Source organism: Pleurodeles waltl, chromosome 2_1, assembly GCF_031143425.1.
Source record: "Pleurodeles waltl isolate 20211129_DDA chromosome 2_1, aPleWal1.hap1.20221129, whole genome shotgun sequence".
Lineage (NCBI taxonomy): Eukaryota > Metazoa > Chordata > Amphibia > Caudata > Salamandridae > Pleurodeles > Pleurodeles waltl.
The window spans coordinates 230,054,212-230,126,300 of NC_090438.1; positions in this window are offsets into that span (position 1 = coordinate 230,054,212).

Here is a 72,089-nt window from a genome sequence, read left to right on the forward strand (position 1 = left end):
AAAGGCTCCATATACAAGGCAACAAGTAATAAGGATACTGGGCACCCCTGCCTGGTGCACGGGTCACTACAAAAGGGGGAGAAGGGAGCCCATTCACCCGAAACACCGCCCTGGGTTTCCTGTAACTACATTGTACCGATCTTAGGAACTGTTCACCCAGACTAGCCTTCAGAAATTCTGCAAACAAATACGGCCAGTGCACCCGGTCAAATGCCTTTTTGGCATTTACTGACAACAGTAGAGCTAGTATTCTGGAACGTTGAGTTTTATCTAACAGGTGGCATAAATACTCTTCCTATTGTCACAACAGTTGTGTTTTGGGATGAATCCCACTTGATCCGGATCAATAAGACCTTGCCTATAGGGTGCTAGCCAGTTCACCAAGATGGTAGTAAAAATCTTACGCCCTCATTATGACATTGGCGGTAAGTCCTGCTTACTGCCATGCCGACTGCCGCCAACACACTGCCATCGCAGCAGTTTACCGCTACCCATATTATGACCCACACATAACATTCTGTCACTATACAGACACACACACAAGTCTGCCAGCCCAAATGTCAGTGATAAACTGGCGGTATCCAAACCCACACCATTACGCCAACAGAACTACGCCCACAGCATTATATCCACGAATCACCACGGCGGACATTCAACCGCAGTAAACCATTGGCGGTATATACTGCTGCGCTCAAAATACATACACACTAACAAAACAACACTACATTGGGCAATTCAAACTACATACACCTGACACAAATACACACACCACACACACACCACAACACAACACACACACACATTACCCACAACCCTTTACGACTCAAAACATTTGACATCTGAGAGAGAGACACACCAAGAGCAGCCACAGAACACCATCCCCCATACACCAGCCACACACCTTACAGCACACACCCCAACACATCACCCCACACACCCTCACACACACTACACCCACGGCACCACAAAGACGCTCCAGGTTCTCAGAGGAGGAGCTAAGGGTCATGGTGGAGGAAATCATCCGGGTAGAGCAACAGCTCTTCGGATCACAGGTGCAGCAGACATCCATTGCTAGGAAGATGGAGCTATGGCATAGAATCTTGGACAGGGTCAACGCCATGAGACAGCACCCCAGAACAAGGGATGACATCAGGAAGAGGTGGAACAACCTATGGGGGAAGGTACGTTCCGTGGTATCAAGACACCAGATAGCTGTACATTGAACTGGTGGTGGACCCCCACCTCCTCCCCCAAAACTAACAACATGGGAGGAGCAAGTCTTGGTAATACTGCATCCTGAGGGCCTGGCAGGTGTAGCAGGAGTACTGGAATCTGGTAAGTCAAATCTCTATTACTATCACCCCCCTACCTGCATGCCAGCACATACCCCCACCGCTACCCTCACCCCATCACCTCACCATCACCCCACCATCACAACCCACCCATCCCAATACCAAGCCCTCCATGCACTACCAATGCAAGAACATCACGCACAGCCCTGGTTGGACACCCATCACTAAAGCACGCACATTAGAGAGAATCACCAAGCTTTCGGCAAAGCTGACAGGGCAATCACAACCATACAGGGCACCACACCCATGTACAAGATGTCACACTCAGAAACAATAACAATGCATTTACTTCTCCACAGGTCCCCCACACAACGTCACTGGAGAAGAGATGCCAGCAACATCCAGTTCTGGATCTGGATGTCCAACCTGGCCCATCAGAGATCACCAGATAGTCAGTTACGCAGGCACAGTCCCATACCACCACAGAGCCTCCCCCCTCAGGAAACACCACCACAGCACCCACCCAGCGGGCCCATTCCTCTCTCCCCAGGACACATCAATCAACAGTGTGTCCTCCACTAAAGGGACCCCAGGCAACCCCATAAACACAGGATGATCGGGGACCTGGGGTCAGTGGCAGTCGGCACACGGTTCAGGGGACAGAGGCACAGGACAACAGGGAAGCTGGGAGGACTGCTGTGCGACAGGGGGAGAACAGGCCCAGGGAACCGACTCTCCATGAGGCACTCACCAACATCCTGAAGCATACCACCATTCCCAGGAGACAATGGGCCAGATACTGGGAAAGTTGCAGGGGACCCAGCAGCTGCAGGAGGGACAGTACCTGGGAATCAGGGAGGACCTGAAGGACAACCACACCACGCTGGTAGCCATTACAGGGGTGCTGGCAGACATGGCTAACACTATGGGGGAGACAGTGACACACCACCGGGCCCCTGATACTAGCCACACCGATGAACAGCACTCCACCTCCACTGCCGCTAGTGGACCCCAGCCACAGGAACAACAGGCCACCAGCACCCCTTCCTCTGCAGAGGGAAAACCACCCCGCAAACAGTCCCTGTGATCCAGGCAGAAGCCAGAGAACATTGCCAAGACCACGCCAGAAAATAAGACTCTCCTGATTGTCACCCTTGTGTCCCACTCTGTCACCCTGTCCACCTTGAACTGCCATTGCTCCCCTTCCTATGCCCCCTTGGACAATGCACCTGTGCTACAAATAAACTGGACTCTATCCTGGACTTTCCTCCACAATCACCCCAGCCCATTGCACATACCCCTCTTTGTATTAGCACTTAAATAAACACCCTTTGAAAAACTACAAGTATGGAGTATAGTCAAATAACTATGTATTTGTTTAACAAGGTTTAAAAACTGCAATACAACTGTACAGTAATGTATACATAGGAATGACCTGTAGTTGGCTGTAGTCAACACACCAGGTGCCAGAGTAAGGCACAGATATCTGAAAATAGAGATGCCAAAGGGTACAGTAAGTGGCCATAGAATTGGGGGAATCTGCCTGCCATGTACAATGTCAAATACAAAACTGCTGATACAAAGTGAAGTTACAGTGTCTTACATGTGTGTCACTGGAAGTACTATTTTATAATAGCTGTTCTGTTGTCCTCATCCTCATCCTCTGCCTCCTCATCTTCACTGTCCACAGGGTCTACTACTGCCACACGCCCATCTCCAGCCTCATCCTCCTGCAGAAAGGGCACCTGGCGTCTCAAGGCAAGGTCATGCAACATGCAGCATGCTACGATTATCTGGCACACCTTCGTGGGTGAGTAGTACAGGGATCCACCTGTTAGATGGAGGCAACGGAACCTGGCCTTCAGGAGGCAGAACATCCTCTCTATTATTCTCCTTGTTCACCCATGTGCCTCATTGTAACGTTCCTCTGCCCTTGTTCTGGGATTCCTCACAGGGGTCAGTAGCCATAAGAGGTTGGGGAAACCAGAGTCACCTGCAAATATTGAGGGACAACTATCTAACCCTAACCCTTAGGCCCCACAACATACCCATACACCAACATCCACTGGGTTGGAACCAGGGCTCACCTATTAGCCACACCCAGTGCCTCTGGAGTTGATCCATCACATATGGGATGCTGCTATTCCTCTGGATGTAGACATCATGCACAGACCCAGGACACTTTGCACTGACATGGGATATGTACTGGTCTGCCAGGCACACCATCTGCACATTCATCGAGTGAAAGCTCTTTCGATTTCTGAAAACCTGTTCATTTCTCTGGGGTGTGGGGTCAAATGCAATATGTGTACCATCAATAGCCCCAATAATGTTTTGCATATGTCCCATTGCATAGAAGTCAGCTTTCACTGTGGCCAAATCCACCACCTCGGGGGAAACAATGTAGCTGCACATGTGTTTAATCAAAGCAGACAACACTCTGGTCAGCACTATTGAGAACATTGGCTGAGACATTCCTGCTGCCAAGCCCTCTGTCACTTGGAGGGAGCCATTTGCCAAGAAATGGAGCACAGATAGGACTTGCACAAGAGGGGGGATCCCATTGAGCTGATGGATAGCAGATATCAAGTCAGGCTCCAATTGGGCATAGAGATATGTGATTGTGGCACTGTCCAGTCTTAGGTGAAGATGATGTGCCTCTCCTCCATTGTTGCCAAGTCCACCAGAGGTCTGTACATGGGGGGATGTCTCCATCTCCTATTTATCCGCAGCGGTTTTAATCTAGGGGGCAAAACGGGTAGCAGCTGGTCAGTATACCACATTTCCAAACACTACACTGCATTGCATGTTGTGACTGTAACAGTATGTTGTTGGATGGGCCCAAATGGTGCCTATATGTGCTGTGACGCAGTTAGATGCAATGGCCTGTCCCCCCCGAAATGGCGTCCGCCTGTCCTGTGTGGATGGACATGTGGAAATGATGTAATGCTGCTGATGTTGTGCACCATTGCGGGAGGCGATCGAGTACCGCCACGCAGCTCCTCATTGGTTGTCATTGGGCCCTATGGGTTACAGTGGCCAATGGTGGTGTACGCCCGCAGTGACGGTACGCACCTCCACGGACGTGACCGCCATTTTCTATCTGTTCACTCACTTGCTACCTGACCTTCAACAGGAGAGGACCTACACTGCAAGTGCTGCTGTGACCTGTGCCTGGAACCTACCATGGCTCGTGTCACTGGGGAAAGGGCCCCTGCCTTCCCCGCTGCAGAGTTGGAGAGACTCGTGGATGGGGTCCTACCCCAGTACCAAATGCTGTATGGGCCTCCAGACCAGCAGTTGAGTACACTGTGAGCACGATGCAAGGGGCATGGATGCATGGAGTGCTGTGTGTGAGGGCCTCGTGTGGGGGGCTTGGGAGAAGGGTTTTGGGCAGCGTGCTGCATGTATGGCGGGAAATGTCTGTGCGTAAGGGGATGTGAGGGCTATGGTGGGTTATGAGTGTAACAGGCCGGACGGTATGACTGATACCTTTTTGTATGTTTCTTTTTCTGCAGGGCAGCCCCATCGGAAAAACGGTATATGGCGTTCCATTGCCAAGATGTGCGGACCCTGCGGTATGTGTGGAAACAGTGGGAGGACCTGAGATGCTGGGCAAGGAAGACAGTGGAGGCCCAGCTGGGGATTGCCTCCCAACGAGGAAGGGGTGCCCGTCGAACCCTGACCCCCCTGATGGCCCGCATACTGACAGTGGCCTATCCGGAGCTATATGGGTCCTTGAGGGAATGACAGCAGCCAAAAGGAGGTGAGTACAGTTTGCCAATATACTACTTGCGCATGGTGGGGTGGTCTCCGGGTGGGGGATGAGGGCCTGTGGGTGCCCCTAGGCCAGGCCGGACATTGAAGGGTAGGTCCAATGTTGGGCAGGGGCTGATGAACACCACCGCCTTCCAAGCTAGTAGGCATCCACTACAGGGCAGGGGCCTGTGAGTGTCAGGTATGCTGCTAGTGGCGTTAGGTATTCCGGTCCATGGGCTGGTGACTAGCTTGGTGACTGGTGGTGCTTTGCCTAGTGTGTAGGACTGTTCCCTGTGTGTGTGTGTGTGTGTGTGTGTGTGTGTGATGTATGTCAACAGTGGTGTTGTTGCTGCCATTGACCAAGTGTATCCTTTGTCCCTCCCCCCTTTTTGTTTTGTCACCCTGTACTTATGTGCATTAGCATCATCTGGCAGAGTAACAGAGGCACTGTGAGGGAGGGAGCTGCATTCCACAGGGCCCAGGAGGCCGAATCCAACTACGGTGAGGGCACCAGTGAGACGGAGGGTGAGGGGAGCACCACAGCAGAGACGGGAGGGGAAAGTTCGGACAGTGATACCTCCTCCGATGGAAGCTCCCTGCTGGTGGAGGACACCTCTGTGCCCACCCGAACTACAGGTATAGCCGCCACCCTCGTACCAGCACCCACCTCCCAGCAGCCCCTCGGGGTGGGCATCTCCCTCGCACCAGGGACCTCAGGCCCAGCCCGAGTTAGCCCTCCTGCCCTGAGTGAGGAGGCTATTGACCTCCTGCAATCCATCTCTGTTGGGCAGTCATCCATAGTGAATGCCATCCAGGGGCTGGCATCCCATTTGAAACAAACTAATGGCATGACGGCCCAACAGAGATCAATCCAGGCTCTGGCCTCTTCCCTGATGGCAGCCATTGTCCCTGTCTCTATCTTCCCCATGCAACCTCCTTTATCCAGTCCTATTCCCCTCAACACCAACCTATCCCAAGCACACAGGCAGACCAGCATGCACCCAAGAAAACACACAGGAGTGGCTCAGGCAAACACAAGCACCACACATCATCCCACAGGCACTCACACAAACACCATCCAGATGCAGGCATACCAACATCCACTGCCTCCATTGAGTCCCCCTTCTCCTCATCGTCCACCACCTTCCCAGTAGCGTCTCCACTAACACCTGCATGCACTACATCCTCATCCACTACCCCCATCCATCAGGCCTATCACTACACACCCCTCACTGGCAGTCATCACCCCCACATCCATGCACACATCCCCTGTGTCCTCTCCCACTGTGTCTGTGCCCCCTCCTCCCAAAGTACACAAACTAAAGCACTCAGACACCCAACAGCCATATACCTCAAAACAGCATCCAGCCCATGCACCTGCACCTGCACCCAAACACAGCAAACAGACACCTCCAACAACCACTCCCTCTTCCTCCACTCCCAAACCTTCACCCTCTTCCCGCCCCAGTGTCCCTAAGAAGCTTTTCCTCTCCGCTGTTGACCTCTTCCCTACTCCCCCCCGTCCTTCACATCTGACCAGGCTGGTCAGAACCCAGGTGAGTACCTCAGCCACACAGTCCACGGCCACAGTAGTGTCGGCAGCTACTGCAGGTGGGAGAGGCTCCAGGGAACCAGCCATCAGCACTGACATTGTGCCTGCACCAGCTGCCAGGGGAAGGGCAAGGAGGCACCACCAGCTGCCAAGGGGAAGGGCAAGGAGGCACCAACAGCTGCCAAGAGGAAGGGCAAGGAGGCACCACCAGCTGCCAAGGGGAAGGGCAAGAGGCCTGAACCTGCAGGCAGGAAGGACAGGAGCAACCGTCACTGCTGGCGGGCAGTGTGTAGTCCTGCCTCCATGGGTGCTAGTGCATCCTGAACCCTGCTAATCCTGTAGGTGTGACACCCAGGTGAGAGACTGTGACCTTGCACTCCCCAAGTGCTGCATCACAGGGCACAAGGCCCCCTCCATAACCAGTGGAAGAAGCCATCCACTCACCCCATCCTTTCCAGGATGAAGCACACTGGGCACAATGCCCCCTTCAGAACCAGTGGGAGAAGCCATCAACTCACCCAATCCTTGCCAGGAAGAAGCACACTGGGCACAACGCCCTCTCCAGAACCAGTGGAAGAAGCCATCCACTCACCGCATCCTTGCCAGGATGAAGCACACTGGGCACAAGTCCCCCTCCAGAACCAGTGGAAAAGCCATCCACTAGAGAGACTGTGGCTTTGCACTCCCCAGGACAAAGCAGTGGGCAAACCACCCACTAGCGAGACTGTGGCTTTGCACTCCCCAGGATCTAATGATTGGACTTTCAGCATTTTGGTGTCAAGTAGTTAACTTATCTTGTGTTGTGTTGACACTTTATTACTGTATGTGTACTGCATAAATACTTCACACATTCAAACTACTTCAAGCCTGACTGTTTTAGTGTGCCAAGCTACCCAGGGTTAAGAACAGGTTAATTTAGTGACTTTTTGTAGTTGAACCTGCAAGGGCTTTTTGCTATTCTTTGACCAGGGCTTACACCCCAGTCAACCAAAACCAAATTTATCGCACTAATTAGCTCCCACTCACAACTAGACTGTAAAGGATCTTATAAATGTCAACTTATAATTAGTCTTGTGCATACCTTTATTCAGCTAACAACTTTATATAACTTAAGAACTCCATAAACCCGATATATTTAAATAAATCACAAAAATCAATAAAACCAGAACCAACACTGTATTACAAGAAAGCATATTACATCTCAAATTGTTACAGTTTTACTTGTCAAGTGTAAATACCACATAACACAGACACAATTGTCAAACAAATAAAACATATCACACATTGCATGACAAATCACATTCATAAAAACAATATTGATACTCAAGAAATCGTTCAAATAGACAACACATAATTCTACTCTAAAATCTAAAAGATTCACTAACTTTCAATCATCAACATTTTTCAGTAATTAATTAGGCTAATCAGTGTTCATTGTTTCAATTGGATTAATTGGGTTCTTGCCTGCATTCGCCACCAAAAAACTATTGACACTCGAAATAAAATAATTAGTAGGGTTGAAACATAGGATCAGGACTATCTGAGTCTTCATAAATCTGAGTCCAAGCGAAATCAAGTGAACTTATGTAAAGCAGAATTTAGGTTAAGCTTTATGAATTAAGACTGAAATGTTCATCTTGCGTGGTGACAACTCCCCCTGGGATGCCTCCTGGTGACCCACATAACTGGGGACCACTTCAACCCTATCTTAGCATTACAGGAATCTCAGTATGATCCTGACAGCAAACGTATCATGAGGTACCAAGTCAATGAAGTGTCATCCTCCTGCTTCTTCATCATGTGCATGTTACACCAAATACTTAAGTGGCTTCCCGAAAACTCGAGATGCACCATCACCCAAGCCCTTGTCACCAGTCAACTGGACTATAGAAACACCCTCTATGTGGGAATCAAGGCCCTCCTGGTTCAAAGACTACAGACCATCCAGAACACTGCAGCAAGACTTATCCTAGATCTCTCTAGTTGCACTACATCAACCTCACCTGAAAACTCTCTACTGGCTCCCAGTTCAGAAGAGATACCAGTTCATATTCCTCACCCATACGTTTAGAGGTCTGCAGGACTCCAGACCGCCTACCTTAACCACTGCCTGAAATTCCACAAACCCTCCACTTCTGCTCTGCCTCCCCTGTTCTGGCCTATAACCCCACATCCAATACAACAAAGCAGGAGGACACCCCTTCTCCTACCTCACAGCCAGAGCCTGGAACAGCCTCACCATGCACCTCAGGACCTTCCCAACTCTGCAGGGGTTCTGTAGGATGCTGAAAACCTGGCTCTTTGACTGAGACCCTGGACCCTGCCAGCACCTGGATACCCTCAAAGGTGACAAGTCACGCTCTACAAGTCAACTGATTGATTGATTCAAAATTGAGATAATTACAGAAACAAAATTAGTTTGTTTATCATGAATTATCTCAAACAAAATAGAGGAATAACTTAAGGTCAGTCTCTAAAGTAAGTCAAAATATCCAGAGGCAGTTTGTGCAAATGGTAGAGCCGTTGTTAGTGGTGGAGTTGGTGTTTCCCGTGATGGCACACTATAGATAGCACCATCCGTCTGTGTTGGAGTTGAGTCAACTTGGTCAAATATTTCTAAATTATTTGATGGTAGTGGAACTAATGCAAGATCATCTTCCACCCTCCCCAAGCTCGGAGAGGTGTCGGTGTTGGTATAAACAACTTGTAGAGGAACTTCTTCGCCAGTAGTGAGAGGGATTCGGGAGCTACTTGGTTCCTCTTGGTCGGCTGTGCAGGATCGGCCACGTGGTGAAGTTTGACATTGTCGATGGAGACAAATAGGAAGGGTCAAATTCCTTTTTCACAGCGACTTTCTCACATACAAGATCCCCAACTTTGGGAATCCAGTCGGTATATGTGACAGGCACATCCTTGATTCCTGTGGAGGCGTCACTGTTAGAAGAATTATCATCATGGAACTGTTGCAATTCCTGTAAGATAGTGGCACGTTCATTTATGTCAAAGGGTGTTTCTGCTGCCTCCATGCCAGGGCCATCAAGATCCAGAACATACATTTGAGTTCCGAACAGGCACTCATATGAAGTATGACCCCCCCCCAGGGTCCTTATAGTCAGATTATTTAGTGCTCTCTGGACTCCAAATAGGTGATTAAGCCAACTACAACCCGTACCTACGACTCTGGCTGTTAAGAATTGCTTTAAATCATGGTTTAATTGCTCCAAGACACTATTTCCCTTGGGATGAAATGGAGATGAGTACTGGAGTTGGACCCCCAACAAAGCCATGGCGTTCCTGAATGCCCTTGAGGCGAAAGCAGGGCCCTGGTCCGAATGGAAGGCCGCAACAGCATATGTACTGATAAAGACTCGCAAATCTTTAATAACAGTTCGAGCATCAGCCGAGCATTGTGGCCACACCCATAAAAATCTGGAGCATGAATCAACAGATTCCAAAATATATTTGTATGCACTATCAGGTGTTAGAGGACCACAGTGGTCCAAGTACACACACTGTAATGGTTTGTTAGACTTTAAGAGGGGTGTCTGCGGCGGGCGCTTGGCAGTAGAAACTTTAATTTGGTGACAGATGTCACAACAAAGGACATACTGCTTGGTCTCTTTGTAAAGACCTGGCAACCAATAACGGGCCTGCAGGATCGAAATTGTAGCCGCCACGCCAGCATGGGCAGATGCCACCCACTCATGCGCAGCTTTAATCAACCCTGGTCTTATGTCTTTGTTGGGAATGTCCCTTACGCCTACACCTGGTATTCTAACTTTAGCGTTCAGGCAATCTCCCATTCGGTAGGAATGTTTATTAGGGAATTTTTATTAGGATAGGGCGCATCATCAGCCGTAGCTGTCACGGCAGCCCAAATGTTTGTGTCCTGTTTTGAACTCAAATGAATTACTGCAGCTACAGCGGCCACCGCTACTGCTGACTTTGAGGCTTCATCAGCCAATGTATTTCCAGCAACGTGTATCCCAATGCGCTGGTGTCCACGTGTATGTTCAACGTGGTGGACATTTGGTAGCGTCTCTTTCAGATATGAATCACAAACAATCAGCATAGGCTGTGCAGGATCTGTGTGTTCCAGTGCCATCAGCAGAGCTTTTAGTTCTGCCAACTGTGCTGCGCAATCCCCTAGGGCTTGCGTAAAGGTATGTAGAGGACAAAATGTATCGCCCTCCATGTAGCCACTTACGACTGCTCAAGAAGCAGAATATTGGTGTTTAGTACCAATTGCAGGTTGTGCTGAGCCATTGATGTACATGACTCTATGATGTTGTTCATTGGGCAATATATTTGCTGGAACTGGGTATTCTATTTCGTATTGTAAAACTTCTTGAGTTTGTAACTTTGGGTCAAAAAATTAGGCTACATCAGTGGCTGTCAGAGACGTAGCCCATTGTATCCAACGTGGATGTAATACTTTTGCATTTGGAACACCAGCTTTTGTAACAGCCACTAGGGCTGGGATTGTAGAAATGACAATAATGCGTTTTCCTTGGGCAAGAGGTCTTTCTTTAATGACAGCCATCTGCACAGCAGTGAGAATTTTCTCAGTGGGAGCAAAGCGTTGTTCTGCCGCTGAATATAAGTGTGATTTGTAGGACTGTATCACCTTCACTGAATGTCACATAGGTGAAACCGATGGCCCCAGCCATTACTCTGATGACCAAATGTGTTTTGTTGTCCCTCATGTGTAGGTGTTGTGCTGGAAGCATGTCTGTGTGCAACTCTTGAAGAATGTGTGTATGTTCAATTCTCCATATTTTACTTGAAAAATCGGGACGTATTAGATCATATAAAGGTTTTATGCGTGTAGCATAATCTGGAATGTAAGTTCTGCCAAAGTTTAGGAAACCCAATAGAGAATGGAGTTTTTTTATGATATTTGGTGGTTGTAACTGTGCACACTTCTCTAAGAATTGTGGCGCTAGGCTCTTTCCTTCACTTGGCAGCTCATATCTCAGAAACAGAACACTTCAATGTTTGTTTTTTTAAGTTGGATTTGTAACCAAATTCAGCAAATCTGACAACAATGCGGGCTACCCATCTTAAATGTTGTAGCAATTCATCATCCGTAAGATAAATATCATCTACATAGGACAATGCTTCAGGGTCTATCTCCTGCACAATTTCAGTAGCATGAGCTGTGAACAGTCCTGGGCTGTTCTTATACCCCTGAGGTAAACAACAGAATTTTTTCTGGGAGCCGAGTGCACTAAAAATTGTTAAGTCTCTACCCTCAGGCCCTATATTCTGGCAGAAAAAAACATACAAAATGTTCAGTGTTGTTTTGTATTTTTTACGCACTATATTGTTCATTAGTGCTGTGCTATGTGAATTTTGTGTAGCATAAGTGCGTGTATAACTGTTTCAATGTCTGTAGTCTAAGACTATTCTATATGAATGGTCTGGCTTAGCTACTATGAATAATGGATCATTCATTGGTGAGACACAGGGTTCAATTACGCCCTGGTACTCTAATTGCATGAGTATTTCTCTCACCGGTGCCTTTGCTTCATGTTTTATAGGATACTCCGGTTGCGGTTGAGGTTCACTTTTAATTGGAATTACATGGTAGGGGAATTCTTTATCCCATCCTACGTGGTTTCGGTACAATGCAGGTGCTTGTGCTACAGCCCATTCAATAGAATAGGATTCGGGGAGTTCCTCTGGAACAAAGGGGGAGAAGAAAGGCTTAAAGACTTCTTCTCCACATGGGCAGGTACGAACAAATTCAGGTGGCCAATCTTGTTCGCCAACAAAACATCATATATGTTTACTACGCGATCCCAAAAGATTGCGTCTATTATGCGTTCAATGTCTCCTTCTAACTGTAGTGTTACTTTACATATCCTATCAGGCGTGGAGACATGCATGTCCGCAGTCTCTACTTGGATAAAGTCATCAGTTGCTTTCACCTCCAGATGCTCTAGACGATTCAGGCGAACTATTGTGATCTCTGCCGCACTGTCTAGCAGTGCTAGAGCCCATTTCTTGTTCTTCAAAAGGACCCTCTTCCTGAGTGGCATATCGGACTGTGACTGCTGCCACTTTTTTCTTTTTGAATTGTGGTTTTTGTTGGGCGGGTTTCTCTTCCTTTTTACAGAAACCTCTGAAGAGCGTTGTGATTCCTGTCTTGGTTTCACGTACTCTGTCCTTCGCTCTGATCACCCACCTCTCTCATTTTGTTTTTCTGATGAGTCCTGAAAGGAATGAGATTGGCGTGTATCAGTATATTGATATCTATCAGGCGTTTTTATATTATCTCTGTTTCTGAGATTATATCTATTCTGCGGGGTCTCCGTACGAGGAGATTCTCCCCTCTCTTTTTTAGTTGTTTTTTTTCCCCAGCATTTCTTATTACCCTAAGGTGCTTGCTTAGGGGAATCTTTACTCGATTTACCCTGAAATTGTGGTTTAGATAGTCTGCCCCCTTGACTACTTGACCGATACTAAAATAGTTCTCTGCGATTATTTTAGGCAGCTCTCATTCCAGATCCTGTTGAGGAACGTCACGGAGCCGCATGCACACCTCAAGCGCCACCTCCTCCCCTTTAAGATTAAAATGATTGAGGATACTGTGGCAAAATTGCCCATCAATTGCATCCCTAAATCTAGGGCTGGGGCAGCCCTGTATTCATCTTGAATTTGTTTCAACACCTCCGGTAAATTGGCAAGTGTCGGTGTACCATGTGCGGTTGTATAGAGCGCGGCAAACACCGTGCCCCAGGTATTACTGTTATCTACTGTAGGGACCATCCCAAAGGGCAAGCACATGGTTAATATTCTATGTTCATCCTGAGGTCCCGTATAGGGAAATACTGCCTCCAGCGCATTAATCTATTGTGCTAACCAAAACGGAGTTTCCTCTTGTTTGGCGGGTACTTTACCCATAATCAAATGTACAGTTGCAGGATTTATACCTGACATTGCTACATGTGGATGTACTGGAGCAGCATGTGCTGGGTTTGTATTTAATGTTTGCATTACAAATTGTACTAATCGTCTATATATCGCTGTTAGTTCAGTATATAAACGACGAACCTCAGCTACCGCTAAATTTGCAACCGCAGGATGTGATGTATAAGTGGCCAAAAAAGGCCAGGTAGGATCATCATTACTTAGAGGACCTAACCTTACTGGTAATATTGTGTGGGGTAGGGCGCCTCAAGCCAATTATCATGTTCTTGATAAGATAAAGGTATTTCTAACTATGCATATGCTCTGTATTGTCCAGGCACATTTGCAGGTGAAATGTATTTGTGTTCCCATCAACTGCTGGAAATGTGACCCAAGAATTAAAAAGTTCTGTTCTATAATCTGCATGGACATCCACCACAAATGTGACTGGACCCCCCTGGGCCGTTAGGCCATTCGCTAATAGATGTGCAGCTAGAGGGTGTCTCATATTAACTGCTGTTGGTACTTGCTGTGGATTAGCCATTGTAGTGACACTATAAGTTCAGAGAAGGCACACCAAATAGGGCTTTCCTTTTAATGTTCAAGCTTGAACAACCTCCAGCTGCAGGTAGGATAACCTATGCAGCTGGGGTGGAAATCCTCAGTACCACGGATGTTTCCGCATACGGTGTTGAGGTGTCAAGTAGATTTTGAGCAGCAGAATCGCCTGCAGTGTGGGAGACTGAGTCTAACCCACTGCGGGTGACACCTGTTGCTCCAAGCCGGGTTTTGCTCTGGCCAACTAGCAGTGCCTCATCCCTACTAAAGGATAGTGATGATTGGGCAGCCGAGCGCATGACATATTATGCTTCTCATGGAAGTCGTGGTCACTCAGGTAGCATCCGGTTCTCTCATTTACAATTCAGTGTCATATATAAATGACAAACAGAGGCAATATATGTTTCAATAATGAGTTTAATAAAATGACTGCATCTTAGATAGCAAAGTGTGAGCTGCAATAACAAGGAAAACACAGCATGACAGTATTAGAATCGTGACAAGAAGAGTGAAGCATAAAAACAACGCTATCATATTGTCACTATAATCAAGGGACTATTTCCTATCTAGGGTGTAATTTAAGCACAGCATGTTAAGCTCTAATTCTGCCTTTCTGGGTCCCCTGGGAAGCAATCAACCCCCATACCTGAGCAAAGGCCTGTGGTCTGCATTAGCATCTGTAGCAAAGCATTCAGCAATCAGCATACAGTCGTGGTTCCCTGGCTGGAATCTCCCTCTAACGTGTAAGGGACAAGGACGTGTTTATATAATGACACAGCAGATGTTCTGAGAAAATGTCCCTACGTAAGGATGTGTATTTTCTACGAACGTTGGAGACTAAACTTCTACCATGTTCACCAGCAATGTACTGAACTGCAGCCTTCAATGAAGCACAGAGTGATCAAGAATATCTTGTTTGAGAACAGGCCTAGGCAAAAATAGTTAGATAGATGAAAATAAACAAGACCGTAAAAATGGTTATTGTAATAATAATAAAGCAAAGCTGAATAAAATATATCTAGGTTAGAGTGCACAGTGGCCTAGTGTGTTAAAATAAAGTACATGGAGCTATAACTAAAATGGCTACACAACAGAACTAAGTATACTTCAATAAACAGACCAGCATAGAGTCTGCATAGCTAGAAGTCAGGAAAAAGTATGGCACATATCCCAAAAACATAATTTTTTTAGGACCTGGACAAACATAACACACACATTTAGTGGTGGGAGGTGACAATATAGGATTGTACTAGCAATGTAACATATCAGTAAGTCAATCATTATTGTAATATATGAGATACATCTAGGAACACCTGCCTCATTGCATATTAATAAATGAGGTGTGCATATGAAATGAAGTAAATTGTGTTTATATAGAATAGGAATATACTCAATCAATCAATCAGGACCTGTAAAGCTCGGTTAATTACAGATAGGGTCTCACGTTGCTCAATGAAGGCATGCTGCTTAGTCGAAGAGCCAGGTCTTGTGGTCCTTCCTAACCTGCTTCAGTGATGCGGTCTGCCTGAGCTTGAGAGGAAGTGTGTTCCATATTCGAGCTGCTAGGTAGGAGAAGGATCTTTCTCCTGCTGTTCTTTTCTGGATCTTGGGGACGGCTGTGAGGGCGAGATGGGAATGATAGAGACGTCTGTTGAGTACGTAGAAGGTGAGGCGTGGTTGAGGTATGCTGGTCCGATGTTGTGCAGTGCCTTGAAGGTGTGGATCAGGAGTTTGTATGTGATGCACTTGTTGACCTGGAGCTAGTGTAGGTCTCTGAGGTGGTTGGAGTTTCGCCTGTGTTGGGGGATGTCCAGGATGAGTCTGGCTGCTGCATTCTGGACTCGTTGTATGCTTGAGTGAAGTTTCTTGGTACAGCCGGCGTATAGTGCGTTGCTGAAGTCCAGTTTGCTGGTGATGAGTGTGTGCACTAGGATGTTCAACTAATACATTTTCCATAGGAAAGACTCAAGCAAAAGTCCTTAGAAGTTATAAAGAGAAGAACATTGTGAGCATGGCTTCTTTAAGAGGAACACACATTCTTAGTTATGTTTTGCTAAATAATCAAGACCATGAAATAAGATTGTATGTCACTTATTTTCAAAAATGGAAAATCACACAGAGAAATGGATGCACTTGGAAAAGGCTTGTTCACATAAAATAAAAGTGCACGTCTTTTGGAAAAAATGAACCGAAGTGGATGCAAGCAGTTTACTTCCTAGTCATGGTATCTTAATCACATCTTAATTAGGCATTATTTTCTATTTAGTAAAAATGCCCCCACACTACCTAAGGAAAATTATTATCATTTCAAACTGGAAATGGGAGCGAGCATTAAATAACAATGAAAAGTGCCTTTAAAAACGTATCTGCAGAATCAGGGAAATATATGTATAGAATTAAAAAACAAATCAATTTTATGACAGATATGCTAATTGACTAAGAGATCCATATGCTAGTAAAACAGACCCCAGGTATATCAAAGTACATATTAACACTGAAAGTATTGGCAATTCATGTCCAGAATTGGTGAATGACTTCACACTGGAAACACTAGGCTAACATATAAATACAATGCATGAAAATATTTTCTTAAAGGTCCAAAAAACAATAAACAAAAAATAAACCAAGATTTTATTTCTTTTAGGAGCTAGAGCTATAACACAGAGATCTGCTGTAGAACCCCTCCAAAGAGATGAGAGAAATACAAGCAGAAAATGTATGGGGAATAAACAATGAGTTAATGGCGATAGTGAAGAAAATGTATTTAATATCAGAAATGAACCCAATTGTCTTGATGCAGTGAAAAGCAAATTTGAAAATTATTGACATGAACTGGAACAATGTATATCTATATTTAATTTAAGTCCTCCTTACATGAACTGAGATCGCATAGAGCTCATGGAATCTCATAAATTAAATTGAGATATTTCATCTGTCTAATCTAAGCGATCATCAAAATATTATTGTCAGCTCAGACATGATGTACAGTTTAATTTCAGTACAAGAGTTTGAAGTATTACCTTATTCTCCTTATGAAAAATAATACATTCTTTCTGCCCCTCCTGGGAGGATATGGGGGCAGTAACCCCCTTCTGCCCCCCAGGAGGGCAGAAAGTCCACTTTTTATCAGAGATTCTTTATTGTATTGAATTATAGTGGTCGGGGCTGCCCTGCATGAGGATGTCAATGCACCCACCAACAAAAAATAGGGAAACAGTCTTTGTGCCCCTTATCCCCAGTCTGCCACTCGAAGGGGCTAGACACAGAAAATTATTTTATAAACAAAAAAGAGGGGTGGGTCTGTCCACCATTGGGATGGCCATTCTCCTACACCAAATAAATGGGAAAACAGTCTTTCTGCCCCCCGGAGGGGAGGGCACATGGGGATTATTATCTTGATCGGCCCCCAGGGGTTCAGAAAACCCACTAGATAACATGGATTTTTTTTTTTTTAACAAAAGAGGTTTGGGTCTTCCTGCCATGAGAATGGCTATGACCCATCCCAAATAAATGGAGATGCAGGCTTTCTGCCCCTGCAGGGGAGACAGATGGGGGTTATTGCCTCTGATCTGTCCCCCAGGTGCCAAAAGCCCACTTTTTTAAACAAAAATAAAGGGATGGGGACTGCCTACTATGGGCATGGTTAAATCCCCCTATCCCAGCTAAAGGGTGCAACAGTCTATTTGGGTCAGATTGGGGTAGTTACCCCAAACCTTCCCCCCAGGAGGGCAGAAAGCCCACTAGATGCCAGGCAAGGCATTTTGTTTAAATATAGGAGTGGGGGCTATCTGGCATGATTTTGCCCCTGTCTCCCCAAGTATATGGAACAACATTTTATCTGCCCCCCAGGGCAGATGCGGTAATTACCCTGATCTGCCTCCCCGGGGGTTGAAATCCCACTATATGGCAGAAATACATATATTTTTTAATAAAATAATGGAGTAGGTCTTTCCCATCCTAACATCCGACCCTACCCACACTCTTAAAATCTAAACAGTCTTTCTGTTCCCTTTTGGTCTAAAGGACCCCATCCCAATGGCAGCAAGAAGGCATTTGGTTCCTTTGGGGATGGATTTTACAAGTGGGCCAGGAGAGTGTGGCTAACTCCCAATATACTCCCACTTGCAATGGTAAAGGCTTGACCTTTTGGGTTGCCATTTGGAAACACCCCAGATCCAGATAGTTCTGAAAAGTAGTCCAAGGTGGTGTACTTCACATCTACCCCATACTATTTTCTGACCCAGAATGCCCTGTAAACCTCAAACACTGGCTAAAAGCAACTTCTGCAATATGTTGGGAGCCACACATTTCCTACCACACAGCATTCTCCTAAGAGTCCCAATAATAATTGTACCTTACTAATGTGGGTTGTTCAAGAGACCTTGACAACAAAACCCCTAAAGTGCTACATGGAGAGATCAGCAATAGGGTTTGCTGAGGGATTTGGGGTCATGCTCAGTCACCACCCATGGAAAAGTTCCAACCTCAAGCATTTTTGAAAAGTAGACAACCAAGAGATTCCAAGTTAGTATGCCTTCTGTGAATCTGATGAAGTTTTCTTACCCACAATGCCCTGCAAACTTAAAACGTTGCCTGAAATCATTCATTTTCCTTACATTTATCGGATGGAAACATCAAGAATGTACAGGAATCCACAAAATTCCTACAACCTGGAGCCTAGCTCCAATTGTGCCAATTAAAACACAATGTTGTCTGTGTGATTGAGTCTAGTTCCAGTGACAGGAAAAGATCAAACTGGAGTCAATAGAAGATCACACATAAGGACTCTAACTGACCTTGGTCTGATCTGTTCCTATTGCAGGCATTAGACCTAGACACACAAGTGGGGCAGCATTTTCATTGGCACAAGTGGAGCAATGGTGGGTAGTAGGCACTTTGTGGATTCCTGTGGGTTACGGAAGTTTCCATCACAGACATGTAAAGATATTTTGTTATTTCAGACAATGTTTGAAGTTTGCAGGTCATTGTGGGTAAAAAACCTAATGGGATCCATGCAAGTCAGCCTATCCTGGATTACCCTGGTGTCCAGTGTTTAAAAATGATCAGGCTGATCTAGGGCCTAACATCCTCAGCTACCCACTTTGAAAGAAACCATTCATGTTTGAGTGGAAAAATGTGATGGATCCATGTTGCATTTTGGGTTGTTTCCTGTTGTGGGCACTAGGCCTACCCACACAGATGGGGCACCATTTGTATCAGAAGGCCTAAGAAAATGCTGGGTGGAAAATAGTCTGTGGCTCTTTGCAGATTCCAGAACTTTCCGTCACAGAAACATGAGGAAAAAGTGTTTTTGTAGCCAAAGTTTGAGGTTTGCAAGGGGTTCTGGGAAACCAACCTGGTAGGAGAAACACATGTCACCCCATCTTAGATTCCCCTAGGTGTCTAGTTTTAAAAAATGTATAGGTTTGCTGTGATGTACCCAAGTTGCGTATTGGGTAGTTTCCTGTCAAGGGCCCGAGGCCTACCCACACAAGTGAGGCACCATTGTTATCTGCAAAGTTACAGCAATGCTGTATGGAAGGAAGTTTGTGGCTCCCTGCAGATTCCAGAACTTTCCATCACAGAAATGAGAGGAAAATGTGTTTTGTAGTGATGGATGTTGCATGGAAACACCCATGCAACACCCATGAAATTGCCTCCCTGTGCAGAGTAATGTAATACAGTGATTTGTGCTGCAATACATTACTTAAGAGGTGGCCTTGCGTGGCTTCAGAAATCTCACCTAAGATTTCTGTAGATTTTTCAAAGGCAAGGCAAACAAGGCCATAAATATGGTCCTTAGGGCCAGATGTAGCAAGATATGCTTTTGCGAGTCTAAAATTGCAAGTCGGTGTGACTCGCAATTTCAGACTCGCAAAAGCATATGCAGAATGGTGTCTCAGACACCTTCTGCGACTCGCTATGGGGTCGCAAAGACCCACCTCATTAATATTAATGAGGTGGGTCGCTTTTTGCGACCCCATAGCGAGTCCCTGCACTCACAGGGATGGTGGCCTGCTGAAGTCAGCAGACCTCCATGTCTGTGACTGCTTTTTAAATAAAGCATTTTTTTTTTTCATTTTGCAGCCTGTTTTCCTTAAAGGAAAACGAGTTGCAAAATGAAAAAAATACCGAAACCATTTGGTTTCGTTTTTTCAGAGTAGGCAGTGGTCCATAGGACCATTGCGTGCTCTGAAAAAATATTTTTGTCGACATTCACAAAGGGGAAGGGGTCCCATGGGGACCTCTTCCCTTTTGCGAATGAGTTACCACCAGCGTGACACTGGTGGTAACTGCGAGTTGCTTTGTGACCGCAGTCGCGGTCACAAAGCAAGTCTGAATTGCGATGCGAGTCGCAAATAGGAAGGGAACACCCCTTCCTACTTGCGAGTTGCATTCCCAAATTGTGAGTTGGTACCGACTCGCAATTTGGGAATGAGCATCGCAGGAGGCCGTTTGCATGGCGCATGGCGCAAACTGCGTTTTTCGCAGTTTGCGACCTGCAAACGGCTAGCCACATCTGGCCCTTAGTTTCTTTGAGCAAACCTTGAGGGATATACACATCTGACCACTTGCTGATTTTGAAATGTTGTCCTCTTTTCAGAAATATGTAGCTTTCCTGGATCACATATGGATTTTACCTGGTTTCCACCACAAACTGAGAGTAGGCTGAAAGCACAAAGAAATAGGAAAATGGGCTATATCTTTGAAAAATGCCAAAACTGTGGTAAAAAGTTGATTATTTGATTCAGCTATGCATGTTCCTGAAAGCCGGGAAGATTGTGACTTTAGTACACCAAACCGTTCAATGATGCCACTTTTACAAAAATAACAGACACTTTTACCCAGAGCACTTTTTTCCTATTTCCCCTAAAAACTCAACAATTAGCTGTATTTGAGCTATTTTAGCTATGTGGTAAAAAGTTATAGAGCACTAAGCACATACTACCCCAAATAATCAAAAAAGGGTTCAGCACGGAAGAGAGAGGGCAGCAGCTAAGGGGTAAAGGTAGATATTGGGAAAATCCAAATTCAATGTATTGCTTACCTGACGATCAATCTGTATTTTTATATGCAAAAGACTGTTTTAGTTCACTAGAAACATCCCTTGCATGCAAACAAAATTTCATATAATGAGTGCAAGACAAGTACAGTTAAAAATATTTGCAATTGATGTTATCACCACAAACAAAAATCTCAGACATTTTACAATGATTGAAAAATGGTTTCTACTGTATGGCAGACAAGAGAAAATTGTTGCTCACTACAAAAAGGAATGACTTTTTAGTGAATATAAATAAGCTGATTGATTGATGTGATTATGCACTGTAACTGCTATCACAAGAATCTAAAACTACACTCCACTGGTCAAATACTAACAAACTATTGTATTAAGTTCTTAATAAATTATCAAACATAACTCTAGGAAAGGAGGTGAAACATGAGCGGATTAAACCAAGGGTGGGAGGAAAAGTGACAAAAACCCTGGGCACACGAGTTAAACTCACATACTCAACAACCAAGGAAAAAAAGTGACCAAAGTGTAGAACTATAAAATAGGAACTTTCTTAGAGCTAAATCCTGTATATCCAGGCACTGTAAATAACACGCTTTACTATTGTCTCATTCTTTGATGCCAACATAGAGGTGTTAGGCAGATGTGGCAAACCATCTGTTTTTAGAAGCCATGGAAGTGAAGTATGAAGCGAGATTAGAAATGTGACAGGGAATCCAAGAGCCAAACTGGCGTACAAAAAATTTAATGGAATATAAGAAAGAGTCAAATGGCCAAAAACACAGGAGAATACATGGGAAAAAGGCCATAACTGAAAAGGTGAAAGCGAGAACAATAAATGTACTATGCTATACTTTGTACTCACCTTTGAAGGTTGACAGTGATATATATATATATCTATAAATCCCTCTGTCTCTCTCTCTCTCTCTCTCTCTCTTACTCTATATGTGTATCACAGTAGGTCATTATAGTTTCTATAGAAAAAGCTGTTTGCTGTTTTTTGCTTGCCTATATCTTTGGCGCCACTTGATGAATCGTCACAAAAAAAAATCTAAATTTCCATATTCACATGAGCTGCTGTGTGGCAATTTTTGTGGTGATCCATCAAGCGAGGGCCGTGATGAAGGGGGGGTGAAATTTAGAGCTTTTCCAATGGTTATTCCACTAGGAAAAATTTAATAGCATTAGCACAAAAATCACTGGACGGTATTACACCAAATTTGGCAGAAAGGTAGCTGTTGGTCCAGAAAGAGCCCTTTTTAGGTTGAGCATTAATGCTTGACCTGGTGTATACTTAAGTATACCTATACTGTGGGTTAAAGCAATTTCATTTGTCAGTTGCTGTGTCCTTTAAAAACTCTTGCTCGCTAGTGGTCAGTTCTGCCTTTTTCTCCCTCCTTTTTCTGTTTTAGAGCAGCGACTAAGTACTGTATCAATCCACTTTGGTTTATTTTTCTGTTGCTGTGACACACTTTTTTTTACATTTCTTTGGTGGTCCCCTTTCACTGTGCTGTTTAGGCTGGTAGCTGCCTGCGTTTTTTTGCAGCATTCAGTTCCTCCCACCTCCTCCTATGTCACAAACATTTGTTTTGGCTTTATTCCAGTGCTGTCTTCTACCCTGCCCCTAAAATAAGCTTATTATTTTACTAAACAAACACCATATGTCCTCGCATCGCAGAGTCTATTTCTCTCCAGGGCCCCTCCTTGCCAGCACTCATAACATTGCACACAGGACATTGCTTATCTGCTTTATGGGACCACAAATCTTCTCAGGCTGCTTACTTCATTAGAGCTTTTTTGTTTTTGCTTGTGGGTGCTGTTGTCAAAAGATGGCAATTAACTTGTTTGTAATGTTCGAAACCTATTTCATTGCAAATGCGTGTTCTTTTAAGCCTTTACTTAGCGCTTATGCCTATGGCGACTATGGCACTTTGAATGGGCTCGCACTGCCGTCACCCATCTTGGTAGCACCTCCCTCCCATCTCTCAGTTTCCTGTTCGTGTCTGCTTGTTTAAAAAAAAATTGTGGAGCGGAAGAATGCTGTGTCTGTATATGGGCCAGGGTTCTGTGGGGCAGCACACTAAAGGGCGTGCCACATGGGATTGTTAGCAAGCAGCTTTAGCCTCTTCTTATTTATATGGGCTGGGCTGGTGCTGCCTAACGCTTTCCACCACCAACACTATCGCCCCAGGAGGTGAGAAGGGTGTTTGTCTGAGCTGAGGATGCAGTCTTTCAGATACCAGAGGGTTACTTCCTGCAGTGGTGAGCAGGGTCTTCCATTACCCAGCACCCCATGTTGCCAGTGAGGGGCGGGCACGTAGGGCTCCTTTCTATGGACTAAATAGTGCGGGCACCGCAGGCAAATGTGGTACAGAGCCCAGGTGCACTGTATTTTTAACAGCTTGCAGCTGTTATTGTGTGGCATTCACTCTGTCTTTTGCTGTCAACGGAGAGGTCGCTATGCTCATAGCAGTGAGGGTCGGTTGTGCCTGCAGTGTGTGTTGACTATGGCTACTGTTCTAAGAGTGTCTGTGTATATGATCTGGGTCCAATACTGTGTTGTGGTGTTCTGAGGTACTGAGTGCATGGTAACTGCAGTATTAGTGCCATCATCCTTTTGGTGCACATACAACTTAGCTGCAGTACTAGAAGTGTGAATGCATGCGCCTACTCTGGTTATAGGTGTGGGATGTGTTTGTTATTTGGACGAGATGCCAGCAGCATGGGTGTGCATCCCAGCTTCAGCACTTGCCATGCATGCGCCAGGGATGCATTGGTGCTACTACGATGTGTGCTTACCCCAGCTGCAGTGTAGCTGCATGTATGTGAAGATGCTGGGCTGTGAGTGATTGTTCTGATTGTGGTGCTAATAGGTTGTCTTTCTGCATGTACTTACTTTGAGAGTGCTCATAATTTTTTATTATCTTATGAACGCATATATATACTCTGGCTATAAAGTTGCCATTGTGTACACTGCTTAGCTGCTAAGAGTGTCTGTTCGCCGTAGCTGCACAGTGTGCATGTGCCGTGCCTGTGTGTGCAGCTGAGCACATGCACTGCTGCACTATAGTAGTAATTTACTTTCCACTTTGGTTCTTCCCAGCCCTGGCTTGTTTGCATTCCAATCTTCAGCGACAGGTTGACCCTTGACTCCTGAAGGTGGGGTGGGCTTGTCTGGCGTGGCTAGCTCTCACACAGCCTCACTGTTTCTGACCAGTGTCTGCCTCAAATGCAGTAACCTTCCCAGGCTTCTTGTTCGGTTTATCTTTAAAGGCGGAAGTTCTCATGTAAACAATATTTCAGCCCTTGTGCTTTCACAAATTTGGCACTTCTCATAGTGCTTTTACCAATTTGGCACTTCTCATAGAGTTGGCATCAGTTGCAGTGCTTGTCCACATTACACAAACCTCGCTTTGTATGTAGTCTTTTGTGCACAATCAAACCTCGTGGTTGCTACAATGATATGCACAACTTATAAAACCAATTTTCTTACAGCTGTGTGTAACAAGTTGCACATCAAGCCAATCATTAGAGACTTGTGGGTGAGATGCTAGACGCTTCTGGATTCCACCTTTTGCAAGCACAGTGACCCACAAAGGAAGCAGCCTGAAATCAAATGACATCTTTATGCAATAGATATGACAGACAGTTGTGAGTTGCCAGATCTCTAGTTCTATGATCAATATTCTGTGTCTTTGATTTCACCAATTAACATTAGAACTGCATATGTGCAATGCATTTTTTGTGTCATGATGTGGTGGCCCCACCATTCTCAACAGTTTAAAAAGTCCTTTTTTCAATGCTTTCTGATGTAGACAGTTATTCCCTTTGTTGGCACATTATAAAACAAATGTGTTTAATTGGATGCCATTTATCAGACGGCATTTGTAGTGTTCTGAATTTGAAATGCATTACTTCACAAATTAATAATGCCTAATAAACTGTATCCCAAAAAACAGTAACATCACATAACAATGTAAAAAGAGAAGGTATCACCTGGAATAGTGGCTTGAGACAGCTTAAAGTGTTTTGTGCACTACATCTTGGGTGCTACAAAAACCTTTGAAGTGCATGTTTAATGTTTTGCCATTTACCAATCCTTCATACAATATTGTGTGCTACAAATGATAAGTATATTTCATATTTTTACTTTGTTGAAATTTAAGTTATAACTTTTCTGATTGGCATTTTCACTACTAAAAGGTGCAAATACATTAAATTGTCACGGCACAGACATTTCTGGCTGCTCAAAAGGCAGGGCTTCAAACCACCAGGACAAGTGTGGCCTATGGAGCCAAAGCCTCAGAAGCCATATTTCTGAATGTGTATTCTGTGTGCTGTATGTTAGTGGGGTGTATAGTGGCAAAATTTGATCTTGCCAGACAGCTGAAGCTCTCTGGATAGACCTAAAATTGAAGATTAGCCGTGTCTATCAAGCCACAATAGTTTTTTTGCATTTGCATTCGAGCCACCTCCCATTATTCCAAATCATCGATTTCCAAACCAGAATGGTGTGGCTCTTTTTATAGAATATCCACATATGTAGTGATGTGCTCTTGATCTTTAATGAGGACAGCTGCACAGCGGATGTCAAGGACAAGGAAGGGTGCCATAATAGCATTTAGTTCTTGCATGAAAAACCAGCATCCATTGCAGAGGCAATTGTTCATGCAAAGTACATGTCTGATTTGAAGGTCCAACATGTTGCTTCTCTTTGGCCTTAGGCTACAATGAATGTCATTAATTATATATTCATAGGTACTGCATATGTTGGAAGAGGAGGGACCCTGCATAGTGTAGAGGCATGTTTCCCTGCCAAGAGTCCCTGTCTCTGTCTGTTTGTTGGATCCTGACTTTTATTTTTGTCAGGGTGTCAAGCTAATCGGGCATGTGTGCAGAGGCCTAGACCTGACCCTCACTGTGCAAGTAACAAGACCAGTCGTGTGATCTAGTGGGGTGCACCAAGCATACCCTTATGAGACATAGAGGTCTCCTGAACCTGTCCTGACTCAACACATACTGTGTTTTGAGATTGATAGTATGACTGAATTGTTTTATCTGAGTGAGTGAGTAAGCAGTACATTAACCTTCTTGTGGAATCTTCAGTTATTGTGTGAATACCCAGAATCTTGCACTGACACCCTTTGTGCATGTATCATGTGTGTTCTGACAGTAGTAAAACTCTATCTGTACATGAGTCTAGATACTGACATCAGTGGGATCCATTTTGAATGTTCCTCTCTAAGCTAGGCATAAGACAAAGAATGAGGATAGCTTCCCAAAACAGAGGAAGCGTATTGACTGCATTTCTCTGGCTGGAAGGTGGAAATCTAGACCAGACATCAAACTTTGAAAAAATGAAGTGAGGCCACATTTAGAAATTCCAAGATGACTTTGGCCCTCATTCTGACCTTGGCGGTCGGCGGAGAGGCGGCGGTCGGACCGCGAACAGACCGGCGGTATTAAAAATGGCATTCTGACCCTGGCGGGAACCGCCAACACAGCCCGCCAACTTAACACTCCGACCGCCACAGCGGTACAAACAAACAGCGCGGCGGTTCCCGCCAACAGCCCGGCGGCAGACAAAGTACCGCCCACCCTATTACGACCCACCAATCTGCCACCTTTTCCGGGGCGGGAGCACCGCCGATAAGAACACGGCGGAAACAGACTACGAACGGGAAAACGCTCACCTCTACGCACTCCACGCGAGATTCCGGCAGTATGGAGCCAGAGTTACAGGTCATCCCCGCACTCCTATTCCTCCTCATATACCAGGAGCACGCCCGGCGGCGCGGAAGACATCGGTGAGTACTGCACCTACGACACAGGGGAGGGAAAAGATTACCGGCACACACCCACCCACCCACACCCACTACAACACACACATCAATGCATTCCCACAGATCACTGTCACAACCCACAAACCACCCCCCTCCGAAATAATGCAAAGACCAAAAGAAGAGATCATAAACGGGCAGATATATTGAAATATGTACGCCATTAATCCCAAAAAATAAATAAACTATGTACAAAATATATACAGCTACTAAATGTAGCCCAACCACTGTCCGTGGATCACAGGGGTCCTGTGCAAAGGGGCAAGGCCCAGTCCCACGACAAGAACTCCACGGAGAGAACACTGCAGGGGCATCAGAAAGAAAATAGGACAGGCACCTCAGGGGGAAGGGAAGGGGGGGCACCTCAGCCACTTGAGTACACGACGCCAGATCCACGAGGGGACTCCATGACCACTGGGCCATCCTGGGGAGAGCAAAGCCACAGTCCATACAGTCCATACAGTGGGTGGCCTGCCCACTGGGCCATCCTGGGGAGAGCAAAGCCACAGTCCATACAGTCCATACAGTGGGTGGCCTGCCCACTGGGCCATCCTGGGGAGAGCAAAGCCACAGTCCATACAGTCCATACAGTGGGTGGCCTGCCCACTGGGCCATCCTGGGGAGAGCAAAGCCACAGTCCATACAGTCCATAACAGACCCCACTGCCACTGGAGGAGGCAAGTTGGCCAGAGGACATCCTGCAGCCCTGCCCGAGATAGATCCTGCCCTGGCACGTCTGCCAAAGGGCCAGCGGTTCTTGCCCTGAAGGGCCCAGTTCTGCGGTTCTTGAGACGGCGGGGCCCAGTTCAGCGGTTCTTGAGACGGCGGGGCCCAGTTCAGCGGTTCTTGCCTTGAAGGGCCCAGTTCAGCGGTTCTTGCCTTGAAGGGCCCAGTTCAGCGGTTCTTGAGACGGCGGGGCCCAGTTCAGCGGTTCTTGCCTTGAAGGGCCCAGTTCAGCGGTTCTTGAGACGGCGGGGCCCAGTTCAGCGGTTCTTGCCTTGAAGGGCCCAGTTCAGCGGTTCTTGCCTTGAAGGGCCCAGTTCAGCGGTTCTTGAGACGGCGGGGCCCAGTTCAGCGGTTCTTGCCTTGAAGGGCCCAGTTCAGCGGTTCTTGCCTTGAAGGGCCCAGTTCAGCGGTTCTTGCCTTGAAGGGCCCAGTTCAGCGGTTCTTGAGACGGCGGGGCCCAGTTCAGCGGTTCTTGCCTTGAAGGGCCCAGTTCAGCGGTTCTTGCCTTGAAGGGCCCAGTTCAGCGGTTCTTGAGACGGCGGGGCCCAGTTCAGCGGTTCTTGCCTTGAAGGGCCCAGTTCAGCGGTTCTTGAGACGGCGGACGGTCTATGGCCAACTGCTAAATGCCTGGTGGTGCCCTCCTGGGCAGCGGGGATGGTGCTCCTTCACTGCCCACCTGGGCTGTGGGTGGTGGGGCCCTCCTGGCCAGCTGGGCTGGGTCCTCCCTGGGCAGCGGCTATGGGGCTGGTGGGCTCTCCCGGGGCAGCTGTGCCGGTTCCTCCCGGGGCAGCGGCTATGGGGGTTGTGGGCTCCTCCTGGGCAGCAGGCCTGCTGCCTGACCTCTCCAACTTGCTGCCCTTGCCCTCCTTAGTCGTCGGCCTGTGGCCCTTTCCTCCCTTTGGAGCTGTGGCTGGTGACTGTCTCTGGGTGGTGTCCGGGGGGGATGTAGAAGGCGGGCTCCTGCGGCGCCCCTTCCGCCTTCTGCTCCTCTTCCCAGGGGGTGGGCTGGCTGTCCCCTTGCTGCTGGGCGAAGATCCAGACATGCGGGCTGGCGGGCTCCAATACCCCTGCACCCTTGTCAAGGGGGCTGCAGGGCTGGTGGTGGCTGAGGTGCTCTTCTTACCCCGACGAGAAGGAGGGGGGGGGCTCAGGGTCAGGAAAGAAGTTAGTAGTGGCGAGGAAGAGCTTCTTGGGACAATGGAGAGTGGTAGGTACAGTGGGAATGGGAGTTGAGGGAGAGGATGTGGTTGTAGGTGAGTCACGTTTGCTGTCTTTGGGTGCAGGTGCAGGAGGGATAGGCTGTCGTGAGGTGGATGGCTGTTGGGTGGGTGGGTGGCTGCGTTTGTGTGGTGTGGAAGAGGGGGTGACAGACACAGTGGGAGAGGACACAGGGGACGTGTAAATGGCAGTGGGGGTGGTGACTGCACGTGTGCGGACTGGAGTGGAGGGTGTGCTGGTGATGGAAACACTGGCTGATGGTGAGGTGAATGGAGGTGTGAGTGTAGACGTCACAGGGAGGGAGGAGGGAGACGAGGAGGTGGGGGTCACAGAGGTGGTAGTGACTGTTGGCATGTCTGCATCGGAATGTTGCGTGTGTGAATGTCTGCGTGATCTGTGGTGCTTATGTTTGGATGAGCTTCTCTTGGGTGTTGAGGTGTGTGCAGGCTGGTCTGATGGTGTGGGTGGGACAGGCAGAGGAACAGGAGACTGGGAGGAGGGAGTTAGTAGAGGCAGGCAGGAGACAGGGACAATGGCTGCCGTCAGTGCTGAGGCCAGAGCCTGGAACGATCGCTGATGGGCAGCCTGACCCGAATGAATGCCCTCCAGGTACGCATTGCTGCGATGAACCTCCCTCTCCACCCCCTGGATGGCATTCAAAAGGGTAATCTGCCCAACAATGAGCGTTCGGAGGAGGTCAATGACCTCCTCACTGAGGGCAGCGGGGGTAACAGGTGCAGGGCCTGAGGTGCCTGGGGCGAAGGAGATGCCCGGCTTCCTGGCAAAGCGGGCACGGGGCGAACGCTGAGGGGCTGCTGGGAGGGCGGAGATGGTGCGCTGGGTGGCGGCTGTACCTGTAATGGCGGGGGGCACGGATGGTGCCACCCCCGCAAGGGAGCCCCCTTCCGAGGACGTGTCCGTGTCGCTGCAGGCTCCAGTCGTCCCCGTCGTGGAGCTCCCCTCGCCCTCCGTCTCACTGGTCCAGTCTGACTCTGTGGCATGGCCCTCCTGGGCCATGTGAGATGCAGCTCCCTCCTGCCCTGATGCCACTTCTCCTCCGCCTGATGATGCTGATGCACACAAGCACAGAAAGACAAACAAAAAGGGGGGGGGAGAGAGAAATAAAGGGATATTGATTACATGGATCTCCGGTACAGTTAGCGGACATGACAGACACAGATGCCCCCTGCACTAAGTTGCGCACTTGGGGTCCGCTACGCATTCCGTGGAACATGCCCTACACGCCTAGAGTTGACAACTGCACCCATGGATGACACGGCCCAGGGATGGCTGTACTGACACACTACTGAGGGTGGTGGCTGGGGACACAGGGGCTTACGGGGGTGCCCAGCCTACAGATATCGCCCTGGCCTAGGGGGACCCACAGCCCTCCTCCCCCACCCAGACACCTCCACTGCGCAACAACAGAGTAGATAATGCTTGGACTCACCCCCTTGTGTCTGCTGTGCTGCCCTCACGCGCCCATCCAAATCAGGGTAGGCCACCGCCAGGATCCGGAACATCAGGGGGCTCAGTTGACGGCAGGCACCCCGCCTACGTTGGGAGGCCATCCCCAGCAGAGACTCGGCGGTCTTCTTGGTCCCGCGGCGGATGTCCTCCCACCTCTTGCGGCAGTGGGTGCCCCGTCGATGGTGGACCCCCAGGGCCCGGACTTCCTTGGCGATGGCACGCCAAATCCCGATCTTCTCATGGGCGCGGACCTATGTGACACGTACAGGGAGGGAGAAATACCACGTTCAAGTTACTCAGCATTTTCCTTTCCAGTGGCCCAACGCCCCCCATCCCCGCCAGGCCCCCCGCCAGGCCCAACATGCCCCCCATACCCGCCAGGCCCCCCGCCAGGCCCCCCGCCATGCCCAACATGCCCCCCATCCCCGCCAGGCCCCCCGCCAGGCCCAACATGCCCCCCATCCCCGCCAGGCCCCCCGCCAGGCCCAACATGCCCCCCATCCCCGCCAGGCCCCCCGCCAGGCCCCCCGCCATGCCCAACATGCCCCCCATCCCCGCCAGGCCCCCCGCCAGGCCCAACATGCCCCCCATCCCCGCCAGGCCCCCCGCCAGGCCCCCCGCCATGCCCAACATGCCCTCCATCCCCGCCAGGCCCCCCGCCAGGCCCAACATGCCCCCCATCCCCGCCAGGCCCCCAAGCCAGCCAGTGGCCCCAAATCCAGATAGAATTAAACTCACTTGTTGGTCTGGAGGACCGTAGAGTAGCGCATACTGGGGGAGGACCCCATCCACAAGTTTCTCCAACTCCTCTCCAGTGAAGGCAGGGGCCCTTTCCCCAGTCGCAGCAGCCATTGTCCCTTCCAGACCGAGGTCACAGCAACACTTGCAGTATAGGTCCTCTCCTGTGAAAGTTCAAGTCGCAAGTGGATAAGTAGATAGAAAATGGCGGTCACGTCCGCGGCGGTGCGTACCGCGGCGGTGCGTCCCGCCACCGCCGGCGCCCTTCGCCATTGGCTCCTGAAACCCATAGGCTTCAATGTTAACCAATGCGGCTTCGCGCCGCGGTCTTCGCCCGCCGCCCGCCGCGGTGTGCCACGCCAGCGCATTGACCTCACATCCCATTGTCACACTTCACAGGTCAGGCAGCCGCCATTTCCAGGGCCCACATGGCTCAATTTCAACTGCGTCACACAGGCCTAGGCCTTGCATAGCCACTCAGACACGCCATTCACTGCATAGAGAATCGTATACTGTGCTAGCTGTGAGTACGTACCTGTGGGTTGCCTGACTGTGTGCTCCATGTTGTCCTTCCTAGGCACCGTCCGCTGGGTTGGGCGAGGAGACGGATGAATCCTCCCGTGTACCGACCGCTGGTGGACCTGTCGACAATGGAAGAACGCCACATTATCCTGACCTACCGTCTTAACCGTGCCACTATCCATGAACTGTGTGCCCGGCTGGAGCCCGACCTGATGTCCCCCATCCGCCAACCCACAGGGATTCCCCCTCTGGTGCAGGTCATGTCAGTACTCCATTTCTTGGCAAGTGGGTCATTTCAGACAACCGTGGGAATTGCTTCTGGGATGTCTCAGCCCATGTTTTCAAAGGTGTTATCCAGAGTGTTGTCTGCCCTGATGAAATCCGTGAGGAACTACATCATTTTCCCTGAGGTGGGCGAACTGGCTACAGTGAAGGGTGATTTCTACGCCCTTGGACATATTCCCAACGTAATTGGTGTCATTGATGGGACCCATGTGGCTTTGGTTCCCCCAAGAGACAGGGAGCAGGTGTACAGGAACAGAAAAAGTTACCATTCAATGAACATCCAGGTGGTGTGTTTGGCTGACCAGTACATCTCGCATGTAAATGCCAAATTCCCAGGGTCAGTGCATGACGCCTACATCCTGAGGAATAGCAGCATCCCTTACGTGATGGAACAGCTACAGAGACACCGTGTATGGCTAGTGGGGGACTCTGGGTACCCCAACCTGTCGTGGCTACTGACCCCAGTAAGGAATCCCCGGACCAGGGCAGAGGAACGGTACAATGAGGCCCATGGGCGTACTAGGAGGGTGATCGAACGCACCTTTGGCCTCCTAAAGGCCAGGTTTCGCTGCCTGCATATGACCGGTGGATCCCTAATGTACTCACCTAAGAAGGTGTGTCACATCATCGTGGCCTGCTGCATGCTTCACAACCTGGCTTTGCGCCGCCAGGTGCCTTTCCTGCAGGAGGATGGTCGAGACGGTGGTGTTGTGGCAGCGGTGGAACCTGAGGAGAGTGACGAGGAGGAAGACGACGGGGCTGAAACAGACAACAGGGACAGAATCATTGAACAGTACTTCCAATAGGACACAGGTAACATTTCAAAGATAATTTAGTAAATGTTAACTACTCTGCAGCATCTCTGCTGCCTGTCTATTTGCCCCAGTGTATGATGACTGAGTTTTGGCTTTTCCCTCCCTATTTCAGATCTGGGGTCCCCACTACGAGTCCTGTGCTTCGTTTCCCCATGGACTACAGCTTTGTGGCAGCTGTTTGTTGACTTCACCATGTACAAGGACATATTTGCACTGTCATGTCAATTACAATCTATTGAAATCACAGCCAGACTCCTGATATTTTGGTGCAAAATAGGTGTTTATTGAAGTGCTCAAAATGGGATGGGTGGTTTCAAGTGGGTGGGGGCTATGGTGAAGGAATGTCCATGGCAGAGTCCAGAGTAACAGTCACACAGGTGCATTGTCCAGAGGCCTGTGGAGAGATGGAGCATGGGCAGTTCGAGGATGGACAGGGTGACAATGTGGGACAGTGGGATGACATCAGGTGGTATCCATTGCTGGCGGGGGTCTTGACATCCTACTCTGTCTTGCGAGATCTCAGGGCCCTCTTGCGGGGTGGTTCTTCTCCTGCAGGAGGTGGGGGTCTGGTGGGCTGCTGCTGTGCGGGGGCCTCCTGTCCACTAGCGCCGGCGGAGGTGGATGGCTGTTCTTGGTCCCGGCTAGTGGCAGGGGCCCTTGGGTGTTGTTCAGTGTCCGCCCTGCTGTTTACGAGGTCCTGCAGCAGCCCTACCATGGTAACCAGGGTGGTGTTGATGGCTCGGATGTCCTCCCTGTACCCCCGATAGTGTTCCTCCTGCAGCACCTGGATCTCCTGGAACCGGGCCAGTACCGTCGCCATCGTCTCCTGGGAGCGGTTGTATGCTCCCATGATGGTGGTGAGGACCTCGTGGAGAGTGGGTTCCCTGGGCCTCTCCTCCCCCCCCTGTCGCACAGCTGCCCGCCGAGTTGCCCTGTTTCCCTGGGCCTCTGCCCCCTGGCCGGTGTGCCCACTACCACTGCCCCCAGGTCCCTGTTGTTGTTGGGGTGGTGGGTTATCCTGGGTGCCCTGTAGTGGTAGACACACCGCAGATTGACGCGCCCTGGAGACAGAGGCATGGGCCCGCTGGGTGGGAGCTGTGCTGGTGTTCCCAGAGGGGTTAGGGTCTATAGTGGCCTGTGCCTGTGTGAGGGGAACCGACTGTCCAGAGGTCCCCGATGGTCCGGGCTGGTCATCGGTGTCCAGATCGACAGAGCTGCTGTCATCGCTGACGGCCTCTTGGGTGGGGGGTGTGGATAATTCTGGCCCCTCCGCCGCGGTGTGTTGACGGTCGGGTCCTGCAGGGGTATAGAGGTATGGTTATAGTTTAAATGTGTCGCATATGGGTGTATCTGTGGGTTCTCGTGTCCCCAAGTGCTGGCATTCGTGTGTGGGGGCTTTGGTGAGGGTGGCTTGTGGGGGGGATGTGTATATGCATTGGGCATGCTTTGGTGATGGGTGTCCATGCTTAGTGGACGCATGCAGGCCTAGGTTTTGGGATGTGTGGGTTGTGATGGTGAGACATTGGCGGGGAATAGGTGTGCTGGGGGTGGGGGTGAGGATGGTGTTGGGGGTGAGGATGGTGGTGGGGGTGAGGATGGTGGTGGGGGTGAGGGTGGGGGTGAGGATGGGGTTCGAGGATGGGGGTGAGGGTTGGGGTCTGATTTGGCATGCAGGTGGGGGGGAAGCAGTATTGAAGCTTCAACTTACCAGTATCCATTCCTCCGCCGACTCCTGCGAGGCCGTCAGGATGCAGGATGTTCAAGACTTCCTCCTCCCATGATGTGAATTGTGGGGGTTGAGGTGGGGGTCCTCCGCCAGTCTTCTGCACGGCGATGTTGTGCCTGGATACCATGGAACGCACCTTCCCCCGTAGGTCGTTCCATCGCTTCCTGATGTCTTCCCGATTTCTGGGGTGCTGTCCCACTGCGTTCACCCTGTCGACAATCCTCTGCCATAGCTCCGTCCTCCGGGCAATGCTGGTGTATTGTATCTGTGTGCCGAACAGCTGGGGCTCTACACGAACGATTTCCTCCACCATAACCCTGAGTTCTTCGTCTGTGAAGCGGGGTTGTCTTTGGGGTGCCATGGGGTGGTGTGTATGATGTGTGGGGTGGAGTATGTGTATTTAAGTGAGTTGAGTGTGGTGGTGTGTGTTGTTTTGTGTGTGGATAGTGTGTGGGTGATGGTGTTGAGTGGCTGTGGCTGTTATGTTTTGGATGCTGGTGTCTCGCTCTTGCCTTCTTTACGAATTTGTAAGCGTAGGGGTTTGTGGGTGATGTGGGTGGGTGTTTTATATTGTATTGTGTGTGTGGGAGTGGTGTGTGTATGTGTATCAGGTGTGTGGGATTCAAATCGTCCAACGTGGGTGAGTTTTGTTCGTTTGTGTGTATTCTGACCGCGCCGGTGTGTCCCGCCAATGGAATACCGCGTTTGAATGACAGCCGCGTGGATTCGTGGGTCGTAATGGGATGGGCGTATTTCTGTTGGCGTGGCGGTGGAGGTTTGGTCACCTCCACCTTTCCGCCGACCGCTGGTCTGGCAGTCTGTTGTGGCGGTCGGATTTTCGGAGGTTTGCCTTCTGCGGGTCAGAATGACCGTGGCGGGTTTCCGCGACCGCGGCGGGATTATGGAGGATTTCTGACCGGCGGTAGGCGCCTTTTACCGCCGAGGTCAGAATGACCACCTTTGTTTGTAAGTGCTTCTGATTAGTTCTACCTGATCACTATCATTTGGTGGATGGTAGAGGTGAAAGGTTCGACTGCATTTGTAGATGATCAAGGTAAGGAAGCACAAAGTGATGCCTGCCCTCTTCTCTATCCTTGATTACTGCTTCAAAGAGGCTGATAACCGTTTGCAGAAATGTCACATTTCATTGTGTACTTGCTGTGCATACCAAAGTTTGGAGTCATCCCCAGTGTTACATGCTGAGAGAAACATGACTTTAAACAAAGACTGTGGCCCTCATTCTGACCCTGGCGGTCGGCGGAGAGACGGCGGTCGGACCGCGAACAGACCGGCGGTATTAAAAATGGCATTCTGACCGCGGCGGTCCCCGCCGCGACCGACCGCTACTTCTCCACTCCGACCGCCACGGCGGTCATGACCGCGGGGCTGGAGTTTGCGCACTCCGGCCCGGCGGTCGTCCCAAGACCGCCAAGGGTATTATGACCCTGCCTACCGCCGCGGTTTCTTGCGGGCGGGAACCGCCGTGCGAACCATGGCGGTAAGCACTATCGGGGCCACGGAATTCCTTCCCTGGCACTGATAGGGGTCTCCCCCACCCCCCACTACCCACCCGAGTCCTCCCCCCACACCCTCCACCCCCCTGCCACCCCCCAGAGGTGGTACGAACCCCCTCCCCACCCCCACCCCGACATGCACATACATGTACCCCGACATGCACACACCCCCAACATGCACATATACACACCCCCTACACACACATACACAACGGGGACACATACCCGCACACATACATGCCGACATGCGCACCTGCCGAACAGCACACATTACCCATAGACACAGCAGCACCCCCCGCCCGCATACACGCACTCACACACTCCCTCTACACACTCACACGCACACCCCCATGCACGCCCACATCACACAACACCCCCCCACCCCCTCCCCTCACGGACGATCAACTTACCTTGTGCGTTGGTCCTCCGGGAGGCGACGGGAGCCATAGGGACGTGACCGCCAACAGAAGACCGCCAACAGAAGACCGCCACACAGAAATGTGGGTCGTAATTCTGTGGGCGGTGTTCTGCTGGCGTGGCGGTGGAGGTTGACCAGTCTCCACTTTCCCGCCGACCGCCAGTGTGGCTGCTGGCGGTTTTCCGGCGGAACGCTCCCAGCGGTCAGAATGCGCACAGCGGCACACCGCCGCGGTCGGCGGTCTTCACCGCGGCGGTAACTCAGCGGTCTTGCGAAAAGACCGCCAAGGTCAGAATGAGGGCCTGTGTCTGGAGACCACTGTGAGAAGGACACTTGAAAAAGAACCACCCAAACAGGTTCTGAAATTTGAGACAGTACATCCACATCCCCATCTTGAAAATGTGTATCAAAATGGGACTATAAGATGCCAAACTTTGTTCCAATTCCAAGTTCATCATAACCAAAGAAGGGAGTGCTCTGTAGAGCTCTCAAAGGACTTATGTGTACCCAGGGATATCATCTGACTGACAGATTGTAATCCGAAGGTTAGAGGACAGGACCTTAAGCCTCCATTTTCTAAGGAAGGAGCAGGGTGTCTGCCTAGTGCCTAGAAGCCTGCTTGACCTGAGAGGGAAGGAGTCTTCATGGTCCTGCATGGTCCTGCAGGAAGAGAGAGTGCCCAGGAATAGAAGGCCAGTATGTTCCTGGATGAACACCAAAAAAAAGCTGACTGGCTGAAAGTGAAGCCAAGAGCGATCCATGCTGCAGAGGGTCTGCTGCTCACTCCACAGTTTCTAGTGTGAACCACCAAAGTGTGCATTGCTTCCTCACATCAGCCCAGTTGGTGTATGGATTGGCCAGATCAGGACTGGAACTGACATGGTGTACTCATTGGCCTAGTTAAAGCAGCAAGTGCTTTGCTGTTGGCATCAGCCCAAACTGGGTTTCATTCTGCATCGATTACTTTGTCAGCTGGGATGGAACCAGAGCTGCTGAACCAACATCTGTTTAATGGTGCCAGGACCACAGATTGACATCCGACTTGTTTGGATGATCAAGTACAGGCATGAGATGCAAATGCATCAAATTGTCTACAGCTGATCACTGTGGGCCTCCACCTGGTGTGGGATCAGGCAATTGAGTTTGCAATGGTGGAGTGCAAAGTACTGAGAGGCAGAGGCCCTCATTTAGAATTAGCACAATCTCCGCCTGAAGTGTAATCTCCACACCTGGAGTGTACTCTCCACACCTGGAGTGGAATCTCTGCACTCAGGGGGGATCTCTGCCTTGAGTGTGGAGATGCTGCTCCGAGTGCAGCTGTAAATATGCTACTCATAACTTACATTCTTAAATACAGAAATGTCATAAACGTAGGGGCAGATTAAAGAGCCCCTAGCGTCTCCTTGTGCCACATTAGCGTCATTTTTTATACGCTGATGTAGCCCAAAGAGGACAAAATCGCTGCGCCATATTACAAAGTAACCCTTTCCTCTACATTATGTCTGTACCAGGCATAATGTATGCAAAGGGGGCGTTGCCCCGTTAGGGGGACCGAAAAAATGGCGCAAAGAAATCTAGGAGATTTCATTGCGTCATTTTGTTCGGCACTTTTAACGCCTGCTCAGAGCAGGCGGTAAAAGGAGGAACACCATTGTTTTCAATGGGCCTCAATGGGCTTTACAGGATTAGCATCAAAATGTTTGACACTAGTCCTGCAAACCTCAGAAGTAGCGTCATAAATGTTGATGCTAGTTTCCCTAACTACCGCCATGAAGTGCTGTATCTTAGATATGGTGCAAACATGGTGGAATTAAGGGGGCGCTAAGAGGCGCAAGGAAAGTGGTTTCCTGAAAGCAGGCCCTTAGACTTTTGTTCTAAACTTAGACCAAAAACTTACCTTAGCGAATCGGGCCCTTATATTTGCCTTTTCTATATGGAGTGCTATATAACCCAACTAGAGAGGTGATATACCTGACACTAATATCTCACACAGTCATCCAAATGGCTAGGTTACAGTTCTGAAATGTAACTAATGGATATCTCACTAGAGACTATTTAAAACATACCTCAGAAATATTGTAAATTCTTATTAGTTATGGAGTTTTTTGTTTGTTCTGTTAATCTGTTTTACATGATACAGTAGGATATAATTGAACATATAAATCCCATCTGTCAGTAGCGCCTCTTCGGGATTTTAGGTTAAGTACACAGTAATAGTCATCTTTGGCTTAAGTAATAAGACCCGCCGTATATTAATACAAATATTTGTTAGGTTTGCATGTATTCTATTGCCATTTCCAATGTGAATGTCAAGCATCAGAACGTGGTGTACAATTTTTTGCTTGAACTTCGATACTTTTGGGATTCATAACACACTACATTCCAATAGCATATTTAAGCGTATACACCATTTTACCCTTTCCTGTGGTTCACTATGAGCAAATTATGTCACTACTTCGGAGAACACGCTGACCTAAATTGTTGATCCATTGCGAAAACAAAGTCTGCGGCCATATGCAAGGTTAAAGAAATAAGGTCATTCCTTAATTATCACGCACTGATCAATATTTTAATCAATATCAATAATCGGCGGCAAACATCAGATCGATGGAACTAACTCACTGGCCTGGCAACCACTCGCACCACACACAAGGGGACATTGCTCACATTCGACACAGCAGAACATCGCTGGCTCTTTCCACTTGTTTTGCAACTGTAAGACATTTTTGAACAGACAATGCATTACGTTAAATATGTGTAATATTTTTCTATTCAGATTTAATATGATGACAAGAAGCAATGCATAATGCGCGACATCGGCCTGATTTCTAATTGTCATGCAAGAGTTAAGGCAGCTACTCAGTGAACAGATCTCTCAAATGGGTGCCTGCGATTTCTAAAATGGTGCAGTAACATATCCATGTCATAAACTATTCCTAACATATAAGAAATTGGCCAAGGGCATCACAAGGTGTAATGACTACTCAGTTGATTTCTCGTCTTTGCCTTCAGCACCTGTATAAGAAAGGGGCCCTGCTTATAGACGCTGATGATAGGCTTCTACTGTCAAAGCATATCTGCCATGCCAACAGAAGACTGTCTGCCTACTCCCAATTCTCTACGTCAATGACTTTCCTACACACTGCAGATTATGCCTTCGTTGTCTGTTCTGCGGTTGTCACTTGCAGTTTGTCCAGCTCTCACAGCGCTGAAGCAGTTCACACTCATCCTGATCTCCAGGCGACTACAAAGTAATGGGAAAGACCTCTATTGAAAAGGAATCTTGGGGTTTCGGCTACTTTCTCACAACCTATCAGCACAGAGTCACTGATCGAAAAGTGGACCTTTCCACGGATACAAAGGCAGGTGTGTATTCCCAATCAGGCATATGTTGCGAATTGGGGGCTATTTGAAATGGAGTCTTTGGTTGGCAGTCATGTTACCCCCTGTCCAAGCAAGGACGCTCACTCTAGTAAGGGTAAGTCACACACAATCCAAATTATCCTGTGCCCACCCTCTGCTAGCTGGGTGCTGAGCAGTCAGGCTCAACTTAAAAGGCAATATGTAAAGTAGTTGTGCAATAATCATGCAATAACACAGTAGAACAACACAAAAACACACCACACAGTGTTTAGAAAAATATATAATATTTATCTGATAAGATGCAGGTCAAAATGATTAAAATGCAATAAGTATATTTGGAAATATCACTGTAAGAATGATATAAAGTGTCTTTAGTCTCTTACAAGCAACAAATGTCTCTTGCAAGCACAAAGTACCTGTTTTGCATTCAAAATCTCTGCAAAGAACTGCAGAGGAGAAGCTGCGTGGAAAACAGGCAGGTCCGTATCGATTTCTGGGGCCGCACACGCCAATGCGCTGTTTATTTTTCATGGAAGGACGGCTGTGTGTTGATTTCTGGCGCTTGGTCATGGATCCTCTTCGGGTTGCGGGACGATGCGTGGAAATCCGGTGCTGACAGGGTGAAGTCACAGGGGCTGCGTCGATCCGGTGGGAGTTGCGTGGAAATTTCTACCGCACAGCAGGAGCTGCTTCGATTCCTCTATAGAAGTTGGGCTGCATCGTTCTGGCTCAGCTGTGCGTTGATCCAGTGAGCCGTGCGTTGAATTTCCAGTCGCTACGCTGGCGCTGCATCAATCTTCTCACTGCAAAATCAAGGTTGCGTCATTCCGGTTTGGTATGCAGTGAATATTTCACTGCGATGCAGGCTTTGCGTAGTTTCTGGCGGGCTGTGCGTCAATTTTCACCGCACACAGAGTCCTTCTTGTAGAGATGAAGTCTTTTTGGTCCTGAGACTTTAGGGAGCAGGAGGCAAGCTCTATCCAAGCCTGTGGAGAGCACTTATCAGCACAGCCAGAGAGCAGCAAGGCAGCAGGACAACAGCAAGGCAGCAGTCCTTCACAGGAAGCAGTCAGGTGAGTCCTTTGGGCTGCCAGGCAGTTATTCTTGGCAGGTTCTGGTTCAGTTTCTTTTCTCCAGGAAATGCCTGAGTTGGTAGTGGCAAAGGCCCTGTTTAAATACCCAAATGTGCCTTTGAAGTGGGGGAGACTTCAAAGAGTGGCTTCGAAGTGCACAAGGTTCCCTTTCAGTTCAATCCTGTCTACCAGGGTCCCAGTAGGGGTTGTGCAGTCCTTTTTGTGAGGGCAGGCTACTGTCCTTTTACATGTAAGTGTAAGGCCCTCCACCCTCCCAGCCCAGGAAGACCCATTCAAAATGCAGATGTATGCAAGTGAGTCTGAGTATCCTGTGTTTGGGGTGTGCCTGAGTGAATGCACAAGGGAGCTGTCAACTGAACCCAGATTGTAAGGCCCAGAAGTATTTAAGTGCAGAGAAATGCTCACTTTCTAAAAGTGGCATTTCTAAAATAGTAATATTAAATCCAACTTCACCAGTCAGCAGGATTTTGCATCACCATTCTGGCCATACTAAATATGACCTTCCTACTCCTTTCAGATCAGCAGCTACCACTCAAACGGTATATGAGGGTAGCTCCAATGTTAGCCTATGAAGGGAGCAGGCCTCACAGAAGTGTAACAACAAAATTAGGAGTTTTACACTACCAGGACATGTAAACTACAGAGGTACATGTCCTGCCTTTTGCCTACACAACACCCTGCCCTATGCGTTATCTAGGTCATACCTGAGGGGTGACTTATATGTAGAAAAAGGGGAGATTTTAGGCTTGGCAAGTACTTAATGCCAAGTCAAATTTGGCAGTGAAACTGCACACACAGGCCTTGCAATGGCAGGCCTGAGACAAATTTAAGGAGCTACTTAAGTTGGTGGCACAATCAGTGCTGCAGACCCACTAGTAGCATTTAATCTACTGGCCCTGGGAACATATAGTGTACTTGACTACGGACTTATATAATCCAATTGTTCATGATCCAATGTTATTATGTTTAAAGGGAGAGAGCTTATGCACTTTAGCACTGGTTAGCAGTGGTAAAGGTTAAGGAGTTTTAAAACCAGCAAAAACAGTATTCAAAAAGTTGAGGGAGGCAGGCAAACGTTCGGGGGGTGACCACTCTAAGGCTGTCAGGTCTAACGGGCCAAATACATTAAGCTTTATAAAGGTCGCAAATCTTTAATTCTGTGTTTATGATCATTAAATTGCTTTTTCTTATCTATTAATTCCATTTTAGAGGCGGAAAAGTTTTCCAACCTCTAAAATGGGATTCCCTACTTACCACTACTGATTCAATATCTCAAAGGGACATGTTTCAAGGCCGGACAGGCCATACCAGGCATTGATTGTTTGTCCCCAGGAGGCTGGAAGGGTGGGGCGATTTTGTTATTGGTGGGGCTGGTTTTGTAGCAGTGTAGCCGTTTTAAAAGCACAGCAGAGGTCCTTGTACATCCACCACTCTCCAGGCAACAATAAAACTGGCAAGATAACTCTGTTGATTAACGTACCTGCTGAAGAGAGAGAGAGTTTTGTCTAGTGGCAGTTTTTATTCTTCTAAGGGTTAATATGCCTGCTGCAAAGAAGGTATACTGTGCAGATTACTGAAAAGTATTTTATGGGCAATGCTGAGTAGGATACTGCTATTGTCACAGAGAACATTTTGTTACTGTGCAGTTTATAAGTTATATTCATAATCATACTCTAGCACAGTGAGCTATGAACCACCATCAAAGAGTCGCAGGCAAACTGCATGGTACAGGGTAGAAAGTTATGTTTTTTACAAGTCTTTTATTATCCTTAAAAAGGGTTTATTTGGGTAGAAACAAATTGCTATTAGTGAAGTCAATTTTAACCACTATGTTACATTCTGAATCCTGAGTTTATTCTTCCCCAGACCAAGCACTCTTGAAAAATGCTTACCATGGATGGCATGTGAATCCTACAGCTTGTAGCCCCACTTGTCTATTGTAATATTTTCTATAAACTGAAAATCATGTATGATTCAATTTCTCTGTATGTGTGTGTGATGCAAAGTGCGCCAAAACCCTACGGTGGTAAGAAAGGCGCTATAAAACAAATGAAATAAATGTGAGAGGGGGGCTATGGAGAGATGAAAGGCATTGTTGGAGGGTGATGGTGAGGGAATTATTGAAGAGCACCAATAAAAAATGCCGTATCCTGGTGTACGGTAAAGAGATAATTTACTATGCTTTAAAAACTAATACAATTGAACATATAATGAAAAATGTGTTGTAGAATTTTTTCCTAAATTGTCTTTGGGGGGCTAGAACCACCAAAGCCCCATTGCAGTTATCAGGATTGCTCCCTATGCACCCTATGGGGGCTGGTCTGACATAAGCTGCCAGGGCTGCTTTGAGTTTCTTGTCTAGCCCTCGCATGTTGTAGGCATCCCTCATAAAAACTGAATTAGTATGCAAGTTATCAGTGTTTTGTGACTGAAATCCCATTACAAAACATTGATATTTTACCAACACCTCGAAGGATGTTGTAACCAATTTGCAAAAGGAAAATGGATCCCATCCCAATGTGAATATCAAAAACGTTTTAGAGGAGGGAGTGGCCCACACATTCCTAGAGAACCACAATTTGTGACTTGCCTCATTAATATGCACGAAGTAGGTTGAATTCTGACTAACTACAATTCTGATTTTCAAGAACCAACTCATTCAATGATAGGCCAGTTTTTGAAAGTTTTTACCAGTCACACAAATACTGGTAGCAGTTTTCAGACAGTATTTTACAACCAGATATTATTACATGTGGCCCACAGTTATGTATTTCTTTTTACTTTCTGGGTGTTGCTGTTATGCAATTGTAAATGGAAAACGAAACTATAAGTTCCAGAACTCTGAAATATCCAACAATGAATTTCCCACTCATACCATAATTGGGACAGCTTGAGAACTTGCGTCACAGGACCACCAACTTATATTGAATAATATTTACATTTAATTTAAAAAGATATGTCAGGTCACCCCATACAGTCAATTAGCTTGTGGCATTGTGCCTCTCTGGAAAAGCAGAGCTCCTTGCTGAGTTGAAATATCTATGTAGTGTACATTTGGTGGTACTTTATCCGATACATTTTGATATCTCAGTGATAGCAAAAAAGGCCACAGTGAATTTAGAATCCACGTTGCCATTTATCATGCATCACACTCCCATAAATATTTGGTCTATTTCTAGAAGACACGTTTTTAAAAATGGGTGATATAGTCACACAGTAATTCTGCAGTATTCAGAGCAGATACCACCTTCCAAGCCAAGTATTTAGTCTTTGATGTGTCTAAATAAAACACAGAATAACAATTGTAGAACTAAAATATTGATGTCATTAGGACCCTCACGTATCTGGCACACACTTTATGGTCTGCATGCCTGGGTTATAACCCTATCCCCAGCCAAAGTGTTACGAGCCTGGGTATCAAAATTGATTCAGATCTATATTTACAGAAGCAGGTTAATTCAGTAGTCATTGTATGTTTTATCCACCTGCGCACATTTAAATGTACTCCATTTTTTTCACTTTTTCACATTGATTATTAATGCTTTTATTTCTTCAAGATTTGACTACTTTAATGCCATTCACCTCATTTATAAGTCTCTAAAAATGATTCATTTATAAGTCTCTAAAAATGATTCAAATGGTACAAAATACAGCAGCAAGATTTATTTTATTCTAAAAAATGAAAGACACGTTTTTGGCCAGTTCATTGCTAGATTGGTTTATAATTTAACAGAGGCTCCTGTTTAAATCCTTCAGATTAATTCACAAAGCTTTGTTAAGATACAACACAGAACTTGTTACCACTAAGATGTGTGCTATCTCTACTTAATTATAAACTGAAATTTGAAGCAGTGACCCTGGTAATAGGGTCTGAAAAGTTAAGCATACAACTCATGCTCAGTGGCACCTGCCATACAGTAGAATGTCTTTTATTCACACTAAGGCCCATATTTATACTTTTTGACGCAAAACTGCGTGAACAAAGTTTTGCATACATTTTTTTAACGCAGGCTGACGCCATTTCTTAGTACCACCCATGCCTCAAATTTATATTTTGACGCATGGTGGCGCAAAGCACGGGTTAGAGTAATTGTTTTTACTCTAAACATTGCGGCGCGCCATAAAGCCAAAGGGCGTTAACGCAGGGGAAATGACTCGAATCCGGTTTGCGATGTTGCAAACCAGATTTGTGCCATTTTCCACTGCATTAGCGTAAAAAAGCAGCACAAATGCAGCAAACAGTGCTAAGGAGCCCCAAATGGGATCCGAGAAGCCTGGAGAGACCCCAGGGAGACCCCAATCTCCCAGGAACCAGCCAGGAGGACACAAACAAGACCCAGGGGAGAGACAAGAAGAAAAAAAGAAAGTGTCATTTCTGTGCAGAGGAGCATGGAATACTGGTCACAGAAGTGACGGAGCACCAGCATCAACTTTTCATCACCTCAAATTGCCAGTTGGGAGGGGAGAGGCAATTTGGCAACAAATTGCCGACTAGATAAACAGTGTGGCAAAGGTACGGAGAACTGTCACGGAGTGCAAGAAACGCTGGCATGACTGCAAGCGCAGGACAAAATAAAAAATGGCAAGGAACAGGAAAGCAGCACTGCAAACTGGAGGTGGGAATCCAGCACCGCAGGAGGCCCTGGACGAGATGGAGGAAATGGTGGCAGCCGTCATCCCAGAGGATATCGTCACAGGAATTGCAGTACAGGACAGCGCAGACTACCAGGAAACAACACATATGCAGGGTAAGTTGCATGGGGGACAAAAATGTCTAAATGTTAACTGCAAGCAGGGGGAGGTACATATCTACTACACAATGCATGTCAGTCATGGAAATCAGGCAGTGGAAAAGGCAAAGGGGCACGTCACAGGTGCATGGGCTGTGCAGGGGAATCTAGGGGCACAACACAATACAACACCAACAACCTTTGCATGAGGGTACTCCGCCATGCCAAGACTGTTGGAAAGGTAAAGCCAGTCCAGGAGGGTAGGGTAGAATGTAAAACTGGGCTGCTGTCACAGGACAGCTGGTATTGTCAGAACGTGAACTAGGGGACAATGCCCAGTCTCGGGCCATTTCCTCAAGCGACATATACCATTGACAACAGTTGCCACTACCACATGTGCTGTGTGTGCTGGTCAATTAGGAAATGGCAGTTATGCGCCCATGGAACAAACACACCCAACATAGAGGGTTCAGGATGATGATGTGATCAATCCCCTTCAATTCCTAACTAAGTGTAAATCATGTCAAATGCTCATGTCTATAGGCGCAATAAACATCATATATTGTTACTTACATTATGAAGTACACAGCAGTAATGTCACACCCATGCTGCCCATTCCAGGGTCTACACCGTGCCTGTGTTACAGTAGCTGCCATGCCACCTTGCAACATCTCAAATGTCATACTGCTAAGACAACAGCATTGAGGGGGAGGACATATATGTCTAGCTAGTGAAACACACCCGCACAGTAATAAGAGGAAATGGAATACTTCCAGGCCCATCAGTGCAATCCAATGTAGCACACATTGGCAAACATCAACATGACACACTACCAATGCTGACACCTGTATTGTGTCATGCCAATGCAATACATAGTATGTGCTAGGTCTCAGCAATGTATAGGTGTATGTGAAATACCATAGACTGGGTCAGTTCCATATTATTATGTGTGGTGCAAGTGGCATCAGAACACCCACAGGCATTGCAAGGCCTCACTATGCTAATGGAAGTAGAGGGAGGGGTGAGTAGGACAAGAAGGTGGCAAGACACAATTTGGACAGAACCTACACCTAGAGGATGTGACACAGACAATTCCCCAAACTGCCCACACTACATGTGACATGCAGGTGGGGCATAGGACTGTGAGAATGCTAATATTAATGACAGGAACAATGAACAGGAACCGAGATTACAATGTTCCACTATTAGGAAGTCAGTGACGTCACATGACAACTGCCACAACACAGACACACTAATTGTATAATATCTCATTGTAGAAGACAATGGCTTTCCTGTGGATATGCCTGTCCTGGACTACCCTGATGACATGGATGAAGAGCCGACAACCATTAGCCAGGAAATCCTCCAAGATGTCCTGGGAACCCTCCAGACACCACCTTCAGTCGCAAGGAAGAGCACAGATGTAGCAGCCATCAGAGAGGACCCACCCACCACCCCAATAGTATGACCTGCCAGCTCAAACACAGCTGAGGACTCTGATAACACTGGCGCCACCTTTGAGAGCACAGTAGTGGGAGTACAGCGGGAACTGGCCTAGGAGGTGTAGGTGGGGATGCAAAATATGGCAGCCAGCTTTGAGGGGATGCGCATGTGAATGATGTAATCTGCAGAACAGTCAGCAGCCATGCAAGTCCAACAATCCCTACTGCAAGGAATACAGGAGTGTGTGAGGGACTGCACCACAGCAGTTAGGGAGTTGCCACAACACCTGGCATCCCAAACATTTCACTGCATGCATTACTACAATCATGACCCCCCTCAGGGCCAATCTGGCTGCCTACCACAGCGATGTAGCTGCTACTCTCAATAACCAGCAGCTCCTCCTTGCTGCAGTTATGCCCTTAATAGCCCCCCAGTTGGCAGCTACCAGGAATTCAGAGTCCACTTCTTCAAACACTGAAGTGTGTGTTGCCCCCTCAAACCCACCACCACCAAGGGCAGTGGAAACTAAACACACATCAGAAGATGAAGACGTGGAACAGATCACCTTCACCCGTACGAGTACCCAGTAGCACCAGTCCTTGCCACATGGGTAGTGATTTTCCTATGTCCTGTGCTTGATAAAATGCCAGTCTTGCTAGAGTTGCTAACATCAACACACTGTTTACCTTACCACTATGGACTGCAATTGACTCCCCCTACCTAATTGGCAATTCATGTTCCTCTGTACTGAATGATACTCCATCACAGCATGCCCACTGACATGTCCCTCACCAATGCACCTGTGTTGCATCACAATAGAATGCTTCACACTAATGGATTTACAATCCTGGACTATGTAAATATTGCACAACAGCACTTTAGAATAAACAGCACCTACGCAACCACTTTGTCTCTGTGTAATTTGACACATCAACTGTGCAGGAGTTCTGTGATGCATGTAACATGTCAATGGCTACAAAATGTCAATCTACTAGTGTAGACAGAATGTGGGCTGATATCTATGCACAAGGGTCTGGGCTTTTATCATCATCTGTGCTGCCTTTGTCTTGTTTCTGAAGTTAAAGCATCACAAACAGTATAATGCTGTATAGAAAATGTATATGTCAGGCCCAAAGTATCTATAAGATGAAACTCAATGCTGTCCACATCCCCTACAAGACAATCATTGTGTATGTGACATATGACTCTAAACTTTAATCCCACACCCACACCATACAGCAGGAATGGATGTCTACGAGTGTTTGGACAATAACATCACCTGGGAGTACAATGTAATAAATCATAGGTGTGATTTATGTATACTGAACTTCACAAGATTATGACCCCACTCAGTTTATCAGAATTTACATGCTGCAGGCAGATGTCCCACAGTGCCCAAGATTCCAGCACAGGACTCAAGCGATGACAGCTTTAAAATAACACCAACCTTTACAATACATTGGGAACCATACTCACCTTGAGTGGTGGGTTCAATGGATGGCAGATGCATAGAGAAGTAGCTTTGTTTTAACTGCCAATGTGACAGCTCATTTGGAAGTGGGAATAACCATGTCAATAATGGGATGTGGATGCAGGATGGAACACACAGGCACACACATATTTGACACTTTGCAGTAATGCAAATGCCCTGATCCCCAAGCATATGACACATACTGTAAAGGAGTACATAAAACATTATTATATATGTGTGAAAGGAAACTTAAACTATGTCAAACAGCTAAACTAACCTAACCTATCCTAACTATACATTACCCACAACTGTCCCAACAACCCTAAGCTAAACTTACTTACCACATGTAACTAAACACTCTATACATCAACCTCCCACCCCCCTTATATGACGGGACACCTGCAGGACAACATATACTAACCTAAACACATACTCACCAATCCTAAACAAATATATATATATATTTTTTATTTTTTTGTTTTAAATACACATAAACCCCAACATCAACACCCACCCACCCACAAACCAACATGTAATAATTTAACTCCCCCCAACCCACTTATCCTAACTAAACTAACAGCCTAGTCCAACCTATCAATATGCCCCCTAGACCCACTAAAAAACAGTATGAGGAAAGAGGAGGAAGGGGACGGAATTAGGGGTGAGGAACAATAAACTCAAAGATTGCCCTCCTCAGTATTTGTTTTATCAATCTCAGTCTCCTGCTGTTGTGGGCCACCTCCTGCTGTAGACTCTCCATGTGCCTAATCATGTGTTGCATGTCATGTTGCAGGTGGTGCAATGCTGCCATGTCCATTACTCCAGCTGTGGTTGTCTGAGTTGCACTTGATGTTGAAGGTGCTGGTGCCGTGGATGGAGGTGGTGGTGCAGATTGTGCTGCTGTTGGGCGTTGGGCTGATGAGGTTGAGGGTCCTGCTGGAGTGGCTGTCATCCCAGTGTCCACTGTGCTTGCAGTTGGTGTGGTGGCGGCTGTTGTGGCTAATGCTGGCCCCCCTTGGCCAAAAGCCCTCCAAGCACCCGTGGCTCTCTCGTGACGATATCGCCTAGCCATCATACGGTACCCAGCCTCCACATCAAGGATGTGTCTGTACCACACTGCCCGCTGCTGAAATTCATGGATTTCTTGTGCATTCATGTGGGCAGCTGTAAAAATAGAGACAGGCAAACATTAGTGACATCGTTGTGTGATACATGTACAGATGATAATCTAACACTCCCTCACAAATAGCAGATGCAGTCCAAATCACAGTACAGATGATAGAATGTCCCAGAGGATTGACATGCCAATGCAGCCTATCCATCAACTATCTAAAAGCACAGCAATGCACACTAAGGTGTGTACTTAATTACCTGATCTGTGCATATATGTTTTGCTATTGGTCACATAATAAATGCTGCTAGTACTCAACATGTGCCAGGCCAACTAATCCCTATCTTCTGGATCAAACTCAAGGCACACAAGAACTGTGATTTGTATATGAATCTGGCAGGATGGTATGCAGTTGGTAATCATAAAGGGGAATTGAAGTTTGGCACACATGAATGCTTGAATTACATGTCTGTCATTTACACCGTGACCATCACACCTAGCTACATAACCCTGTGCCTCAGGGGGGATGGGCATGCAATACATATTATCAACCACCAAGGACAACCACAAAGCTTTGTCCAGCTGTACATGGATTTAGTCAGCGTGACACAGGTAAGGAGTCCTGCCAACTATGAGTGAGACAACCATTGGACAATCACATCTACTTTCATGTTTCTTTTTGTGGACAACCATCAACATCAGATCTCACTGTCACATTTCCTAAATCAACCACATTGATGCAAGCACACATCTGGCCTTGACCTGCATGCACACCTATAACATATCACTCAAGTGCCACGTAAATGTGGTACAACATGTGGGGCTAGATGCTGTGGGACAGTCACCCATACAGTCCTACACATTCATTACTTAACAGGGATGCGTACGTTTGTGTGTAAAACTGATGCATCACTGTTTTGTGTGAATTAGGGTATGACTTGCTGACTAAACTATGACACTGGCCACCTCCAAATCAATTTTTGGCATACATGTGGCTACAAATCACCTTGTTCACCTGCCCATGCCTATTGTGCAGCACTCGACTCCCAATATGTGACTCTCTGCCAGTGAATGTCTAACTCTTCCATGGAACACTATGTCAACCTCCTGTCAAGTCACATATCAGATTATGTGCCAGCTCATCAAATCTTGCAATGAGTCCAACACACAGGAGTCAATCACACAACAGCTGCAAACACAACACAGAACAAACATTTTCACACTTACTGGATACGTCTGGGTCCTCGAATTGAGACACTTCACCTATGGTGTAGGGGGCTGGTCCACCTGTAAAACATGGAAGGGTGATATGTGCTCAATGTCTTCTCACTGTACAAACATCAGAACAACACATCACTGTGTGTGACATTTTGTATGATACAGCTGCACTTCAGGCATGTAGACACCCCAACAGACATACCACTGCAAACATGCATTGACACTGTCACTCCAGTGAGTGATTGACACACATATGCACACATGCACTGGCCCTAACAATCATGTGGAGCCAAACATGATTACTCAATTTTGTGGCTAATACATTCCAGGTGGCACTCCATTTCATCTTTTGCAATTGGGAGACACATGCAATGCCACATTCCTGGTGCACTGCAATACCAGTGACTCAGGTATTGTGGCTTGTGCATCAAGGGACAATGAGTAACTGTGTGATGGTCATGTGGGTTAATTTGCTTTCAGGAATTATTGTGCTTTCAGTGGTCCATAATAGGTGTGCCAGTGTTGGAAGAAGGTTACATATTCCAAACTGGCAGTGTACCCTAAGCCGTATATGCCCCCTGATGGCAGGGCTCCTGTGTGTTTATTGATGACAATGTTACGCTAAACATGGATTGGCCACTTTTGTGTTTCAAAACTGCAAAATGATGTATGCTGACAGTGTCTTAGTTGATCATCATTGACAGAATGCATGGGCACAGGTGTAGTCATTGCACCTGAAATATGTCACTCAGGGCCATGTGTAACTATATCAGGGATTGTGAATCCCACATTGCAAGATTCCGCAACTAGCAATTAGCAAGTTAGGTGATCAGAGGTTGTACACCTGAAATTACACTGTTTGCTAATGGAAAATGGGGTAGCAAATGTCCTACTTCTTCAATCATGATGAGGTAGGTCTCTATTTGAAAACCTCTTGAGAATGGCGGCACTCACAGGAATGCTGGCCGTCTGAGCTCAGCAGACCACCATGTCTGTGACTGCCTTCATACTGAGAAGTTTACATTTGTAGAAATGCTGCAATATTTCAGCAGGGGTGTACAGAAAGTAACTTATCAACCTATTTCTTCACTAAAATAGTATTATGGAAGCATTCAGTGGTCCCTTGCACAACATCATGCTCAAAAATAGTTTGTGACCATGCATTCAGAAAGAGCAGGGATCCCATGCTGACCCTTTCGAAAATGGGTTAGCACCAATGTGACACAGATGGTAACTGCAATAGTTCAGTCCCGGCAATTGTGCCCAAGCAAAAAATGTCATAGGGCCCTGCTACTCAATGATAGGATTTCAGCGCCTAATTCGATGCCACTAGATGACCCTGTTTTGTGACCTGCAATCTGGTAGTGTAATGGCCCATTTGGGTTTGGCCATGTGAATGATTATTTGTCCTGACGTAAACACACAGATACAGTCCCAGATGTCTAATTTTTTTTGTGTCGCATTTGCTTCATTTGTTGATGCAACAGCTGCGCAAATTAGCAATAGAAATTTGTATGTTACAAGTGTACGCTACTTTTGCGTTCAGAAATTATGCAAATGCATTGCAAACAAAGTAGAAATATGGGCCTGAGATAATAGTGAAGGTTATGAAGAGCTTGGTACGTATGGCCCTGAATACTGTTCGGACATGGTTCAACAAAACTGTGGACTGCATTGTTACCATGTATTACCCCATGTAATAAATCCCATTCCTGGTACATTCACAGTTTGTTCAACTTGCATTCCACATGTCCACAAACATTGCATGCAGCATGTCACAACATCTGCTACTGTCAATCCAGAGCATTGTGCTGTACATATTAGTCAATTTGGTACTCACCAACAGGGCCACCAATCACCACACCCAGGTGGTCCAGCAGGTCCTGCTCTTGGGGCACCAGGTCAGCCCAGCGATGCTTCAGCTGGTGATCATTACGTTTGGTGTTAAAAATGTGCCTCAGATGGAACAGCACCTTTGCCCACCTCAGCCGTCTTGCCTCCGTGTGATACCCCTGTATCACACGGCCTCCAGCCTCCATCATCAGGGGGAGGAAGCGGCACACCAGCCACACAAATGCCCCTAGCTCCTCCTCACCCTTGCGCCCCAGCTGTGGCCTTCCCGACATCACACAAAAACAATAATTCAAAAGTAAAGAGGGGAAACAGGGAAAGGAGGCAGAAAAAGGAAACTTATCTAACCCAAAGACAGCCCAAAACTACCCCAACTAATACTACCCACAAACAGACTCCCAACAGTAAAAATACAAATCTAAATACAATTAAAGACACAAATACACTTACACAGGATACAAAATACACTTACCAAACACCAAAAGGCAATATATATATCGCATAGGAGACAAAATTCACACAATCCACAGAGAGGCAATCAAAAATACAGCCACACTCTCTAGAATAATCACAGAATGCAAAGTGAAAGTGAAAGTACACCCACTGTACCATTTCTGTAAACAGGATATCCTGTTACATCACTTCTTGTTTCATTTGAAGCCCGTTTTTGTCTTGCTTGTAAATGTTTGACGCTTACGGAGTTTGCGTCAAAATCCCACGCATTCATGGATCAATACATTTTCAATGGATATCCCCATGCCTGGAGTGCACTGGTGGAATTAACGCTAGGGACCCATTGATGTATAATGTGTATTAGCATCATTTTTTGATGAGTTTGCGTCATTTTTTGACACATTTGCATCAAATATTCTGTCTTAAACTGTGTTTGTGTCATTTTTCAAATTTTGACATGCATGCAGCCTATAGCTGATAACCATCTTATCTTTAGGATGGTATCAAATGCAGTGTGTGTTCAATGTGTTGGGGTATATGTGGCAGACCATACTACTGCAACCCATAATACTCATATCGTTATGCAGGATTAGCTCTCTTAACTGATGCAACAGCAGCACAAACTTTGGAAATTTAAATGGATTTTTCAAGTTTGCGCAGGTGTTGCATCAACAGAGAACAGCAAGGCTACGCTACAAAAAAAATGATTCATGCCCTGTGTGTTTTGTGTGTGAATTGACTGTTAAATATATTTGTGTGCCTCTGTGGGAATAGCATGCAGAACATTTGGGGTAATGTTCATGTATGAATGTGTTACAAATGGGTATCACCATCAGATGCCAATCAGTAAGGTACATCAGTCATGATATGTGTTTGTAATATCTGTTGCCTCTTATGCTGTGTGTACTTGCTTGACATTGGGGACAATACATTTACCAAGACAAACAATATACAGGAAAGATTGAGGACGGCTGATGAGGGCTATGTCAGATATGTTACCCCTCACATCTCATGAGTTGTTGGCTACCACTTCATGGTCACTTGTGTGTATACTACCCATGAGTCAGACATTTGAACATGCTAGGTAGGTACAGTGTTTGTGACACAGAGTCTCAAATCCAATCATAACATTGTTATGGACACCACAAGTCGACTAATGTAAATGACCTATGTTCCTCTTGTGGCTGTGGTGGACCAGCAGACCATGCTGTTCACATATTTCCAGTGGTTCATTGCACAAAAATGTCCACTTCAAATGTGTGGGCATGTGTACCCTGTGTCAGTATTGGCCTTCATGGTGTAACAGTGACGTACTAGTCAGGAGTCTGTGGAGCCAACCTATGAACTAACCGAGTACCCTTCAAAGTACATTTTAACTAAAGCTGAAGATCAGCTAACGGCATACAAGGGGATAGGGCAGCAGTGATACAGCAAAAATTTCAGAAGGGTGATGACAGAGCAACCTTGTTGTGGTCAAATAGGTAATGGATCAGTAATAGACAAACAGGCAGGTTTCATGACTACATTTGTACACAGGGTAGGGCTCTGAACTTCCCACAGCAACATGGAACATCAGTGCCTCTATGCAGATTAATCTCACAGGTAGTCACCACGCAAGTGCCATCGAAAGGTGGCAGCAGTAGTGAATCTGTGTCTGGGACATCAGGGCACAAACATGTATTGTCCTTACATACACATTAGCAGCCCTTGTTTGTTGGACTGGAGGCACAGTACCAAATCCAGGAATACAGCCATAGCACACTGTCACTGTTTGGCACTAATGAATACATGCAAAACCAGACAAAGGTTGGGGGCTGGATTCGCCCCCTGGAAAACATGTCCCGGTACCAAAAAAATAAGAAAACAAATTAAACTATTCGATACAGTTGAGGACTGATCGTAGACTTACCAGACACAATACCCCAAGAGAAAACGGAGGGCATGGAAACCAACTATGAGGCAAATGTAGCCTCAGGGAATGTCTCTGGTTAACACAAAGACTGGAACCAGTCTGGCTAACAGGATGCAGGCTCTGTCAGGAACAAACATGAACAAGGCAGAAAAACAGTGAGCAGAGTCTGACTGGAACAAGCAGGAACAACACTGTGGAAACAAAGAGCAGTTTCAGGTGTACTCAGCACTGTAACACAATCCAACAAGGGCTGTGAAACACAAATGAATTGTACTCCAATGCACAACAAGGAGCTTCAGGGAATGGCAGGTTCTAACCAGTTCCAGGCAGCAGCAAGGGCAGGTCAGAGTCAAATGGCTGGGCTGCATGAGAGTGCTCACAGGTGGCCAACTGGACTTTTCCTGTGGGAAGCAATGCACAGCAGATTACAAGTCTTACCGACTGCCAGGCAGTGCATTGTGGGACCTGAAGTCCATGCAGGCTGATGAAGTAGAACTATGGCATGCCATACTGAAAAGGGAAGCACACTGGAGTCAGAATGGGAGTCTGGGTGAGTGTAGATGATGATCTCCGGGATACAGATAGTCAATTTACAGCACCACCTAGACTAGTGTGGGCAGAGACTTAAAACATGGCAGTGGCAGGACTTATTAACTCGGATGGATTGTGCAGGGCATGTATTGTGAGCATTGCTTGTCATACCTGGGGCACTAGTGCTATCCATTTTTAGGTTTGATGCACTTCTTGTCACAAATGCTCCTTGCAGAGATAGCTGATGTCACACTCACTGCTGTCAATGGCCTGATCATACATTCCTGTTACCAATGCAATTTCACATTCACTGCCTCATGTATGATGCACTTTTTTACCTTATGATTTATGGTGTCTTAGTTAGGTGTCATATGCTGCAATGGACCATGTTAGCAACATGGATGTGTCTCATCACTGTGGTCCTATGAAATTGCCCTTCAAATGTGAAATAGACAGGACTTATTTCATAAAAACTGTGAGTGATGTTTGCTGATGGCTGATGAGGGGTGAAACCCCGAAACCGGTCCCAGGATGCTTGTTTCCGGTCCAGGGAGAATCTGGCCTGGCAGTTCGGGCTGGACTGTTCCCATGAGGAACAGGGTCAAGACTGATTTGCATATGGCTGGGTTCAAACTGGGGTGGCATGGTGAGCAAAATAATGGATGGATTAAACCCAGATCTGTGACTGGGGGTGAATGTTTGATTGGTTCCGCATTCCGTCCATCCAGTTACGCTATCCCACAGCGTTTGTTTTGCTTTGCTTTTGCCGCCCTAAGTGCGCCGGGTATGCCCAGACATGGGTCCCGGGCTCACTGTGCCACTGGATTCAAGCTAGCCTGGCTGATGAGGGGTGAAACCCCGAAACCGGTCCCAGGATGCTTGTTTCCGGTCCAGGGAGAACCTGGCCTGGCAGTTCGGGCTGGACTGTTCCCATGAGGAACAGGGTCAAGACTGATTTGCATATGGCTGGGTTCAAACTGGGGTGACATGGTGAGCAAAATAATGGATGGATTAAACCTAGATCTGTGACTGGGGGTGAATGTTTGATTGGTTCCGCATTCCGTCCATCCAGTTACGCTATCCCACAGCGTTTGTTTTGCTTTGCTTTTGCCGCCCTAAGTGCGCCGGGTATGCCCAGACGTGGGTCCCAGGCTCACTGTGCCACTGGATTCAAGCTAGCCTGGCTGATGAGGGGTGAAACCCCGAAACCGGTCCCAGGATGCTTGTTTCCGGTCCAGGGAGAATCTGGCCTGGCAGTTCGGGCTGGACTGTTCCCATGAGGAACAGGGTCAAGACTGATTTGCATATGGCTGGGTTCAAACTGGGGTGGCATGGTGAGCAAAATAATGGATGGATTAAACCCAGATCTGTGACTGGGGGTGAATGTTTGATTGGTTCCGCATTCCGTCCATCCAGTTACGCTATCCCACAGCGTTTGTTTTGCTTTGCTTTTGCCGCCCTAAGTGCGCCGGGTATGCCCAGACATGGGTCCCGGGCTCACTGTGCCACTGGATTCAAGCTAGCCTGGCTGATGAGGGGTGAAACCCCGAAACCGGTCCCAGGATGCTTGTTTCCGGTCCAGGGAGAACCTGGCCTGGCAGTTCGGGCTGGACTGTTCCCATGAGGAACAGGGTCAAGACTGATTTGCATATGGCTGGGTTCAAACTGGGGTGACATGGTGAGCAAAATAATGGATGGATTAAACCTAGATCTGTGACTGGGGGTGAATGTTTGATTGGTTCCGCATTCCGTCCATCCAGTTACGCTATCCCACAGCATTTGTTTTGCTTTGCTTTTGCCGCCCTAAGTGCGCCGGGTATGCCCAGACGTGGGTCCCAGGCTCACTGTGCCACTGGATTCAAGCTAGCCTGGCTGATGAGGGGTGAAACCCCGAAACCGGTCCCAGGATGCTTGTTTCCGGTCCAGGGAGAACCTGGCCTGGCAGTTCGGGCTGGACTGTTCCCATGAGGAACAGGGTCAAGACTGATTTGCATATGGCTGGGTTCAAACTGGGGTGGCATGGTGAGCAAAATAATGGATGGGTTAAACCCAGATCTGTGACTGGGGGTGAATGTTTGATTGGTTCCGCATTCCGTCCATCCAGTTACGCTATCCCACAGCGTTTGTTTTGCTTTGCTTTTGCCGCCCTAAGTGCGCCGGGTATGCCCAGACGTGGGTCCCGGGCTCACTGTGCCACTGGATTCAAGCTAGCCTGGCTGATGAGGGGTGAAACCCCGAAACCGGCCCCAGGATGCTTGTTTCCGTTCCAGGGAGAGCCAGGCCTGGCAGTTCGGGCTGGACTGTTCCCATGAGGAACAGGGTCAAGACTGATTTGCATATGGCTGGGTTCAAACTGGGGTGGCATGGTGAGCAAAATAATGGATGGATTAAACCCAGATCTGTGACTGGGGGTGAATGTTTGATTGGTTCCACATTCCGTCCATCCAGTTACGCTATCCCACAGCGTTTGTTTTGCTTTGCTGTGCAATCATACACATCAAATGTGATGTGGCATCTGACGTATGCAAATTTGTCTTTCTGCAATGCTCCATGAGGAAATACCCTGATTATGATTCCTAGAGATCATGTGATGCATAAATAATTACCCAGAGCATGATTTAGTGATAAAGTGAGCTGTTTAATTCCATATTGTAACAAAGTGGTGATAGTGACTATTGTTGGAAATGTTTTTGTACTATATGTTGTCTGCAACGGATTCCTGCAGCTGTGTTAGGATGTTCCCCCTCATTTTCCCTCCTGGACAGCATCCTCCTCCTCCTCCTCCTCCTCTTCAGGCAGTTGTTGTTCAGGTTCATATAGGGGAATGTTCCTTCTAACACAAATGTTGTGCAGGATGGCACAAGTCAAAATGATCTTGCAGACCAATTCTGGGGAATATAGGAGGCTGCTTCCGGTGATGTCCAGGCACCTGAATCTGGACTTCAGGATTCCAAAAGTCCATTCAACTATTGTGAGTGTCCTCCGATGTGCCATATTATAGGCACGCTCTGCTGCTGTGCTTGGGTTGGCAAATGGGGTCATGATCCATGGCTGGATCCCGTAACCCTGATCAGCTGAAAGGGAAAATAGGGGTAAGTATTTTGTTGTTGGTTGCACCGAAAATGTCACTTTGCATGGCAGTTAATATATTGTGTCATCTGTGACTCATATGTGTTTGTGGAATTGTGTGGGATCCTAGGCTTCTGTGAGGTTCTTTCTACATTGGATTTTTTGACTAGCAAAACTGGTGTTTGGTTAATTGACCTGATATCTCTGGTATATTTAGAAACTTGCAGTTCAGTGTGTATCTCCTATGCATAATGTAGTGAGAAAGATATGTCTGTGTGCATTCAGGTGACATGATACTTCCACACACACAATAGATTCCACCGTTGTGGTAACATGGTTGTACTAAATGGCTTGGACATCCCATCTAATTAGACATATGTCATTGCAGGTGAAATGCAACAGTGAGGCCCTTTGATATGGCTGGGTGACAATGCACAGCACATCTCCATAAGTTGGCAGCACTGAAGTGTTCAGTATTGACAATGCACAATTATCCCATGTGTGAGTAGTTGTATGCAAACCTGTTTTTGTTCCCTCACCCAGTAGGCTCATGTGCAACCGTGCACCTGTACTACTGAACTTGTTCCACGTGAGCTGGCTAAATTGGTTGTGGGGGTGAATGTTTTAGTGTAGGAAGGTCCATCTCCTTGTACATCTGTTGTGTAGATGAGTGCACTTTGCATTAGTGTCACATCAACATGTTTTCATTGCACAGTCCACTTCCTTATTGCTAGCTGGCAATGTCACCCCAGGAGTGATGTGGGATGTTGGTACTGTCTCAATCATTCCATGTCACCTTCATTTGATCAGCGTCATTGTGCTATGTGTCTCATGGTGTTTGACTTGCAGCAACACACATTGCACACCCCTTACACACGACGTATTGCTTAGAAGGGTGTAGGATTGACTGATGCCTTATGTGATATTGAATGGTTAATCTTGCAAGTTGCACTGCCATTTAAGGCAATGTCATTGACACTGTGTGGTTTGAAATTTGTCCCTTGTGGCACTAGAGTGGCATCTATTGTTATTCATAGCCTTCATTTGTCCATAGGTGTGAATCCCATTTGGTCAGGATATCAAACATAACTAACAGTGTCACACCTCAGTGTCTTCCTGCCCACATGACAATGTAGTTGTGTATGTCATCTGTGTCCTACAGGGTTGCTGTGCTGTGTGTATATTACTAGGTTTCCGGACTTACTGACAAGAAGGCCAATGCCATATTGTCCATCCTGGACGTGCCGATTGATGGTGCTGCGGGGAAGATGAAGGAATCACGTACACTCTCTGGATACTTTGCAATGATTTTGGTGAACAATCCCTGGTGATCAACAATGGCCTGCACATTGATGCAGTGGGTGTGCTTTCTGTTGCAGTATAGGTGGTCAGTTGCAGCAGGTGGCACAATCTGGACATTTATGCAGTCAATGGCACCAAGCACGTGCAGGAAGCCATTAATTTGATCAAACCCCTATTTGGTCTCCTGCTGCTTCTGCTGTGTGTTGGGGAAGCTGATGTGGCGGGGTGTGAGGGAGATGATGGCATTAAGTACCTTGGGAAACAAGGCGGAGAATGAGGGCTGTGAGATCCCAGCAACCAGGGCACCAGTAGTTTGAAATGAACCACTTGCCAACATGTGCAGGACAGCTAGCAGCTTGGTCTCCGGTGGAATAATGTGGGGTGTCTGCAAGCTGGCTCTTAACTGTGGCTCACTTTGGCGCAGCAGCTGCTGAATGGCTTGCCAGTGAAGTCTGTACCTCTGGATGATATTGTGTTACCTGAGGCCCAGGAGGGTTGTCCTGGTCCTGAATAGCCTCTCCTGCCTTCATCGTTGCCTTTGGGGTCCACGTTGGTATGGTGGTGGCATGCTGCATGAGTAGCACCTCCATGTCATCCTTCTTGAGGAATGATGTTGGCTGTGTGAGTTTTCCTTAAGTAGTTGTGTGTTTGCCCCATTTTAACGCCTGCCCTGACCCAGGTATTCAAATTTGACGCAAATCGGGATTCGCGTCATTTTCCGGGCTCGCCTCCGACCCGTGAGTCACAGTTGGATAAATCTGGCGCACGGGTGTTTGAGACTTTTTTGGACGGGAACGCCTACCTTGCATCTCATTGATGCAAGGCGGTTTCACGCATCCAGAAAATGACACACACTCTGAAATGTTGACACTAAACAGGTCTAGCGTCAAACTATAAATATGGTGTGAAGTTTGCACCAGGTTTGCTTGAAAAAAAAGGCGTTAATCTGGCGCAAAGGGAGTATAAATATGGGCCTTAGTAATTAAACCTCTATGACCAAATTCACAAAACTGATGAAAACTTGACTTTTCTATAAATTAATTTAATATGGTACTTTTTTGGTCAAGGCAATATTTCTTCCATGAAATGTCCTTGTTGGGTGTTTTTAGCACCATGATACCCCAGAGGTGAATGTTGCAATTTATAATATGTATCCACCATCTGGAGCCAGGGATTTTGATCCCTTTGTGTGTGGGCAACAGATATGGAATTATCCCTAAAATTAAGATGGGTTCCGGAAAGTGACCCAACCTGCTAGTACATGCATTATGCTTCTAAGACAACCTTGTACATATGGTTCTTTGTTACTATTTAGAGGCCAATAAAATCAACTTACAATAATGCCATATCCACTACATAGCCTACCTCTTTATCAAAAGATAAGGATGCATTTACTATTCTTAAATCCACCTATACTTACCTCGTGAAGCAGGTTTCAGTGGAGTTATGACTGCAAATGCACACTTCCCTTCAATGCAGTGTAGGTAATATTATTACCATTTGATATGTCACAGGAGATATTCTCACCCCCAGCATATTAATATTGCCACATATGGAAAAAAAGAGTTGTTCATAGGCTTACATTTTTGACTTTTTGTGTGAATGTAGACCCCAACAACCCATGCACATGTCCCCATTACTTTTTAACTTTTGTCCCTAAAGTTCTCAGTTGACATTGTGACAACAGTTTGAGGGACTATTATTCCTTGGGGCTCTTCAAAACATCACATTTATGGCAGCATGGTTACCCTTTGGTTGCCAGTTTGTGCATATATCATTTAGTAAAATATATTGCTGTATGCGCATTATGGTCTGTCTCTGCTGGTATAATCCTTCATAGATATTAGTTTGAACTAATGTTGACAAATGATTTCAAAATAATGATACACCTACATTTAGGTTATCCAGAAATAATTGCAAATATTTATCACAAAGTGAAAATTGAAGATGGGTGAGCGCTGTACACAGCGGATATCCTTCTTCTTCCTCTTGCATTGATTCAGTTAGTCTGCATGGAACATGCAAAGCTTAAAACTAGAAAAGAAATTGGTCGGTTCATCTGAGCCATTGTGTACTTGAGGAATTTCCTCCTACCCCATACATTTTGCTTATGATGAAAGACTGACATTGGACCCACCATCATGCCGCAGGCTCCTGAAAGTCTGAAGTTAGGCTCATCTTTCTGAACTCCTCATTACAAGCCACATGTGGGCAGCACACAGTTGGCTAGCTAGACATCAGGATCAAGGGTCTTAAGAGGTCCACTGTGAGCCCTGTGTGTTTCCAGGCTCTTTTCTGCATGTCTCATAATATCACAGAGTTAATAGAATTTCCGCTATATTCTCTGTACTTTCAGGAACAAATTATCTCATTGCCTTGGAGGTACATGTGCCACTGTTAGCATCAATGTATTTTTTTCTGTGCATTATTTAACTGCTTGTAAATGTTTAGGTTTGGAAACATTGTTTTGGAATTACCAAACAGATACCCGGTTTTCGGTGTTTGTATCACCCTTGGTAAAACATATTATTGAATTGGTTCTGAGTCTTTTCCATTTTGTGAATGGGCTTTGTGAACAACAGCTGCGATCGAGGACCAGGAAACCCTACTAGACACCAGGGAATTCACTTGGGGAGGTCGGCCCCTTCTGGAAACGGACCGCCCCGGGAGAGAGAGAGATCACTTTTGTCAATGTGTGTGTGGTTTCCCTGGGGGCTGCGATCGGCCCCCAGGAAAACCACACCCACATATAAAGGTTTTATATATATATATATATATACATATATATATATATATATATATTCGTCACCAGTTCTCTTACAGTTACAGCTTGCTTCTTCAAAGCAATGCACATACTTCAACTGACATGTTTTCAACTCTAGCTTTTAGGCAGCAATAAAAAAGTCAAGTAACTCTTGTGATTATGTTTCTGCTACAAATAGATCTAACTTTTGTCTAGTGGCAGTTTTGATGCCATAAAGTAGCGCAGAAGGTTTACCTGCATTTTATGTAAATAGCTGAGTGGATTAGTAAAGCCAGCCATTGTCTGCGCTATAATACCAATGAAATACATGTGCGAGGGGGGATATGGAGAGATGAAGCACGCTTTTGCTGTGTGGTAGTGAGGGAATCTGAGGAGGAGGTCAAGGGAGTGGTAGCACCAATAATGATTGTTGGACTGGGCGCTAGAGGTGCTGAAGACTGTGACAATTAATATGTGATAAGTTATTCTTTTTTGTTTTTTTGAATGTCTTGAGAGAACGTGCTGAATGAGGGAAGAAGCGAAGGTAAGGTGACTGACTAGGCAGGGGTGTGTCTTGGCCCCTACCCTATTTAGCCTCTATATTAATGGTGCAGTAGATCAGCTAATGAAGTGTAATCACGATGCCCCTAACCTAGCAGGAGTATCTGTCCCATTTTAATGTTTACTGAAGACACCTTGCTGATGTCAAGAACCCCAGTGAACTCCAAAATGAACTAGATGCGTTCATTACGCTTTGTGAGAAGAGGGGCCTTGAAATTAATCCAGACAAAACCAAGTTTATGGCTTTAAATCTGCCCGCGGTCATGGTATAAAAGCTGCTGCAGTGACAGCCTCAACTTACAGCGCCGAACTCTGGGGCCACTGTAATTCTCAGAAGTTGACCCTGGTTGAAAACAACTTTATTCGCTTTCTCTAGGTGCCGACTGAGCTAGAGGCCAAAATCCACAGCTAGGCATTTTCCAAAAAATAGGGCAGTTTTCTTTGGGAAAATGTGATGTGTCCAGGTTGTGTTTTGGGGCATTTCCTGACGTGGGCACTAGGCCTACCCACACAAGTGAGGTATCATTTTATTGGGAGACTTGGGGATTTTATCGTGTTCTGGGGGCGTTATATTGATTATATCATTATTATTTGGAACAGGACTATAGATCAGCTCAATGAGTACCACGCTTTCCTCAATAATAACCCTTATAATGTACAACTTAGTCTACAACATCATAAGAATACCATAGATTTCTTGGATATTACTTTCTTTATACAAGATAACAGCATACAGAGAGCACTTTTCAGAAAATCCACCGCATGTAACAGCCTCCTCCATGCTACCAGTGCCCACCCTGCTTCGGTCATTCACAACATCCCTTATGGGGAAATGGTATGTGTCAGACGAAACTGCAGTACTAACGATATTTTCTGGACACAAATTCAGCATGCACGACACCGGTTCATTAACAGGGGCTCTGATGCCCATGGTCTAACACAGGCAGTTCGCCGCATCATGAAGACTCCCAGGAAAGATACATTGATGACTAAGACACAGGGGAACAGACAGACTGGAAAGAACTTCCTTTCCTTCGTGGCTCGGTACACAGCCCGCAGCCAGGGTATTTTCAAAATCCTTAAATGCCACTGGCCCTTACTAACTGATGTTCCGGGCTTGAAAGGAATGATACCCAACAAACCTAGGATTACCTATCGAACAGGGCTAACTCTTAGAGATCATTTGTGTCCTAGTTACATCTCTTCCACTTGTCCCACTACGTGGCTTCCAGTAAAACCTAAGGGCTTTTATACCTGTCATGGTTGCAATGTATGTATCTTTGGTCGTGATAAAATTAAGGACTTTTGCTATCACAATACGAGGAGTTTTACCATTCATCAATTCATTAATTGCAACACCAAATTTGTTGTCTACATCTTGGGTTGTGCATGTAACAAGGTTTATGTGGGCAGTACTGTACGCCCCTTAAAACTTAGAATACAGGAACATCTGCGAGCTATAAAAAAACATGACTTCACTTACCCACTTGCCATACACATGACATTGGCTCACCCCAATGTTCCAACAATTTGGTTCCATGGCATTGAATACATTCCTGCTCATCCTAGAGGGGGCAATAGAGCAATGACCCAGCGCCAGAAAGAGGCGGCCTGGATCTGTCGCCTACAAGCGGTAGACCTAGGCCATAATACGGACCACAAATTTAATTGTTTCTTATAAATTTGTTTACTCTTCTCAGAATTTCATTTTTCCATTGCTATACAAAATACTTTCCTCTGTAATTGTTATGCATTGATTACTACTTATTCTGTTTAATTTTACTGTTGGTTGCTCTATTTGTGGCTTAAGTTGCATTATTGTGTCTGTTAAGACCTATATGTTGTTTTAACTGGTTGCATTTATTTCTATTACGTTCTGTGTCAATATCTACATAGTTCATCTACTGAATTGTGTATTTGTAATGTGGACTACGAATTTCATTATCTTTTATAAATTTGTTTACTCTTCTTAGAATTTCATTTCTCTATTGCTATACAAAAATGTTTTGCTCTGTAAGTGTTTTGAATCGATTACCACTTATTTTGTCTCATTTCTATTGTTGTTTGTTTCATCTGTGGCCTAAGTTGCATTACTGTGGTTGTTAAGACCTATTTGCTGTTTTAACTGGTTGCATTCATTTCTATTATGTTCTGTGTAAATATCTACATAATTTATCTACTGAATTGTGTATATTCACACTCAGGTAAAATGGACACATCACTTCTGTTGGGGTCCCCTATGGTTTCACTCCCCTTTTACTCCCACCCCCCTTTTTCTTTGTTATTCTTTTCCTTATCACTATTATCATGTTCTGTGGTTTATTTTTCTCCTATGGTTATTTTTCGCTTTCATTGATTATACTGTATATTTATTTTCAAAACTCCACTTTTTGTTCTTCAACATGGCGGATATCCGTGGTCTATTTTGTCCTTTTTTTCTTGCTATCCAATCTTTTCTTTGTAAACAATCAGTCCCAACATGGTGACGTTTTTGGTCCATCTTTAACCTCGTTTGCACTTTAGGAAGATCGGCACTCCCACTTCCGGACTCCGGGCACATATGTTGTGCTTTTCGGGACCGGTTTTGAAACGCGTGGTGTTTATGCATCGCGGCCGGTCATTCTGCAACTAGCTTACGACACGCGTGTTCCGGCGGCCGTTCGGACCGAGTTTTTGATTACAAATTCATTTGGAGCTTTCTCACATTCCTCTTCTAAACGGATGGTAAGCCCTCTTTGAACCTAACATGGTTCCGATCATTTACTGATTTTGGTTTTTTTATCACTCATCGCCTATATTGTGTATTTTTCATAGGTCTGGTTTTTGACTTTTAGGTATATTTTTCTTTTCCTGTGCCACATATTGGATTGGCGGAGTTACTTTTTCGAATAACCACACAGCGGTAAGCTCGTTTCTTTTTACTCCTTTTTGGATCATGAGATTCTATTGACCCATATCTCATAATTCTTGTCATCCTACTCAATTATTATATTCATTTTGGAACCTGTTTTTTAGGGAACTGACACACCGATACTCATGGTGTTACCACCTTTGACTGGATACCTCTTTAGGGTACGTTTCTCCCTGGATCTTGTTTTTCTTGCACTACCTGAGATTCAGTTTCTCTCTACTTCTTGTACTTTTACCTCTTTTTTCACCTACTACTATTTTGCCTAATACACACTATTGGAACTATCTTTACTATATACTAATTTGTTGCTCTATTACCGGTATACGCTGCACAATATGCAAATGCATAATCAAGAATATGTCGTGCACGTGTTTTCTAACATTAACTATGTGTTGGCACACATATTTTATGACTGATTTCTCTGAGCGATCTTTTCTTTTACATTCATTTTTATCTTTATCTCTACCTTGGCTGTGGCACTTTCTGTACTTACACATCTATCCACACCTCTTGTACCATAGTATAGAATATATATGTTGTCTCTGGTTATGTTACAGCCCTGAAGAAGCCCCATGTTGGGTGAAACGCGTTGGCCATTCATCGTGAACTTATCACCTGGCCATGAATTTGCAACGATTTCAAGGATATAAGGCTCTTTGTTTTTTGTGTATTTTTTGTTGGTGTACTATTTGTGGTCCCAACCTACACTGCCCACCTGGGTTGTGTAAATGTGATTTGTTGGACTGTTAACGAAATATTAAATAGGAAATACTGCTTCTTTACTTTGTTACACTGGCCTTGTCCGTTTGTATACGTTTCTCTGTACAGTTTGCAGTGCACCACCTTTTGGAATAAGACTTGGGGAAATGCTGTCTGGAAGGAAGTTTGTGGCTCCTCTCAGATTCCACAACTTTGCAGCACCGAAATCTGAGGGAAAAGTGTTTTGTTTTGTGCCAAATTGTGATGTTTGGAAAGGATTCTGGGTAGCAGTCCCTGGTGAAAGCCCCACATGTCACTCCATTCTTAATTCCCCTAGGTGTCTAGTTTCCAAAAATATATGGGTTTGCTAGGTTTCCCTACGTGCTGTCTGAGCTCGAGGCCAAAATCCACAGCTAGGCACTTTGCAAAAAACAGGTCAGTTTTCTTTGGGAAAATGTGATGTGTCCACGTTGTGTTTTGGGCATTTCCTGTCTTGGGCACTAGGCCTACCCACACAAGTGAGGTACCATTTTTATTGGGAGACTTGGGGGAATGCTGGGTGGAAGGAAGTTTGTAGCTCCTCTCAGATTCCTGGACTTTGCATCACCGAAATCTAAGGGAAACGTGTTTTATTGACAAAATTTGAGGTTTGTTAAGGATTCTGGGTAACAGAACCTGGTGAGAGCCCCACAAATCACCCCATCCTGGATTCTCCTAGGTGTCTAGTTTTGAAAAATGCACAGGTTTGGTAGGTTTCCCTAGGTGCCGGCTGAGCTAGAGCCCAAAATCCACAGCTAGACACTTTCCAAAAAACAGATTTCAATGTAAAAATGTGATGTGTTCATGTTGCATTTCCTGTTGCGGGCAGTAGGCCTACCCACACAAATGAGGTACCATTTTTATCGGGAGACTTGGGGGTATACAGAATAGAAGAACAAGTGTTTTTTCCCTTGTCTTTCTCTAGATTTTTTCATTCCAAACGTAAGACAGTGTCTAAAAAATAAGTCTATTTGAGAAATGCCCTGTAATTAACATGCTAGTATGGGGGCCCCGCAATTCAGAGATGTGCAAATAACCACTGCTTCTCAACATCTTATCTTGTGCCCATTTTGGAAATACAAAGGTTTCCTTGATACCTATTTTTCACCCTTTATATTTCTCCAAATGAATTGTATACCCGGAATACAATGAAAACCGATTACAAGGTGCAGCTCATTTATTGGCTCTGTGTACCTAGGGTTTTTTATAAACTTACAAGCCCTAGATATCCCTGCAACCAGAAGTGTTGGAAGACGTAACAATATATTGCTTCCAAAAAATCTGCCATTGCTGGAAAAAGTTATAGACGAAAACATGGACAGAAATGTCTCTTTTTTTCCTCAATTTCAATATTTGTTTATTTTAGCTGTTACTTTCTGTAGGAAAACTTTGAAAGATCTACACAATGACCCCTTGCTGAATTCAGAATTTTGTCTACTTTTCAAAAATGTTTAACTGTCTGGGATCCAGCTTTGGTTTCGCACCCATTTCTGTCACTAACTTAAAGGAGGCTGAAAGCACAAAATACGGTAAAAATAGGGTATGTCCCAGTAAAATGCCAAAATTGTGTTGAAAAATTTGGTTTTCTGATTCAAGTCTGCCTGTTCCTTAAAGCTGGGATGATGGTGATTTTAGCACCACAAACCCTTTGTTGATGCCGTTTTCAGGGAAAAAAACAAATGCATTCTTCTACAGCCCTTTATCCCATTTTTGGAAAAAACAAACATTTTAGCTGTATTTTTGCTAACTTCTCGGTCTCCTCCAGGGGAACCCACAAACTCTGGGTACTGGTGAATCTCTAGAATACTGGAAAAAAAGGACACAAATATTGGATGGATAGCTTATGTGGGCAAAAAGTTACGGAGGCCTAAGCATGAACTACCCCAAATAGCCAAAAAAGGGCTCAGCACAGGGGAGGGGGGAGGCCCAGCAGCTAAGGGGTTAAATTATTTTACTTTGGGAAGAATCATATTTTCCCACATCTGCACTAGTTTTTCTTGTGTTTACTTCCACTCACAGAAGTGGAAGGGATTTGCTGTCAATCATGTCAGCTGTAGATTTCAAACTTTCTCCTTGTTGGGAAGGGCTCAAAATAAATCTTCTATACATGTGTAATTGTATAGGTCAGTGTTCTAGCCTTGGAACACCCATTCTCATCTGAGTAAGTAGATTTGCTCACAAATAATATATTCATGAAAGTAAATCCTTTTATCAATGAAACACAGAATTAATTAAACATATTTATGGTTCTGTACTAAACTACAAATGCTTAGCATGTAAACCAAACTTACACTAACCAGGAATTGTTAATGTGGCCTGAGTGTGTAGTTCATAAGTGGTTTTAAAACATTGGAATGTTGGGAGCTCCATTGGAGACAATGGAGTGCTCTGGGCTTTTACTGGCTGGTAAGAGCCCGGAGCCTCAACATTCCAATGTTCTTTGTTCATAGCAACAGCTGTTAACAAAGGCCTCACAGAGCCCAATGTGATTTTAATCCCCTCGGGCTCCGTGAGGACTCCGTTTTATTTATTAGAACATTCTGCCCTCCAGTGGGAGAATGTTCTAATAGCCTTAGAGCCCTTTGTAGCTGGGCTATCCCGACATTTAGAACATTGGAATATTGGGAGCTCCATTGGAGACAATGGTGTGCTCTGGGATTTTACTGGCTGGTAAAAGCTGGCAGTGTCAACATTCCAATATTCTTTGTTGACAGCAACAGCTGTGTACAAAGGCCTCATGGAGCCCAAGGGGATTTTAATCTCCTTGGGCTCCATGAGGACTTTGTTGTATTTATTAGATCATTCTGCCCTCTAGTGGCAGAATGTTGTAATAACCTTATAGCCCTTCATAGCTGGGCTATACCGGCAATTAGAACATTGGAATGGTGGGTACTCCATTGGAGACAATGGTGTGCTCTGGTCTTTCACTGGCTGGTAAAAGCCCGGAGTGCCAACATTCCAATGTTCTTTGTTCACAGCAACAGCTGTGAACAAAGGCCTCATGGCACACAAGGGGATTTTAATCCCCTCGGGCTCCGTTAGGACTTTGTTTTATTTATTAGAACATTCTGCCCTCTAGGGGCAGAATGTTGTAATAGCCTTATAGCCGTTTGTACCTGGGCTATACCGGCAATTAGAACATTGGAATGTTGGGCGCTCCATTGGAGACAATGGTGCGCTCTAGGCTTTTACTGGCTGGTAAAAGCCCGGAGTGCCAACATTCCAATGTTCCTTGTTCACAGCAACAGCTGTGAACGAAGGCTACAGGGCGCCCAAGGGGATTTTAATCCCCTAGGGCTACGTGAGGACTTTGTTTTATTTATTAGAACATTCAGCCCTCTAGTGGCAGAATGGTCTAATAGCCTTATAGCCCTTCGTAGCTGGGCTATACCAGCAGCTAAAGTCCGCTCCCTTGTTACAGGCCCTCCCCTTCGGCTCTTCCTTTTAACACTGGTGCAGGCTTTTAATGGGTGGTATAGCCTGCTAAAGCAAGCTGTAAGGCTTTATTAATGTCTTGCTCTCTTTTTAAAGACCATTATAGCCTGCTACTGTGAGCTCCAAGGCTGTAATAAACTTAAGGGATGCATTTCACCCACTGCACTTTATAGAAAGTAAAGTAGTGTTATAAATAAACTATATTTGTATTCCAAATTGCAGTTCACAAACCTATAGCTGGAGATCTTCACCTCTCCTACTTTTGTTGTGCAGAGATCTTTGCCTTGGTAGTGGAGATCTCTGCGCAGGTAGGTATACAAATCAGTAGTAAATGTGAATCTTCACAATTCTGCTCCTTTTACTATTCATTATTCCAATCATTGCAGCTCGTGCATTTTATCACAATTTGCAGTCTTTTCAATAAAAATATTGAAAATGTTCCTGCATCTCCTGAGACTTGTTGCTAACATGAGAAAGGGGTAATTTACATTATACTACAAATTTCTTGAGAGGTCTTATCTGGAGTCCATGCTTAAGGCTTCCAAAAATCACCTTTGTTTTCTGAGTTCTGGTGAGCTACTGCTTGTGAGCTGGGAGAATTGGGCTGACATTTGTGACTTGTAAGAGTGGCTTAGTCACCTAGAAACAAAAGTGCTGTCATCCCTAAACCAACAGTCTTGTATGGGAGCGAGAGTCCAACTATGGCAGTCCCTCTGACAAAGTCCAGTTGTAGGTACAGAAGTGCCGGCTTTTAGGGGGTCACAGACCCAGTACATATACTTCCAACTCTGCCTTTGAAGTAGAGGAAATCTTCAAAGAGTGGTTTTGAAGTACACAGATTCCCCTTTCAACTCAGTACTGTCTGACAGGAAATCTGGTGGGGGTTATCAGTCCTTTCTGTGAGGTCAGGCCAGTAGTCTTTGCAGTGCAAGGGACAGCGTCTCCACACTTTCTACCCAGGAAGACCCATCAGTATGTAGATGAATGCAGTGCCAGCTGAGTGTCCTGTGTTTATGGCTGTCTGAGTGGAATGCACAAGGGGAGCTGTCAACCAACACAAACCAGACATGCTGCAAGGCACAGAGAACAGTAATTGCAGAGAAATACCTAAACCCAGATCTGTGACTGGGGGTGAGTATTTGAAAAGTTTCAGCACTCCGTCCATCATCCTTTTGTTTTGCTAAAGTTGCCCAAAGCGGGAAGTTTATGCTCAGACATGGGTCCCGTGCTCACTGTGCCACTGGATTCAAGCTTGCGTGGCTGATGAAGGATGATACCATAAAACTGGTCCCATGATGCTTGTTTTTGGTCCAAGGAGGACCTGGCCTGGCAGTTCGGGCTTAACTGTTCACATGGGTAACAGGTTCAAGACTGATTTGCACATGGCTGGTTCCGAAGTGAGTTGGCATGGTGAGCAAAAAAAATGATGAATTAAATCCAGAGCACCTCAAGAGTTTAGGATTTTCACTCTTCAATTGCATAAGCCACCTGAGGGGCCTATGGTCTGCCTGAGCCTGGAAGTGAGTCCCAAACAGGTATGGTCTCACCTCTTCAGTGCCCAGACCACAGAAAATGCTTCTCTTTCAATGGCACTCCGCTTCTGTTCCTGTGTGAGTAACCTCCTGCTAATAAAGACTACTAGTTAGTCTAGGCCCTCCTCATTTAGCTATTCTAAGACTGCCCCTATGTCATAATCTGAAGCATCCATCCCCACAATGAATTCCTTGAGGTAATCATGGGGCCCTGTGCAGAGGTGCTGTGCATATGGCTTCCTTGAGAGTATCAACGGC